This window comes from Lissotriton helveticus, chromosome 4_1 (genome assembly GCF_964261635.1).
Source record: "Lissotriton helveticus chromosome 4_1, aLisHel1.1, whole genome shotgun sequence".
Lineage (NCBI taxonomy): Eukaryota > Metazoa > Chordata > Amphibia > Caudata > Salamandridae > Lissotriton > Lissotriton helveticus.
The window spans coordinates 1626404410-1626476498 of record NC_136063.1 but is presented as its reverse complement, the minus strand read 5'-3'; positions in this window follow the sequence as shown (position 1 = coordinate 1626476498).

The following is a 72089-nucleotide window of genomic DNA, read 5'->3' as shown; positions in this document are numbered from 1 at the left end:
ATTTGCTAGCAGTAGTCAAGACAAGCAGTTGCCTGGTATTTGAATGCTCTACTAATTTTGGAATGGGCTTCGATCAATTTGCAAATTGTATTCATTCGTGATCACTACCTTGATCAGGAATTACCATTAACTTTAATCTTTGCTATCGTTGACATTTAACATTTATAGTTGTTGCACCTAGCACTGAGCTTTGCAACACATTTTATTCTCTGGAAGTTTGAATATGTAGAAAAGTATTCAAATCAAATATAACTTTATTCTATTGTTAAAAAGCAATCATAAATGTGTACATAAAAAACATTTAGATTAAAAAGAGTTATTAAATTAATGGCGTACAAAAATAAAATATAAGTTACAGACTTCATAATATCATGAATCTAAAGTGCATCATATAAAGATACTTCTTTTTCTACTACGCAACACGTTTTTCAAATACAAGATAATTGTTGCAACACGTACATGGTTATCTAGGTATTAGGGGTTGAGCATTGCCACACGACATTGTCGATAACCCATTTCTTTTAGCAAGGGCAATAGTACAGTATGTCAAATTAAATCATAAAATTTACAAAAAAGAACGACATGTAAAGTGCTCTGAGATGATACATTGTCACAAGGACAAGGAGGTAGTTCATACATCCAATTATTTACCGTTGGGAAACTAACAAGTCTGTGGAAAATTGCAAATCTAAAACGGGACAATAAAAATCTATCATAATTATCTGACACATAGATCAAATAGGGTTGAATTTTAAAAGTTGATAAAATCATCTGATGACGCAGGACAGTCGGTTTTAAGACCTCAAAATTAACTCTTAAAGAATCCAGCAGAGCCAAACACTCCTTTTTAAGTTCTTTGCGTGAAATGGCTGAGATAGAGGTAGGATTTATAAAATAATCTAGCTTTTCAATATCTTTTAGAAATTTACACACATATCTCAGCCAAGGGATCCTCATAGCTCCTTCTAATTTTAAAATGTCTACCATAATATCTCTATTTAGCTTTGTTTCATCCTCTGTCCATAATCTATGCCATAGTAGCACAGGTTCCATCTTAATTAGATCAGATATAGGAGTAAGACCCAGTTCTGCATAGCAACTATAATTCGGAGTACTCTTGGGGACTGCAAGGATAAACTTTAAAAAAGAGTTTTCCACCACCTGGATTGGGGCAGGATCAGCAAGGCCCCATAGTCCACTACCATAGGTCTCCCCAGACACACATTTGGATTTGTAAATTTGTATTAATTCCACTGGGGGTCTAGTACCTAATTTCTTCGAGAAACTCTTTAGGGTAGCGGTCGAGCGTACCAGGGCTATTTGTTTCGCCATACCTGCCTGCGACCAAGAGTCCCTCTGAGTGAACAAAATACCCAAGTATGAAAATTGTTTGGTGGATTCAAGTTTCTGACCTGCAATAAATATGGCCCTCTTAGGTTTATGGTACCTGCCGCAATGCATAACAAAAGTTTTAGATGTATTAACTCTCAAACCCAGCTCCTTCATATGGAGAAAGAAACTGTCCACCAGACGCCGAAGTCCCACTTGGGTACGGGACATCAGGACAGCATCATCAGCATATAAAAGTGCCGGAATCACATGGCCAGCAACATATGGGGGGTCTAAACTATTATTGCACAAATTTTTTCCAATCCATTAATATGCAAGTTAAAAAGGAAGGGGGCCAGAACACAGCCCTGTCTGACACCGCTCCTGATTGGATATTTTATCTGTGCGTTCCCCCTTCAGGCCATAGCGTACGCGGGCTGATGCGTCACTATAAAAACGTTTAAGATAATAAATAATATTTTCCTCAACCGCAAGTTGTCCCATTAAAATCCACAGTTTGGAATGGATTACACAATCAAATGCTGCCGAGAGGTCCACAAAGGCCAAAAACAAGTTCCCTTGCTTGGCCCTCGTGTACTTCCCGATCAACATTAGAAGGTTTAATCCTTGTTCCACTGTACCCAACCCTGAGCGGAAACCGTACTGTAGGTCAGATAAAATAGAATTTTCTTTAACCCAGACCAACAGCCGATCCAAAATAATCTGACCCATTATTTTTATAAAAGAATCTAAAAGGGAAATGGGCCTGTAACAGCTCAGGTCATGTCTATTCCCCTTTTTGTAAATTGCGACTATTACAGACTCAACCCATGTAGACAAAAAGTCGGAGGTGCAGCTGGCATTGAGCACCTGGACTAAAAGGGGGCCCCACAGTCCAGGTGTGGCCTTAAAGATATCTATAGGTATACCATCTGGGCCGGGAGCCTTTCCCCCCTTGCTAGCGCATAGTGCCTTGTCTACCTCATCCAAAGGGAACAACACATTTCTTGAGTCAGAGTGTGCAGAGATAGTGGGTTGGGTACTTGCCCCTCCCTCTCCCTCATATACTTTGGAAAAATGCCTGATCCAATCACATTCGGGGTTTGCCATTTCCAGCCTGGGACCTGCATCCTCCCTAAGGAAGGGGGTTCTAATAATCTTCCAAAAGCCCGCACTATCATTACTGATGGAAGCTAGGTGCAGGGCTTCCCAGGTTTCTATTTTCAATGTGTTTTTTCTATTTCTTAAAGCTATTTTATATTCTTTTCTGAGTCTGCAACCTTCCCTAGCACATCTGGGTTTCTTGTGTAACTCCTTCTTTAGAAGTGCATAAGCTCTAGTGCAAGTAGAGTCAAACCAACCTCTTTTGTATTTGCAATTTTTATTCTGTCTCGTTAGTGAGGTCCTAATTTCAGTAGAAATGACCAGGAATGATGCAAGAATCATATCAGGAGTGAAATTTTCCTCTAAGCAAGTTGCTAGCTCAAGTCTACATTTACCAACCACTCGTTTCAATGTTTCGGGCTGGTCCACCATAGCCCATTTCAATGTGGGCCGTTGAAACTACCAATAGATAGATTTTTATCCACAGTGTCACTTTCTAAACTATTTTTTGAGGTAGGCACAGTTGGAAACAAAATGGCCACACAGAGCGGGAAGTGGTCACTTAAGGCAACATCTAAAACTTTAAAGGAGTAAATTCTATTGTCATTCATATTTGAGACAATAGCTTAGTCTATAGTAGAAGCACAGCCTCTTCCATTGAATATTGGGTGGGGGGAGGATGGTACGGTACAGACTTCATTGTCACATCCCAAATCAAAAATTTAGCAAGTATATGGTTGAATTGATCTTCCTAAAAAGAATGATTAAAATGGGAACGGCTCAAGGGATCTTCCCATAACATTCCACACCTATTGTCCTCTGACATACTACACAGAGTGCAATTAAAATCCCCTAAGAAAAGTATCATTAAATTGTGTCCAAAGATTTTATCCTGTAGGGACATGGCTTTAATCAATTTGCTTAGAACACTAGATACCTCGCCGCTGGAGATATTATTATAAAAGTTTATAAGGGCAATCGGGATATCACAAGCCATAACCAATATTAAGAGTTGAAAATAAGTATCTGTAACAGGCTCTGTTACTCTTATTAGATTCAGCATATTTGACAGATATATGCTCAAACCACCCTTAGCTCTTCCATGCGAGGAGTCAACAGCAGGGGAATGGAATGTCCTAAAACCGTTTAAGTGGACCGGATCCCGGCTCCATGTTTCTTGTAAACAGAGCACATCTTGGGTCTGAATAAAATCCGCCCAAACTGGCTTAAGGATTTTGGAACTGATGCCAGCGACGTTCCACGAGGAGAGTTTGCATAGCATCATGCCAAGCGGTGGGATAACTGAAGCAGCAGTGATGGAACCAGCCAGAGGAGAAATGATATTATGCTCTCTTCCAGTCTCCAATCCTACATCTACATCTTCTGAGCTCCCAATATAATCTACAGTCCCTATCATATTACGGAATTCATTAAAAGGTTTACCCTCATCGGCCTTTGCACTTTCCCCGTTATTAAAGATGTGAATGGGGTCAGTTTCATTATCTAGAAGATTTGATTTAATAAAGTCTGGCTGCAGTCAATCATTATTGTCCAACCCACTGAGAATATCATAGGGGTTGGAAGTTGGAATACCATATCTTCCATACCACAATCCGTCCTGATTAAATACTGGATAAAGGGGAACAGAAGAGACAGGACACCTGATTGGCCGAGATGGACGATAGAAAAATCCGAGGGGGAGAATGTTAATGAAATTAGGGTCAATTGACCCAGAACATCCCCTCTCAATTATTTTATGGACCAATATTGGAGACCGAAATGTAAGAATTACACAGTCCCCTTTCAGTGATTTCTTTGATGTACCCAACCAACTCACTCTTCTAGCCATCTTAAATTCTGAGAAGAGGAAGTTGTTAGACCCAAGTTTTGTTGATAAAAAATTAAGAGCTTTGTTCCTTAAGGTCGACCAATGTTCCTAGACATTGGAAGATAAAGATGGAACATTGGCTAACACCACTGTATATGGCGTCGCTTCAGGGGGCAGGTTCAAAACTGGGAGACTTAAAGTTGTAACAACCTCTCTGGCGTCCTCAACTTTTCTATCCTTGTTTGAAATTGGATGTTCAACTACTTGGGCTGTAGTGGGCAAAACAGGTGCATTAGTCGCAAAGTCCCCCCTATTTTTATTTTTATTTGACTCCAATCGCCCATTAACCTCGGAATTTTTCGTTTGGGCTTGATTAACTGAAGTCCGTGGAATATTATTAAATGTTCCAGTTTGGTCAATAAGACCGAGATGGGGTACCATTGGGACTGCAGTGTCATGGGTAGGCTGCTGGGTCCCAGTGAGTTTTTCCTCCAATTGTGTCAACCTCATTTCAATAGAACTGACTTTTAGGCTAATAGGTTCGAGGAGCGTTGTTAAAAGCGTTTCTAATCTTTCCCAGAAACTCACCTCAGCTACTGGGTCTACTTTACTAGATGAGGGAAATACCAGTTCTGGTTGATTATTAGCTTTTTTCCCCGAGGTTCCCTCATGTTTGGCTGAAGCCTTTTTTGCTTTTTTACCACCAGCATTCCCTCTAACATTCTTTGTAGTTAAACCTTCCTTATTCAAATGTTTTAATTTATGCCTAGCCTTCTGTCCTCTAGTACTAACACATGGACGATCACTATTAGCGCTTAACAATGAGACCGAGACAGAGATTTGACTTGGTAATGTGTCACACTCCCCTGTTCCCATGGGATCCTCAACCATTAATGGAGGGTCTGTAGGTATGTCGGTAGAAAAAATTGTAGGGGTCACCGATAGTCTTACTTGTGGGAGCAGGGATTCGAGTGACACATCAACCATATTGGGAACAATATCCTTGACTAATGGAACAGTATTAGCCCCTGGCAATGCAACAAAAGATGGGGCCAATATTGAATCCTGAGAGTTGATTGTAAACATTGACGTATTTGTAACGGGCAGGGGAGGAAGAGTACCAGCAGGAAGCGAAAAACGCCTTTCTGTGTTTTTGATATCGGAGGCCACAACCCCTATAGTTTTCTGTAGCATACGGTCGATTGCAGTCAAACTAGGTAACGGTGGATTTGAAACTACTCTATGTTTTTTAATAGGAGTAGGTTGGATAGGAGTATTTTTCCCCATTATTTGGCACCACAAAGCACAAGTAGTTACAATAAACTAACTACAGTGCACTAAAGCACCATACACCAAAAGAGATGAGCTCTTAATAGAGGAGCTATGGATAAAACAAAATTAGTGATTGCTACAAAGCTAAAATATATAGAGACTGTTTTATGCCTATAAAACATTAACAAATAAAAAATAAAGATTAAAAAGGTGGAGAAGTCCACAGACCAAAGGGAGTGGCTCCGTCCCGTCCTTTCACGACCTCAAACGGTCCTGCCCTTGTCCCGGGCTTCTCCCGGGACACTCCCGCGCGCTCCCGCGACGCGGGGAGATGATGCCGATTATATGCGCCTCCAGGCGCGTATCGTTCGTTGGAGGCTTCCGGCCGCTAAGGCTCACGGGAGATGTGGTCCTCACGCTCGCGGTCCTCCCCCAACTGTGGCCACGCTCCAGGCAAGAGAGCAGCGGCGGCAGGGGAAGACCAGCGACGATGTCCCCAGAGCACAGGGCGCGGCAAAATGAGCAGGAGTGGGCACCAGGAAACAAAGCCCTCAACAAAATGCCAGTAAGCTGCCACAGTATTCCGTTTTGGTCAAATAAGTCCCCCGCTCCACCGGGAGATGACGCCGATTATATGCGCCTCCTGGAGTGTAGCGTTCGTTGGCGGCTTCCGGCCACTAAGGTTCACGGGAGATGTGGTCCTCGCGCTCGCGGTCCTCCCCCAACTGTGGCCGCGCTCCAGACGAGAGAGCAGCGGCGGGTAGGGAAGACCAGCGACGATGTCCCCAGCGCACAGGGCACGGCAAAATGAGCAGGAGTGGGCACCAGGAAACGAAGCCCTCAACAAAATGCCAGTAAGCTGCCACAGTATTCCGTTTTGGTCAAATAAGAGAAGAGTATTCAAGTCTGTGCCTATCTGGTAAGACTGATGTTGGGAGACCTGCATGGCTCTTGCTCAAGCACAGAGACACCAGACACTGGATCGGCAATGTGGGAGTGAGCCCCGAGTGGCGTACTCCCCTTTATTTAACCCTTTGGCCATGCCTGCCCATCTTGATGTGTACACGGTCTAATGCCCCTGACGCAGGAGCAGGTGTTTCCCTACAGAGACCAATGAGTATTAAGCAAGGGGGCTGTGATTGGCTTGCAACCCGTTTAGTAGGGAAGTTCCTGACATTTTGAAAAGTTCAGCTCCACTTAGTTTGTGCTTGAAATGTCCTTACTCTGGCATAGATAGGTAAAAAGAGACAGAAGTTGAGAGGAGATCTCAGCTGTGAAAATCGTTCATAATCTTTACATTTTTGTACTTACTTTTAAGCCCCGTTCGACTCGAAACAGATTTTGCTCGCCCTAAGTTTGAGATGTCTCTATAAATGTTTAGGCCAGCATGTCTGTGCATAGGTTGCAGCTGCATCTTGCTAATTAGGTCCTAGGGGACCACAAGGGAGTGTCTGAGATGCGCTTGCAATCCGTCTAACAAGCAGAGTGCCTGGTATGGGGAGCTGTTCTGGTCCTTTAGGGTAAGGTCAGAACGATTTGCAAATGGTATTCCCCTTCTCTGGCACGGTTTAAATTAGCAAAGTCTGCTTTGTGTTAACAGAATATATTAAACAATCAAATGTAAGTAAAATTAAGAGTGCTGATTATATGAAATGAAATAAACCAATTAAACTTTAGGAACTCTTTGTGATAGAAAATAAAGACTTCAATAAACGTTATTCATTATGATATGAATAAAATAAAATTCTCAGATAAGTATATAATTGTGAACCCCAAAGGTAAAATCGCATCACAGATGCAGTGACAACTGTGCAGTCTTACAAAAAAAAACGGAAAACAAAGTCGGCTTGATTGGCATTTTTGTTGCGTTATATAATTAAGAAAATAGACAGCAGCAACAAAAAGAAGACTAACCACACGATTTACGTAGTTTTCTAGGAGGGTGCAGATTTACCATGCAATATAAAGTTGGGGAGTAAATAAAAGGCCCAATTCCCTACGAGTACATTTTATTACTTCGAGCCCACGTCTTCATTCTCACAGTCCTTGTACAGTAAGGTGAGTCCTTATCCAGAGGACATGCGATCACAGTTACACACTTCTTCCTTAAAAAGAAGAAGGTAACGTTTTCATGAATCGTAAACTTTTCATGATTCTTAAACTTTTTTTTTATTTCTAAATCAGGCATCTCCCTTTCAGGTTCCAATAAGATCCCTCACAGCTCAAATACTATCCTGTAAGGGAATTAGGAAGACTTTTTTTATTTATTATTATTTTGTTCAGTTTTCCATGTTTTTCAAATCAGACTACGTACACATCTGAGATCAGGTCAATTCTTGATCATCACTTAAATCATTACAGTTAACATACTGAGTGCCAAGTCTTACAGAGTCCTTAAGAATGGATATGTTCCTCCTGAAGTGTCGAAACATCACAGAAGTGGCTACTATCAAATAATACTTAAGTGGAAAGGAATGAGAAAGACTAATATTTGGAGTAATGAAAATTACAAATAGAGCTATTCCTTTACTAACTCATCCATCTTCCTTGTCACAGTCCTTACACATTTAGAATGCACCAAGCAGTGAAAGGATCTGACGAAAGAGATGCTGAATGAAGGCAGAACTACAACCCTCCTGGAATATCTAGAGAAGATCCGATGGTAAAAACTGAAGGAACAAATACAGGACTTTCAATGGGCTATCTTAAAATCCAGCCACCCAGATATCTGAAACTCCACCTCATACGGTGGCCTAGACCTCCCAGGGTACTAAAGGTCTAATTACGAGTCTGGCGTATAAGATACTCCGTCACAAACGTGACTATTATCCTGTCCGCTGTATTACAAGTTCCGTAGGATAGAAATTAATTGTAATTTGGCAGGTGGGATATCCATCACATTTGTAATCGAGTAACCATGTCCACCAACCTCGTAATCAGGCCCTAAGTCTACAGCACCCAAAGACATGCAGAAGAAACCAGAAGGTACCTCTTGTGTGCCATATGTTGTTCAAAGCTTGAGGTATCCAGCTAGAAATGTAAAACACGGTGATGATCACATTCAGAGACAACCTAACAAAGAGCAGCATTTAACAAGGTAGATTGTTTAACTTAATTAATTCACATCAACAAGCACTCAATGCTTGTGAAGATAAAGTCATGCAACAGAAGGACCACATGAATGAGAAGCCATGGTCAACATGGCCCCATATCACTGAAAGTATAGTGATTTGGGGCCATGTTGGTCCCACAAATACAAATGTAATTTGAAGCTCTGGTCGATAGCACCAGTAAACCTGATGGTGAACTTAACACATCTGTTAGAAACTGGCTTTCTGGTTGCCAGAGGTCTGCACCCTGTCCAAGCAGAAACCACAATACTAGTCAGGGTAAGTCAGCTGTACACAATAAATTAACCTGTGCTCACCTTCTGGTAGCTTGGCACAGAGCAGGCAGGCTTAACCTAAGAGTCAATGTGTAAAGTATTTGTGCAAAACTTCAAACAGTAACACAGTGAAACCACCACAAGTCGAGGTGATACAATTAATTCTCTTTGTGAAGTGTTGGTGATGCGCTGGTTCCCGAAGACGATGCACCAAGTTGAGAGGCCCTGGTTCCATAGGGGATGCGTCACGGTCTCTACATGCAGTCAAGGGGATGCATTGATCTTTCCACACTGCATTGGCGGCAATGCATTGGTTCCTATGCATCGGTTCTTTAGGGTAATGCACTGGTTCTAAGTGCATGCACCAATTCCACTCTGAAAGCAGCACCATTGCATCTGTTCTGCTGCACGTAGACAGGAGATGCATTGGTTAAAATGGAGCAAGCACCTAGATCAGAACCAGGAGTAGGTGGGGAGACTTTGATATCCCTGAGTCTCAGAAACAGGAGGCAAGTCAACTAGCTCATGGAGATCACTCTGGGTTCAAGTAGAGTCCATTTCTTCCTCAGCAGGGTCAGAGGGCAGCGCAGCAGAAAAGTAGCTTTTCCAGAGCAGCAGTCCAACTGAGTTGCAGTCCTGGTAGCAGTACAGCAGTCACATTTCTTTACAGGTCCAGAAATGTCTGATTTGGCGGGGTCAGAGACCCGGGACTTATACACAGTTGTGCTTTTGAATTGGGGGGTGACTTCAAAGAAGGGTCTTTAAAGTGCATAAAGGTCCTTTCTTCCTAGGCCTGGATCCAGACTCACTCCAGTGGGGTTTATCAACATTTAGTGTGTGGACAGGACACTGCCTATTCAGGTGTAGTTGTCAGCTCCTCCTGCCCAGGATGAGCCATCAGGATTCAGATGGGCACTCAGACAGACCTAAACTTCTTTTGTGTGTGGCTGTATAGAGAGTTCACAAAGTCAAGCTGTTACCCACCCAATACTTGCATTGGAGACAGTCTGCAAGCACACAGAGCTTTCAGAGCAGAGAAATGCTAACACCCTAAAAGAGGCATTTCTAAAACAGTATTTTTAAATCCAACTTTTCTCAATTAGGAATTACAGTTTAAACGTGTAATAAGGAACTGTTAACCTAAGAGAGGTGTAGGCCTCACAGTAGTGAAAAACAAACTTAGATGTTGTTTACAACTAGGACATGGAATACTTAAAAGTATACATCCTACTTTTTACTTGCACAGCACCCTACCCTATGTGTTACTTGGGGTTTACCTCAAGGGTGACTTATGAGTGAAAAAAGGGGAGTTCAAGGCTTGGCAAAGGGTTTTAAATGTCAAGTTGACATGGCAGTATATCGGCACACACATGCTCTGCAGTGGCAAGCCTGAGACATATTTAAAGGGATGCTTGTATGGGTGGCATAATCAGAACAGCTGCAGGGTCAATAGTAGCATTTAATTTACAGGCCCTGGGCACAGGTAGCACTCTCTTCTAGGAGCTTACAGTTGAAACAAATATCCCAATTGCGGATAAACAAATGTAACCATAGTTAGGGTAGAAGCACATGCACTTTAGCACTGGGCAGCTGTAATGAAGTGCTCGGAGTCCTAAGGCTAACAAAAAGAATCATCAAAAAGAGGAGGTAAGCAGGCAAAAAGTTTGGGTAAGACCACTCTAAGGCTGACAGGTTTAACCAAATATTATCCACCTATCCAGTGTAGGGATTATGTCTGGGAGGAAGCAGAATTAATATTATAACACATAATCTCTAAAAATAGACGCATTCTACTTTACTAACACAGAACTACAGCAGCCTGACACCAATATCTTTCAAACCACAGATGCAGCACACAGCAAGTTCACATGGTCTTGTTGATAAAGTATACCTTCTTCTTCTCAATTCACTATTTTGTGATACAAAAATAGATAGGCACATGACTATCATAACTTTCTTATACATCTACAGCAAATGTAAAGACTCCAGTGAAGAGATGAGAAAATATCACCAGAAATCCCAGCCAGTCTAGAGCAAGAGAGTGTCAGGGGCAGACTGCTCATGAACCGTTTTGGAACAATGCACGAGGCAGCAAACCTATCCATTCAATTCTATCCAACCTCATTCACATAAGTAACATAAGCCGAAAACGTACAGAATCAAGGGAATAGAAATGCAGACATCACATATGTTTTTGACAAGCAAGCAGAATCCAGGGCAACATGTTGGCCAAAGAACCCATAAAGCGCAGCTTTCTACCATCGCATTAGTTTTAATGCTGTAAGCACTAAATCTAATGAGCCCATAGCCTAATACTGAGGGCTTATTGGGCTGGTACAAAAATGTCAAAAATCATTAGGTGAAACGTAAACACCAATAAATGGGAACAAAAAGCTGCCAAACAATACCTTGATGGCACTTATCAATCACTGTATGAACCACGGAGAGAATCAAGGAAGTAGCTGGCCTACTGTGCAAAGACCAAGCTTCAGGCAAGAAAAGCCAGAGCTTCGAAGGTCATAGTGTGAGGAACCAGACAAGCAGAAGTTAAACAGTGACAGAAAGGAAATGTAGCCTTTTCTCTGTGTACCTCCTATCCAAGCCTGAGTCATGGATCAGCATCCATCAGTAAACTTGTAAACTTGGGAATTTATAGAGCCCAGTTGTTGCCCGAAGGCGTCCAAGCGCTGGGATAACCGTGACCTACAGAGAACAAGGAAGGGGAAAAACAACGGTTTTAGCAAGCGGATGTGAATAGATGAGTCTTCAGTTGCTTGCGAAACATAGTAAGGTTCTGAGTGGCTCTGAGATGAAATGGCAGAGTGTTCCAGGCCTTGGCTGCGTTGTACATGAACGTCCTTCCGCCGGTTCTAGATCTTTTTATTCTTGGGACTACTGCTAAAAGAGTCTGGCTGGAACGAAGACTACGATTTGGGATGTAATGGGTGACCAGATCACGGGCAATGATAGGTCCCATGTCCCAGAAGGCTTGATGGGCTATACATAGCGCCTTGAACAGAACTCTCTGCCGGACCGGTAGCCAATGAAGGCTAGTCAGTCCGGTCCTCACTGAGTGTCTACGAGGGATTTTTAGTAGAAGGCGAGCTGCGCAGTTCTGTACAGTCTGCAGCCTACGAAGGGTATATTCTGGTGCGCCCAGATAAAGTGCGTTATTAAAATCAAGGCGTGAGTGAATAAGGCCTTGAATGGCAGCCTGTTTGGCTTCCATGGGAAGGAGGGGAAAGATTTTATTTAGCACTCTCAAAATGCCAAAACAGGTGGCTGACAGTTTTGTGGCTTGGACATTGAAAGATAGTGAACTGTCCAGCCACACACCGAGGCTTTTTATGGTGTTTTTGGGGGTTGGGGGGGGGGGGTCCTAGGCATGAGGGCCATAGGGAAGGGGGAAATGCCGGCTCTGATGGTCCTAGGAGCATCAGCTCAGTTTTTTCTCCGTTCAGTTTCAGGGATGATGACGACATCCAGTTCCTCACTTCCTTCAGGCATTCTCTGAGCCCGCCTGGCGCAGTTCGAGATGCCTCCTGCGCCAGTGAGACCACTAGCTGCGTGTCGTCCGCATATGAGATGATTTTGACTCCAAATGGGCGGACGACACTAGCCAGCGGTCTCATATATAGGTTGAATAGAGCAGGGCTCAGAGAGGAGCCCTGAGGTACTCCACAATTTAGAGGTCTGCTGGAGGAAACTGAATCACCATCAAAAACCCTGAAAGATCTGTTCCCCAGAAAGGATTCAAACCATGCCCAAACTTTATCCTTAATCCCCACACAGGACAGGCGGCTCAGTAAGGTGTCATGACTGACCGTGTCGATGGCCGCGCTTAGATCAAGGAGGATCACTGCCACTGATCCTCCCTGATCCAAGATTTTTCTCGTTTTCTCTATGACCATGAGGAGGGCGGTCTCTGTACCGTGCTTAGGTCTGAAACCCATCTGAGTGGGATCCAGTATGTGATGGTCCTCTAGATAGTTCACTAACTGTTGGTTCACATATTTCTCCAGAACCTTGCTCAACCAAGGGAGCAGAGAAATAGGGCGATAGTTAGCCAGATCAGACGGGTCCAGATTGGGTTTCTTGATCAGTGACCTAACCATGGCCTGCTTCCAAATGGTTGGAACGGTGCCAGAGGAGATGGAAGAATTTAGTACCTCTCTGATGACGGGCAGGATGGTATGGGATGCTGCCATTAGGATGTCAGGAGGGGCAGGGTCGGCCGGAGAACCTGATTTGACACTGAGGGCTAGTGATTCTAAAGTGGAAAGGTCTAGTGGGGGAAAGTGAGTTAGGCTGTAAGGAGTGGGGGAATGTGGCAGGCTAGGAAGGTTATTAGGTTGACTAGACGGGCCAATGTTTAGGGAAGAAAAAGTTGAATACATTTTGTTGATTTTCTGATAGAAGAATTCGGCAGCGTCATTACATTGGGTGACAGATTTCTCGACATGCACCGCAAGGGATGGGTTCGTTAACTTTTTAATGATCTGGAAGATCTCTTTGGGTTTAGATCTAGCTTTCAGGATTTTGTCGGCGAAATACGTCGACTGAGCTGCTTTTATTTGAGTTTTGTACTCGTTAATGGTTTCACGGTACCGGGTTTTGTTGTCAGTCGATGTGTCTAAACGCCAGCGTCTTTCCGCCCTTCTACAGAGACGCTTTTTTTCCCTAAGAGACTGGGTGTACCAAGGGGCGGTTTTTTGGGGCCGCTTCAGTACCGTCTTGCTCATTGGGAGAGTAGAGTCAAGAGTGTGAGAGATCCAGTTGGTATAGGCCTGGTTTGCTAGGGCAGGATCCTCCTGAATCTCTGGTTGTGAGCTAGCAAGTTTGATGCACCACTTATCAACCTCAAGGCACGGCCAGGCTCGCCTGAGTGTGGTGGTGGGGGCAAGTGGAGAGAGTTTAAGTGTGGTTCATTTGAAAGGGATTAAAAAGTGGTCAGTCCAGGGTAAGGTAATGCCTGGGTCCACTGTGATCTCAGAACAGTTTGAAAAAATTGGATCCAGTAAGTGGGATTTTTCGTGGGTGGGGGAGGAGACAAGTTGGGTGAGTTGTAGAGCTGCTAGATCCTCTAATAGGATAGCGGCTGTGTGGTCCGAGGGGGAGTCAAAATGTAAATTCAAGTCGCCCAACACGGTAAAGTTAGAAGAGGCGCTGACTCTGTTGGCCACATTAGATGGCAGAGTTTGAGAGAACTGCTTCGGGGGGCCGGGCGGGCGATAGATAAGGGTGCCTGAAAAGCAGATGTTAGGAGAGAGGTTGATGTTAAAACCCATGCTCTCACAATCCGAGATGGTCTCAGGAGAGAGTCAACAGTGATATTGCTCCTTATGGATGATAGCAAGGCCTCCTCCTCTCCCTTTTGGCTGGTCTTGCCGTGTTATTTGATAGCTGGTGGGGAGGGCCTCTACTATCGCCGGGTTGGACTCACTGGTAAGCCAGGTTTCCGTAAGGAACAATATATCCGGGGTATGCTCCTCTATCAATAAGGCCATTTCGGCGCTATGCTTTGGCAGCGAGCGACAGTTTAGTAGGAGCATATAGAATTCCTGTGTGGATGTTGTGCACAGGTTAGGTTTGAGGCTAGGTTTGAGAGGCGCAGAACAAGCAGGACAGGTTGATGGAAGGTCCATGGCTTGGAAAGAGTGCCGAGGGCAAGAGTTAGCAGGGGGCCTTAACTTGTAGAGGGTTACTAGCGTGTAGCATCTGTGTGATGACGGCTGGGATGCAGGGGGAGTGGCCCAGGGCCCGGACTCGGCGCGGACGAGCGCAGACGAGCTTGCCTTATGCGCGCCTTCGGCGCGCATTCGTCGCGCCCACTGCGCTCGTCCGCTGCGCTTCCTGTTCATACACATGTTTGTAGTGTGAGAATCCTAGGGGGCGTGGCCTCGGAGTGGGCGTGTCCTGCTCCGGGCGGGGAGAATGGTGTTTCCAAAAAGTGGAATTGTAGCCTTCCCAGCGCTCGTTTCGCAACAGGGACAGGTGCCTGCACACAGCAGTCGTGTGCAAGGTAACAAGGGTGAGTGCAGATAAAATTACAATTTTTCCGTTTTAAAAGCAGTGAGAGATACTAATACAGGACTCCCAGCTGTGCCTCAGGAGGAAAGCGATTACTGGCGCACTATCGCATCAGCGCGCTTTTAATACGATCTGCTAGGGGGCGTGGCCTCGGAGTGGGCGTGTCCTGCTCCGGGCGGGGAGAATGGTGTTTCCAAAAAGTGGAATTGTAGCCTTCCCAGCGCTCGTTTCGCAACAGGGACAGGCGCCTGCACACAGCAGTCGTGTGCAAGGTAACAAGGGTGAGTGCAGATAACATTAAAAATTTTCCGTTTTAAAAGCAGTGAGAGATACTAATACAGGACTCCCGGCTGTGCCTCAGGAGGAAAGCGATTACCGGCGCACTATCGCATCAGCGCGCTTTTAATACGATCTGCTAGGGGGCGTGGCCTCGGAGTGGGCGTGTCCTGCTCCGGGCGGGGAGAATGGTGTTTCCAAAAAGTGGAATTGTAGCCTTCCCAGCGCTCGTTTCGCAACAGGGACAGGTGCCTGCACACAGCAGTCGTGTGCAAGGTAACAAGGGTGAGTGCAGATAAAATTACAATTTTTCCGTTTTAAAAGCAGTGAGAGATACTAATACAGGACTCCCGGCTGTGCCTCAGGAGGAAAGCGATTACCGGCGCACTATCGCATCAGCGCGCTTTTAATACGATCTGCTAGGGGGCGTGGCCTCGGAGTGGGCGTGTCCTGCTCCGGGCGGGGAGAATGGTGTTTCCAAAAAGTGGAATTGTAGCCTTCCCAGCGCTCGTTTCGCAACAGGGACAGGTGCCTGCACACAGCAGTCGTGTGCAAGGTAACAAGGGTGAGTGCAGATAAAATTACAATTTTTCCGTTTTAAAAGCAGTGAGAGATACTAATACAGGACTCCCGGCTGTTCCTCAGGAGGAAAGCGATTACCGGCGCACTATCGCATCAGCGCGTTTTTAATACGATCTGCTAGGGGGCGTGGCCTCGGAGTGGGCATGTCCTGCTCCGGGCGGGGAGAATGGTGTTTCCAAAAAGTGGAATTGTAGCCTTCCCAGCGCTCGTTTCGCAACAGGGACAGGTGCCTGCACACAGCAGTCGTGTGCAAGGTAACAAGGGTGAGTGCAGATAAAATTAAAATGTTTCCGTTTTAAAAGCAGTGAGAGATACTAATACAGGACTCCCGGCTGTGCCTCAGGAGGAAAGCGATTACCGGCGCACTATCGCATCAGCGCGCTTTTATTACGATCTGCTAGGGGGCGTGGCCTCGGAGTGGGCATGTCCTAATCCGGGCGGGGAGAATGGTGTTTCCAAAAAGTGGAATTGTAGCCTTCCCAGCGCTCGTTTCGCAACAGGGACAGGTGCCTGCACACAGCAGTCGTGTGCAAGGTAACAAGGGTGAGTGCAGATAAAATTACAATTTTTCCGTTTTAAAAGCAGTGAGAGATACTAATACAGGACTCCCAGCTGTGCCTCAGGAGGAAAGCGATTACTGGCGCACTATCGCATCAGCGCGCTTTTAATACGATCTGCTAGGGGGCGTGGCCTCGGAGTGGGCGTGTCCTGCACCGGGCGGGGAGAATGGTGTTTCCAAAAAGTGGAATTGTAGCCTTCCCAGCGCTCGTTTCGCAACAGGGACAGGTGCCTGCACACAGCAGTCGTGTGCAAGGTAACAAGGGTGAGTGCAGATAAAATTACAATTTTTCCGTTTTAAAAGCAGTGAGAGATACTAATACAGGACTCCCGGCTGTGCCTCAGGAGGAAAGCGATTACCGGCGCACTATCGCATCAGCGCGCTTTTAATACGATCTGCTAGGGGGAGTGGCCTCGGAGTGGGCGTGTCCTGCTCCGGGCGGGGAGAATGGTGTTTCCAAAAAGTGGAATTGTAGCCTTCCCAGCGCTCGTTTCGCAACAGGGACAGGTGCCTGCACACAGCAGTCGTGTGCAAGGTAACAAGGGTGAGTGCAGATAAAATTACAATATTTCCGTTTTAAAAGCAGTAAGAGATACTAATACAGGACTCCCGGCTGTGCCTCAGGAGGAAAGCGATTACCAGTGAACTACACACCCATGCACTAGAAATATGCTTGCAAAATCAGGGCAGTTTATTTAACTAGTGAAGAACGCCTAAAAACAGCACCTTATGTGAAATTGACTTAGTATATACACTCTGCAGGAAGGGTAGGCATTGCAAAAGGTGAAATGATGTGACATTTATTATGCATAGACAAACAAAAATAAAATGCACATTCCAAAAAGGACCAAAACAGCACTTGTCTAGTGCACAAGTCCTCCACAAACCTACTACTCCATGTTGAGCCAGCTGCTGAAGCAACTGAAACAGTTGCAAGCCAAAAACAAAGTAATTGCACTGATGAAATAAAGTACTCAAAATGTTTCAGAGTATATAAGGATCAAATGATCTGTTCAACTCTCCAGCTTGCTGATGAAACTCAAGACACACAGTGGTCATATTGAGGCAGGAGACTGTGGAAAGGTGTTTCAATGTGAGGGCATGTCCAAACCTATGCAGCAGAATAAACAGTCAAGCACTTCAATGGGGGAACAGAAATGCATGCTCAGAAAAAGATAGTGACTCTCCTTGTCCAATATTTACTGATGTCCATAATTTATTGAAATATCATTTTTTATGTATTGTACGAAGATTTTTTAAGAACAACAAGACCATTACCAGACACACAGTGCCACAAGTAAGGGACTTTGGCCTTTTGTAATAAATGCGTTACTGATTGCATGAGGTGAAGCCCTATTCAAGCAGGAGACACAATCCTTGTCAGGGTAAAGCCACATGCAAGCCCAAATTAACTTGTTCTCAACCCTCTGGTAGCTTGGTACAGAGCAGTCACACTTAACATAGAGGCACTTTTTAACGTATTTATGCAGCACTTCAAAAACAATAATCAAGTCAAAACACAACAGAAGAAAAATCCCCTGTCAGTTCAGGGGAAAAAGTATACTTTAATAAATAAATGAAGACCAAAATTACAAAAATCCAATCAGTGGGGGCGTGGCTTGACGAGCTCAATGGCCACTTAAGTGAGGACCTCCGCTGAGCCATCAACCCACACCATCTGTCTTGCACCATGCACCCTTAAAGTTCCTGGAGGGCACGCAGCACAAGGAGCCCTTTTGGTGACCTGATGGGGATGGGTTTTAAAGCCCGAGAGTGCTGCAAAGACCCCAGACCGGTATTTGACTGAGGCAGCTGGGCCTGCATAGTAGCTCAGCCAGAGTGGCCTCATCGGATACGGGGGTTTCTGAAGAGCCTGTGGGAGTGAGCGGCAGCTCAGAGTTGAGGGTGCCTGCCATCCCCCGTGACAACACCGAGGCAGGTGGAGCTGGGAACATCCGGAAATACTGAGACACCCCCGAAGGCCAGAAGAATTCCTATTTTAGAGCCCCACAACAATTACGCAAGGGCTTGACCGCGACAAGGAACCCACTGCCATATTGGGAGTAGGATCCAGCGCAAGCGGACTTCCTAGCACGCAGAAAACCTGGCAAAACAGAAAGAAAGAAAGAGCATGAATTGGGGCTGGGTCAAAAGAAATAATTAGAGAGTGTGGAGAGGGCCCCCGAGGACAATGCACCACTCGCTGCCAGAGCCAAGGGGAGACCAAGCCGCAACCAAGGGAAGGCCCTGGGGTGAACCCACAAGCAGAGAAGACCCGAGTGACTGCAGAAAGGCATTCCCATCCCACCCAGAGCTCCTTAAGAGTACTGAGACATTGATGAACACAGGAGGTGGCCGGGTGGTACAGACACCTGAAAACCACAGTCGGGGCCCAAACTTAAACAGACCCAGCAGCAACAGTGACGCAGTGAAAGCAAATGCACTGGAGGGGTGGTCTTGGTGGTTGGGACAAACTCTGGGCCCCCATAGGAGACTGGAGCGACCCCAGGACAAACAACACCCAGGCTGCACGAGTGCAAGCAGTCACTGGAAGGGGGGCTGAAGATCAGGAACAGGAAGTCCACCCGGTAGAAGCCAGTATATCCAAGGCGAAGACTCTGAGGAAGCTGGAATTCAGTGGCATCCACCTATAACCCGGCCCAAGAGTTGTGGGTCTCCTTACATTGCAAATGGGTCACAGGCGGAGGCAGAGGAGGAAGGCCTGAGAGACCTGCATTGTGACCTCCACTTGGTAGGTGACGAGCCCACGGGTCAAGAACGCACCACATCGTCAGACTATCAGCCTGGGAGACTGGGCAGAACAGGGAGGATGGACATAAGGACTGCTCCAACAGTAAGTTCAGCAAAGAACACAGAGCTGGAGGAATGATGAGGCCCAAGGGGAACCTATCACCACAAAAAAAATGGTTGAATAATTATGCGGTCCCCAGATCCCACCATGAGGAGGATACCCATCCCACCAGCCCAGCAGCCTCCGGGGAGCCTTACCTGGGGGCAATAATGACAGCTATATAAACTCTTCAATTCTCTCTGGAACCTAAAATAGACTCAGTAACTATTGAGGTCGGCCTACTCCGAGTATATTTCCAGATGTCTGATAAGTGAGCCTAGGGTCAAGTTTTAGAGATGGCAGTGCATGAGCAACAGGTGCTTAAAATTGTATCCCACAATGTAAATCGCCTGGGTTCCAAAATAAAGCGCACACTGGTTCTCCAATTTATCAAATGACACAGACCAGATGTGGTCTTCCTGCAGGAGACGCACCTACAGGGGCATAACTACAAAGTGCTAAATAGATGTAGATACACATTGGTGGCACATGCCAGGTACAAGTCAGGGTCCAGAGGAGTGGGAATCCTTCTTAGTATTGCCACGGCCTATGTCCCTGGGAAAACGTTGAGAGACCCACTGGGCAGATTTGTACTTCAGACGGGGAGGTGGGATGAATGAAATTTGAATCTGGGCTCTATATATACCCCACAGGGCTTCAGTGTGACACTAGATCAGCCCTGGGAGCGCAACTCCTAGAGATACCGCTTTGCTCTCTTATTACAGGAGGTGACATGAATGATGTCATCTCCCTGTCCAAAGATAGGTGGCCCATAAAAGCAGACACCAGCACCGCAACCCCCCTGGGAGGTTTTGTGGAGGCACTGGAGTGGGCTGATCCATGGAGAGCCCACAATAGGGGGAGCGTCAATACACACACATATCGGCATGGCGTGGGAACCTGTCCCGAATAGACTACTTGTTCACACTTGGCCAAGATTTGGGGGTCTTCCGGGACACACACCATTTGGCCTGGGGCATCTCAGATCATTTGCCGGTGGTCAGCTGGTTTAAGGGGCTGACAGTGGGAGGCGTCCTGCCACCCAGACTGGCAGCCTGGCATTTGAGACTGATAAGAAATTTGTGGAGCAGCTGCAGGAAGGCACCGAGAGATACGTCCAGTAGAGCAAAGGGACGATGAACTCCTGCTCTGTTTTCTGGGAAGCCTACAAGCCAGTGATAAGGGGGCAGTATCAAGCCCTAGTAGGGGTTAAAAAGAAAGTAGACAGGTAAAAGCATCATGACCTCGAGCACAGGATGGTGGCCCTAGAGGCTGAGGTAGTAAGTTGGTATGTAAGGAAAGGGTCCCAGACAAAGCACTAATATTATTAACAATTTTCAATGATTCTTTACAAAAAAGACAAATAAATGAATGCAAAAGGATTTATTTCAAGTTTGCATTATAACCGCTCATTGGTTTGCATCTCATCAACAACACATTACAAAATTCTTATATATGTGCCCACATACACAACAGGGAAAGGGGTGAAGTGAGGGAAAGTGCCAAGGTTGAAGAGGGAATGGGGAATTGGTCAGATTCGTTCGTGATATGTATTTATCAAAATTCAAAAAAACAAATGCTCATGTGAATCCTTGATCCAAGGTCCACGATACTCTGCTCATATAGAGTCCATAATGAAATTGGTGTAGACCACCTAACTCGCCGTCAGCTGCTTTAGTCTAGCTTGGGGGTAGGAGTTGGTGAAGATACTGGCGTCTACGTTTCGACCCACAGAACGCGTAGGATATTAGTCCTTACAACGGGGTCTTCTTCAGGACGGGACGGTTGTGGGTGGGCAACCTCCTAAAGAAACAGTTGAAAGATCATTTAGTACACAGCTACCTTGTTGTACCATCCAAGGCAGGAGGATAATTAAAAAAATTCTTAAAAATGGGGTAGGAAGAGGGCAAGGTCATGTTGTCTTATATCCACTGGACATATCGAGTGTGGAACACTGCGATTGGAGTGGACCTCCATAGTCATTTAAAGTATAGTGATAGCTCACCTAACATACACCAGAAGATGAACCACATTAGAATCTTGATCCTGATGGTCACCAGAATTCGAGGTTATATTCCTAAGTGAAGATCATAAAAGAAATCATAAACATTGGTGGGTCATGCACAGACAGCCCAAAGCTATCGCAATCAACCCTCTGGTTGATTGCCACTGTGGTTGTGCCAGATGGATTTAGCCAACCTACCCAATCGTAAACTAATGATGGTGACCAAGGAATAGTCCTGCCAGGAGCGTATCTCAAAGCGCAGTATAATGTAGCCGCAGGGGCTTCAGCGTGTTCTTCAACCACCTATTGTAAGGTATGATTCAGAGAGATTTAAAGCAAATCATACTGTATCCAAATACACCGTGTATTACACACTGGGCATGTATTGCCCGGGCTAAACATACCTCGAGTATCCACTTTAGATTGTACGGTGGCTTGTCTTTAATGGACAAACGGGCTCTATTGCTCACGAAGGATATATGGTCGTATTAGGCAGTTTATTAAAATGCCTGCTATTCCAAAGAGAAACCACACTGGCATTATTGTCATGGTCAATTAAAATGAACATCTTATAGACATATTGCTGCAAGGGCCCAATAAATAAGCATACCGCACCTTAAAATTCAAAACACACGTGAAGGTTTCCTTTTCGGTTATACGTTCTTAACAGAGCCCTGCTATAGAACGAAGACATGGTTAAGTATAGGCTAGCTATGCATACGGATCGTTACTGCGCGGCGAAACCTGAAAGTCTCACCTGAAAACACAAGTTGGAGTAATTACTTGACGTTTAACGTATGGGTTGACATATCACTGGGTCCCCATGCGATATAAATCTAAAAAATTAAAGGGGTCGCAAGACCAGAGAGAAGGTTAAGCTAATGATGCGAAAACATAGTCTACCAGCCCTAACGTGTTCAAAAAGGCATAAATATTGCAGCTCACCTTCAATTGATCGTCACCAAGAATGAGATTATGGCGGTGACCATCTGTAAAAGGTGAAGATAAAGCCCGTGTTATACTCACGCATCCAAACACTCGGTATTGGAATCATTGACACCCTGTTTAAACACCTCTCACCTGACACCGCCGGCGTGGTGCTATAAACGTTTCAACTCCCGAAAACTGCCGCGCTGTCAACAGCCTTCGCTCCGTGTACCGGGAAACTTCCTGGTTGGAACGGGGTGGGCGGGGCCTTCTCCCGGGTTTTTTTAAAGGAAATGAAGAAAAGATTGCTCGTACTTCAAGGGGCAAGTGAAAGAGCAATAGCTTGATGTTTAAGCCCAAATGCAGACAAATTATTAAATTGGGCAGAAATGTTTGCGGGAACATTAAAAACAGATTTGTCTAATGTTTGCCCAAAATAACATACACGATTGAGCCTTGGCCCATATTACTGTTGATATTGATACCGTTGTATCTATGCAGTAAAAAAGTGCACATAGATTTGGTTGTTCGCGCAAAAACCAGCTGAAGGTCTAAAGTACAAATTAAACAATGGTCATAGTGCTTGGACATATTCCAGAAGCAATTCAGTGTATGATTTTGCCAGCAGTAGATGCAACGCATGATACCCAATACATATAGGCAACAGCCCAAAGTAGTACAATGTATGAATTAATTGCTGTTGAAAAACGAAAGTGCAAATCAAGTGTTGGTCATATTGATTGGACACAATCAATTAGCAATACAGTGCATCATTTTACCAGCAATCGCTTCAGCGCATAGTGCTCAATATACATGGATAACATCCCCACATAGTATGATACATGAATAATTACACATGATTTATGCCCAGGAGTAGCCTTTGGTTATTATTTAGATATTAATAATGTCCTTAAGATATTTGTACATATTTCCAAGGGCTAAACGTTTGAAAAAATAGTCCCAAATGTTGAGAATTCATATACACAGAAACACAAATATGCATCACGTGGAAACATCATAGTTTCGGTGTCACAACAGTTTTGATAAAGAGGCAACCACAGGGTAATGCGCACAATGCTCGCAGGTTAGTGAAAGGCACTACGTTACATGGTTGCGGAAAAACGTACTTCAAACAGGAACCAAAAAAGAACTTTATAATTCATAGGTTCGCCAGTTGTACGAAGCTGCTTTCAGATTCATTTAATCCCTCAGATACAGAATTGAAAATATGAATCCACTTCAGTTCTCTGACATTCAGTACAGTAGATATATCACCACCCCTGGGGCCTAGTGTCACATGCTCGAGGACCGCCCATTTCAAAGTTTCGGGGAGATGGTTTTCTCTCTGGCAGTGTTCAACTAATGGTGCTCCCTGTGTTTGGCATCTTATGCGGCTGCAATGTGTAAGGAATCTCACTTTAACCCGTTGTTGGGTTTGGCCAACATATATTGTGTGACGGTGGTTCTTAAATGTGAAGTCCTTAGATTGAATGGTTGAGGGACAAGCTTTACAGCTACCACATCGAAAATGTCCAACTATAGGGGATTGTTTCCAACAGGAGGCCAGGGTAGGAGCTTTGGGACACTCCAAAAAGGATGAAACTACATAGTCCTTGAGGCATCTAGCTTTTTTAAAGGCATGCATGGGTACCTCGGGGATTTCCAATTCCTTGCTGACTATGCCCCAATGTTTATTAATTGTCTTTTTTATTTCTTGACTTTTTGTAGAGAATGTGGTGACACATATCATGCGTTTTCCTTTTTGGTCCATACGTGAAGATGGTTCAAGAAGTGTCTCACGATGGCTGAACCATGCCCTTTTCCGTGGCATAGTCAGCAAGGAATTGGAAATCCCCGAGGTACCCATGCATGCCTTTAAAAAAGCTAGATGCCTCAAGGACTATGTAGTTTCATCCTTTTTGGATCCCCTATAGTTGGACATTTTCGATGTGGTAGCTGTAAAGCTTGTCCCTCAACCATTCAATCTAAGGACTTCACATTTAAGAACCACCGTCACACAATATATGTTGGCCAAACCCAACAACGGGTTTAAGTGAGATTCCTTACACATTGCAGCCGCATAAGATGCCAAACACAGGGAGCACCATTAGTTGAACACTGCCAGAGAGAAAACCATCTCCCCGAAACTTTGAAATGGGCGGTCCTCGAGCATGTGACACTAGGCCCCAGGGGTGGTGATATATCTACTGTACTGAATGTCAGAGAACTGAAGTGGATTCATATTTTCAATTCTGTATCTGAGGGATTAAATGAATCTGAAAGCAGCTTCGTACAACTGGCGAACCTATGAATTATAAAGTTCTTTTTTGGTTCCTGTTTGAAGTACGTTTTTCCGCAACCATGTAACGTAGTGCCTTTCACTAACCTGCGAGCATTGTGCGCATTACCCTGTGGTTGCCTCTTTATCAAAACTGTTGTGACACCGAAACTATGATGTTTCCACGTGATGCATATTTGTGTTTCTGTGTATATGAATTCTCAACATTTGGGACTATTTTTTCAAACGTTTAGCCCTTGGAAATATGTACAAATATCTTAAGGACATTATTAATATCTAAATAATAACCAAAGGCTACTCCTGGGCATAAATCATGTGTAATTATTCATGTATCATACTATGTGGGGATGTTATCCATGTATATTGAGCACTATGCGCTGAAGCGATTGCTGGTAAAATGATGCACTGTATTGCTAATTGATTGTGTCCAATCAATATGACCAACACTTGATTTGCACTTTCGTTTTTCAACAGCAATTAATTCATACATTGTACTACTTTGGGCTGTTGCCTATATGTATTGGGTATCATGCGTTGCATCTACTGCTGGCAAAATCATACACTGAATTGCTTCTGGAATATGTCCAAGCACTATGACCATTGTTTAATTTGTACTTTAGACCTTCAGCTGGTTTTTGCGCGAACAACCAAATCTATGTGCACTTTTTTACTGCATAGATACAACGGTATCAATATCAACAGTAATATGGGCCAAGGCTCAATCGTGTATGTTATATTGGGCAAACATTAGACAAATCTGTTTTTAATGTTCCCGCAAACATTTCTGCCCAATTTAATAATTTGTCTGCATTTGGGCTTAAACATCAAGCTATTGCTCTTTCACTTGCCGCTTGAAGTACGAGCAATCTTTTCTTCATTTCCTTTAAAAAAACCTGGGAGAAGGCCCCGCCCACCCCGTTCCAACCAGGAAGTTTCCCGGTACACGGAGCGAAGGCTGTTGACAGCGCGGCAGTTTTCGGGAGTTGAAACGTTTATAGCACCACGCCGGCGGTGTCAGGTGAGAGGTGTTTAAACAGGGTGTCAATGATTCCAATACCGAGTGTTTGGATGCGTGAGTATAACACGGGCTTTATCTTCACCTTTTACAGATGGTCACTGCCATAATCTCATTCTTGGTGACGATCAATTGAAGGTGAGCTGCAATATTTATGCCTTTTTGAACACGTTAGGGCTGGTAGACTATGTTTTCGCATCATTAGCTTAACCTTCTCTCTGGTCTTGCGATCCCTTTAATTTTTTAGATTTATATCGCATGGGGACCCAGTGATATGTCAACCCATACGTTAAACGTCAAGTAATTACTCCAACTTGTGTTTTCAGGTGAGACTTTCAGGTTTCGCCGCGCAGTAACGATCCGTATGCATAGCTAGCCTATACTTAACCATGTCTTCGTTCTATAGCAGGGCTCTGTTAAGAACGTATAACCGAAAAGGAAACCTTCACGTGTGTTTTGAATTTTAAGGTGCGGTATGCTTATTTATTGGGCCCTTGCAGCAATATGTCTATAAGATGTTCATTTTAATTGACCATGACAATAATGCCAGTGTGGTTTCTCTTTGGAATAGCAGGCATTTTAATAAACTGCCTAATACGACCATATATCCTTCGTGAGCAATAGAGCCCGTTTGTCCATTAAAGACAAGCCACTGTACAATCTAAAGTGGATACTCGAGGTATGTTTAGCCCGGGCAATACATGCCCAGTGTGTAATACACGGTGTATTTGGATACAGTATGATTTGCTTTAAATCTCTCTGAATCATACCTTACAATAGGTGGTTGAAGAACACGCTGAAGCCCCTGCGGCTACATTATACTGCGCTTTGAGATACGCTCCTGGCAGGACTATTCCTTGGTCACCATCATTAGTTTACGATTGGGTAGGTAGGCTAAATCCATCTGGCACAACCACAGTGGCAATCAACCAGAGGGTTGATTGCGATAGCTTTGGGCTGTCTGTGCATGACCCACCAATGTTTATGATTTCTTTTATGATCTTCACTTAGGAATATAACCTCGAATTCTGGTGACCATCAGGATCAAGATTCTAATGTGGTTCATCTTCTGGTGTATGTTAGGTGAGCTATCACTATACTTTAAATGACTATGGAGGTCCACTCCAATCGCAGTGTTCCACACTCGATATGTCCAGTGGATATAAGACAACATGACCTTGCCCTCTTCCTACCCCATTTTTAAGAATTTTTTTAATTATCCTCCTGCCTTGGATGGTACAACAAGGTAGCTGTGTACTAAATGATCTTTCAACTGTTTCTTTAGGAGGTTGCCCACCCACAACCGTCCCGTCCTGAAGAAGACCCCGTTGTAAGGACTAATATCCTACGCGTTCTGTGGGTCGAAACGTAGACGCCAGTATCTTCACCAACTCCTACCCCCAAGCTAGACTAAAGCAGCTGACGGCGAGTTAGGTGGTCTACACCAATTTCATTATGGACTCTATATGAGCAGAGTATCGTGGACCTTGGATCAAGGATTCACATGAGCATTTGTTTTTTTGAATTTTGATAAATACATATCACGAACGAATCTGACCAATTCCCCATTCCCTCTTCAACCTTGGCACTTTCCCTCACTTCACCCCTTTCCCTGTTGTGTATGTGGGCACATATATAAGAATTTTGTAATGTGTTGTTGATGAGATGCAAACCAATGAGCGGTTATAATGCAAACTTGAAATAAATCCTTTTGCATTCATTTATTTGTCTTTTTTGTAAAGAATCATTGAAAATTGTTAATAATATTAGTGCTTTGTCTGGGACCCTTTCCTTACATACCACTTTATCACCCAGGTCCCTTGACTTTACTGGGTTTAACCCTTTGTGTATACCGAGGTAGTAAGTTGGGGCAAAAACAATAGGAATTTGACAAACCAATTACGCATGTTATAGCGGGAGTTGCGAGATTTAGCGGAGGGCGCAGAAAGGGCCCAAGCTTTAGCAATCCAGGGGAGGCTCTAGGATGTAGGAGATAATGCTATGAAGCTTATTGCCTGGCTTGCTAAAAGGGAAAGCAAGAGAGGCTGGGTGATGGAAATCCTAGACCATAAAGGGGTGGTGCATACGGGGGATGAGGAAATAGCCGAGGTATTTGCAGACTTCTACGAGGAAGTATACACCTCCAAGTCTGGTAGATCTAGCGCAGACTGCACAGAACACCTAGCAACAATGAACCTAAACAGCATGATGAAGGAAGATAGGGAGATGCTAGACAGTGATGTGACGGCAGAGGAAATAGTGGGGGCTCTTCACAGGCTCCAGTCAGGGGAAGGTCCCCAATCCAAATGGTTTGTCCCATGAACTGTTCAAGAAAACAGATCAAAAGTTATCACCTCATCTCTTGAATATGTTCTTAGAGGCCAGGGAGGTAGGGAGGCTTTCTGGTGACCAAAGAGTCGCTACCATAGTTGTAATCCCCAAAAAAGGAAAACCACAGGCGAAGAGTGCATCATACCACCCCATATCCCTGCTCAACGTGGAGCCCAAAATTTTGGGCAAAGTCCTTGTGAACAGACTAGCAGGTGTGATAACATCGGTGGTACACCCTAACCAATCTGGCTTCATGCCGAAGCGTAGTATCCGTTTAAATTTGAGATGGCTGTATGGGGTGCTTCACTGGGTAAAGTGTACGGGGTAGAGGATGTCATGGTTCTCTCCCTCGATGACCGAATGGCCTTGGACAGTGTGGAATGGAACTATATATTTGCAATGCTACCTCAGCTGGGCTTTGGCCCGACTTCCGTACCTGGGTTTGTCTACTCTACGAAGCACTGCAAGCCAGGGTGCGGGTAAACGGTTACACCACTCGCATGATTGAACTGCAGGGGGCAAGCGGCTATCTGCTATCTCCCATGATCTTCACCCTAGCTTTGGAACCCTGGTGGCCTGGGTCCACAGGGACCTACTGATCTGGGGAACTACAGTAGAAGATAACTGGGAGGAATATATATCTCTCTACGCAGACGTTATTCTACTCTATGTGAAAAAACCCTGCATCTCGATACCGAGAATTCTGCATATTTCTTATCTATTTGTGAGCTATGCTGGTTATCAAATTAAGTGGGACAAGTCCCTGATTTTCCCATGTTCGCAGGCCGCCTATACCTGCCAACATGATGCTCAGCCCCAGTGCTAATGGACAGGTGTACGTACCCTGGGATCCATATCACAAGAGACGAGAAACTCTTTCTTGCTCGTAAGGTTCTCCCTCAGATCGATCGCTTTCAGGCAGACATGAACCACCGGGGCGCACTTCCACTTTCACTGATGGGGAGGGCGGTCCTCTTTAAAATGATGACCCTCCCTTGAATGCTATAAATTCTTCGGAATACACCGTTTAGTTTAGAATTCCTGACTCCTACTTCCACAGAATTAACAGCATTTTGAGGTTCCTTTTGTGGGACGGTGGGGTGGCCTGAATCTTGTTGGCAAAACTGCAGCGGGGTGTCTATGATGGGGGCCTGGCAGTCCCTGACCTCCGAGCTTATTACTGGGCCTCCCAGCTGATAGTGGTGAATGACTGAGTGTTTGGGGTTTGGACAGACTGAGCGTATAGGGTGAACGGCATAACCATGGGAAGCAGGGACTCTCCGGCGCTCCTATATGGTACGGTCGGGAGGGGCCGGCTCCCTCCCCACACACTGGCGGTGGTATGGGCATGGAAAGCAACCAACAGGTGCATAGGATGGGGAGGAAACCTACAGCGAAGACCCAGCTGTAGGATAACGATAACTTGGGAGAGGCTAAAAAATTGAGAGCATATACGAAATGGCACACAATAGGAATTTGGAGATTAGGAGATGTATGGAGAGTGGTCACATTAGTCACATTTGAGGCATGGAAGGCTGAATATGAGCTGGCACAGGGGGAGATATTTTGGTAAAGGCAATTGCAGCATGCCATGAAATGTCTTCTTCCGGAAGGGGAAGTCATCCCAGATGACTCCCCCATGGAGGGCCAACTGATAGTGGACCTGATGCCCTCCAAGGTAGTTTCCCTGGTATATAGGACAGCCTTGTCTCACATTAGGAGGCATGGATGGTAGATGTTTTGCCCTTAGATGACGAGAGTGGAGAAAGGCATTGCAGAGCCCCATGGAGATATCTATAAGGGCTCGATTTTGACTGGTGCAGCTACGTATATTGCACCGGTCCTACCTGTCTAGGTTGAGAGTATTCAAGATTGGTCGGATTGACTCAGTCGAGTGCCCCAGGGGGTGTGGTGAGTTGGGTGCATTCTACCACACACTCTGGACCTGCCCATGTATCCGGACATTTTGGGCCAAAATAACCAAAATAATGAGAGAGGTAATGGGTTTACCAGTGCTGTCTGAGGCCAAGTGGCTATTGCTGGAAGTGTCGGTGGAGGAGAAGTGGCCTAGTCACATAAACACCTGGCTCAGAATGGCTGCAGATTTAGACTGTGGCCAATTAACCGAATACACAGTATATCACTCCTGGGTTTGCCCGCACACATTTGAAATGGTATAGGGCCATGGAAGCAATATTGGCGTGTGTTCTGCTTTAACTGATTTGTGTCCTAATTCAACTGCTCAATAAAAAGAAGTTTACAAAAATAAAAATCCAATCAGTAGGACTGTGTTGGAGAGTTCAGTAAACATGGTTGCCGAAAATGCACAAAGTGCCAACTGTGGGAACCTGGTTGCGTTAGACCGGGCAAATACACAAGTTTATGCTGACAGTGATGGAGTGCAGGCCAGCTACAGGGACCCAGGCAGGCCAGCTGAATATGAGTACCATAAATCCTGGCCGTAAAGAGTTGCGGAGTACCGCATCAAGAATGTGTCGCGCAGTCAAGGCGATGCAAAGTCCTGGTTATGGGTGCGTCAGGCAGCATTAGTTCTGTGGAGCTGCCAGGGTGCAATCAAGGACCTGCAACGTAATCAAGGGGGCATATGACGGGGAGTCCTGTATTGAGGATGCATTGAGCACCTATAAATACACTGCACCCTGCCTCTAAAGAAGCTGCGGGCTGTGATGCAGAGTCCTGGCTCATCAGTAATGCTGCTATTGACAAAGGAATTGAGATGCGAGGGCCTGCATGGGGGGGTGCATCGCACAGCGGCAGTTGTGAAGTGGCTGTGATGCAAAGTCCTTGCTTCGGGAAAGTCCACACAGCAGATGCAATTCACCAGTTCTGCTTGGGGCGCGCTGCGCAGCAGAGTAAATGCGTCGGCTATGCTGGATCCACAGATGGGCTGGCAGAGCACATTCAGACCCACTTCAAAAGGTCCATGACTGGTGTGACACCATGTGTAAGGGTAGAACTCAAAGACGTCAGAGTCCAGGTGCTGGGTTCAAGGTTTTTGGATAATTTTTTTCCCTGAGGCTCTTGTCAGAAGGCTTGCCAACTAGCCCTTTGACTTACTTTGGGGTCCTTGGTTCAACTGATGCAGGTCCAGTCTTTCTCACCCAGGCAAGAGCGCAGAAGGCAGCAGGTCAGCGCAGCAGTCCAGCAGAGTGGCCGCCCTTTCTGCAGCATAGCAATCCTTCTTCTTGGCAGAGTTCACAGGTCCAGATACTGAAGATTTATACCTGGTCCCCACTTTGAAATGGAAGAAGTTTCTAGAGGTTTTAGGCATCCTGTTCCTCCATGTCCTGGCCCCAGGTTACCTGTGGTTACGATATACCAGTATCAAACCCTTTGTGGGAGTGCTCAGTAAGAGCCTGTCTGATGTGCAAGTGTGGTAGGTGATATCTCCTCCTGCTAGTTAACTCAGAGTGGCCCATCCTACCAACAGCTAACTTCCCTTTCTCTCACTGTCTGGGAGCAATACACAAAGACCAACTGCCAGGTAAATCTTGTCTTGTGACCCAGGATCAAGCTGCAGGCTCCAAATAGTTAGGACAAGAAATTGGTAGCTTTCTAAAAGTGACATTTTAGGAATTGTGATAAATAATCCAACTTTACCATTTAAGAAGGTTTTTAATTACAGTAGGATTACAATTCTATAATTCTTTATACAACAAACTTGACTTATCTACCTGCTCCCAATTGGAAATGATAGCTTATTAAATTTAGTAAGGTAACTCCAAGTTATCCTATGGGAGAGGTAAGCCTTGCGGTAGTGAGCGATGACTTTAAGAGCTTTTGATCACCAGGACATGTAAAACTTAAAGGTATAATTCCTGCCTGCTGGGCTGTTCAGGGCCTAACCTAGGGGTGACTTATGTGTTTTAAAAAGGTAGATTTACGCCTGACAAAAGATGTATTTTGCCAGTTTGAAATGGCAGTACACACAGGCTGCAATGGCAGGTCTGAGTCATGTTTAAATGACTGATTTAGTAGGTGACTCAATCAGTGCTGCAGACACAAGTCAGAAAAACAGGGGTATTGAAGGCAAAAAGATAGGGGGCGTCCATGCCAAGTTATGCCAGGTATAACACCTTCCATGTGAGAATTAAAGACTTTAACTAAAAGACCACAAGTGCTTCATTAGACCTTGAGTGAAGGCTCACCAAAAGCAGGAACTTGAGGAACCCAGTGCCACATACCATTCAGAAAATAGCGAAAATATTAATGTTTCACACTAAATCTGATGAAAATATGAGCCAACACCATAGTCTAAAGTCAGTGGTATAAAAAAATATCTGATCTCTGAATGGAAGAAAGTCAACATCGGCCTGCCTGCTGTTCTGTAAATCTGTGGCCTGCAAATGACTATACTTGCTAGCATTGACCAATCCAGTTATGTAGCCAAAGTACTGGGAAAGAGCGTGATGAGCAATTTGAAGAAAAAACAAGTCATTGGGATGAGACAGAAGGCCCCTGTACATTAGAAAACATAGAGTAGCAGAGTACCACATCACCTCCCTAATGCTGTTACTCGTTCATTATACCAAATGAAAAAAGTTGCCTAAGTCTGTTTGTGAGGTGACCAGTAAAGAAACTACCTTACACTGACTATACCTTCATTTGACTCTTTGTATATTAAGCGGACATGGCGTTGTGAACTGGAGTCACAGAGCACAACAAGACCACTCTGGCACAACTGTCAAAGTAAAGTTAAGGGCTAAAAAACACCAAGCTCCACTCTCAAACCATTGGAAGTTACAGTTTCAGCCAAAAGCAGAACAATCTTGCTGCATCATCCTAAATTTTCACGAATCTATGTGATTGCTTCATATCTGCCACCATTGCTATTCTTTCCTCTAGTTAAATTTCAAACTATTAGTGACATTATCCAAAGTATGCATAAACCTGTACAAAGTCACAAGATCAAGTCTTTGGTTGTACTGGAGCTACAGAGGGTGGGATCAATGGAAGCCAAGACGGAATCCTTCAGGGCCAGTCGCACTGCACATGGAGCCAAGCCAGATGTACATGCTGCACCGGTTGATACAAAGCGTCCAAGTTGAATTTGTATGATTCCAAGAAGAGCCTACTAAGCAGGACACCACCTACAACACTTCAACTATCAGGCACCACAACTCTGTTTCTTGTGCTCCAATTCAAGTATGTAATGTTAAAAAGTAATGAGTGAACAACCCTATAAGAAGACAAAGACTACAGCAAGTACTCTCCATTAAAGAGCAAGGGGTGGTTACAGCAAGGGTTGTAAATCTGGGGAAGTGTCAAAATTCATGGTAAGGCAACACAGCGATTTGTGCTGCCTGGCCTTACTCCATATCTATGAAAACATTTAAAGCCTCCCATAGTGGCTTTGCATGGCCTCATAGATTTGATTTCTGCTCCGCCAGAGTGTCACAAAAAGTGATGCTCCAGCTCCACAGGGTGCTCATAAATCTGCCCTGATTATTTGTACCACATGCACTCTCAAGCCCTTTACTCTCAAAAGAAGAGGATTTGGCAGATTCAGATCTTTGACACTAAAAGTTTTTTTGGTAAAAGGCACTTAAAAAATACACAGACAATGAGACAAAACATTTCCTCACATCTCTAGAGAAACATACCTTTTGAACCCAACGCCAAATATGTCGAAAAAGCAGTGTAAAAATCCCTATGTTTAGCAGCTTTGTCAGGCACGCTTTATACGTCTGCAATAAAGCTAAATCTCGGTAGCCTAGTTACTGAACATGTACAAGAAATTCTGGTTTTCCTGATCAGTTCAGAACTTTCTCCAAGAGATCTTTGAGAAAGAGCACCAAAACAAAAAGACTCAATTTCAAAGAGCTAGTTGCAAGTGATGGAGCACGATTTTTGTAAACAATATCTGCTCGATGTAATTCACCTAAATGCATGCTTTAATAACAAGAGTGGTAGCATTAATGTATAATACAAAGAGTTTACAACATGAAATGTGCACAAGCCATGACAGTTTGATTTTCATAGTTGAAGTAATGAGAATAATTCGAACTGGATGTTATTCTGTTTTCCTAATAGCAGAAAATAAATGACAAAAGAAAAGTTCTATTCATCCTGAAAGTAGTGTAGGCTTTTAGAAATTAGTCTCTGTTTCTCTATAATAATGTAGGCCTTAGAATTGTTAGGGGATGTGCTTTCCGTGCTCCTGTCCGTCAATTGTTTCAAATGTTTCCTTAGAGTACAGATATTTTGCTTACGTTTTTAGAGTTCCTTCCTGTCTAGGCTAGGGATGTAGATGTCGAATGTAACTATTATAATATTTTAAATACATTTGTAACCAAGCCCTTTTCCTCTCTAGGAAGTTATACAATATTTAGACAAAGAGTGTTTAGAAAACAGTAGTAAAGTCACTTTCATACCATTGTGAATAACCAATAGAGAGGCTTGCTGAAGAGAGAGAATGCAACATTTTAACAGAAAAAAAGGAAGTAGACTACTATAAAGATTATTGTGGGAAAGTGTTCCTCGGCTCGCCCACAAGATTGGTGACCTGTCCCTGCGTTTGTGGTATGTTGAATGCCGAGCTGATCCCTGATTCTCTGGCTGGCGAATCCTGTTATCCCTAAGAGACTTTCCTAGAGACTTTACACATCATCGGCTGGTGATGCTGCTCTCGCTATACCCTAAAGGCCATGGGGTTAGCTGTACAGACTAATTACATGCTGTGCATTAGTAATTCGTTTCGTAAGTGAACTGTTTCGCTGATGTTTCTATCTCTACCTCTCGCTCCTCTACACCTGGGGGCCGATTCCGATTTGGGAAAAACCCCTCCGAATAGCTGTTCGGAGCGTTTTTCCCATACGAATCGTACCCTGCAATGTCCCCCGTACATACGACGAAGTACAATTCGTACCAGGAGCCATACTCCGTACGAGTCGTACAGAGACCGTATGAGTCTAATCTCAGTACGATTCTCCCTCGGAATCCGCTGTATGCGACATCTGTACGGTTTGCGGCTGGTTTTTACGACCCAGAAAGTACGATACGTGTCGGGTACGCACCGTACGACCCTTTTTCTATGGGAGCTGAAAACAGCCGTAAAACCAGAGTTCGCGCCGAAACAGGTATGGAACGAACCCCCGGGTAGGGTGCGTACACCCCATGATCGCAGGGGTACGGTGTGTACCCCTGCGATCATGGGGTGTACGCACCGTACCCCAAGTACGATGGGTGTACGCACCGTACCCCATGTACGATGGGTGTATGCACCGTACCCCATGTACGATGGGTACACCCATCGTACGGTGCATACCCCTGCGATCATAAGGTGTACGCACCATACCCCAAGTACGATGGGTGTACGCACCATACCCCATGTACGATGGGTGTACGCACCGTACCCCATGTACGATGGGTACACCCATCGTACGCTGCGTACCCCTGCGATCATAAGGTGTACGCACCATACCCCAAGTACGATGGGTGTACGCACCATACCCCATGTACGATGGGTGTACGCACCGTACCCCATGTACGATGGGCGTACGCACCGTACCGCATGTACGATGGGTGTACCATCGTACATGGGGTACGGTGCGTACACCCCATGATTGCAGGGGTACCCACCGTACCCCTGCGATCATGGGGGGTACGGACTGTACGGTGTGTATGTGTTTGTGTGCTTTTCCGTACGACTCGCCCTTACCTGACGTGGACCGTACAAATCGCGTCCTCATACCCTGGTCCGGATCGTACTCATCGGGTCATACGGCATGTGTACGAGTCGTACGGCATGTGTACGAGTCATACGGTTTACGGTTTTAGCCTTGCAATACGTACGGATCGCAACGATTCGGACGGATTCACGGAATACGGATCGTACTATGCGACTCGGACAGACGGGTACGATTCGTACGGAGAGGGCTCCGGATACAAATCGTACGGACGTTTTTTTCCCCGAATCGGAATCGACCCCCTGGTGTTCTGATGTTTTCATAAATGAACTGTGGTGATTATTGAGAATCTAATCTGTATATTTGTATGAACCAAGTAATGTAATGTCATTCAAACTTGTATTTTGTGGTTGACCATTCATATTATGAAATAACAAGAGAAACTATTAGAAGAGAATGATAGTGTTTGTCTTTATTTCTGAGTTATTTGTAATTGTTTATAATGGCCAAAGTTTAGCGTATTTCTACATTGTAGGTCCGCATGGGGAAATATCATTCAGTCTTTTATTATGTAGTCCCTTTTAGGTCTACCAAAGAATCATCGGAGGACCTTTGATATTGCTAACTGAGTGATAATGACATATGGGCCCGTCATTAGAGTTACGCTTCCGATTATTAGGATCACTGACATAATATCGAATACACAAATATAGAATTACCAAAATATCGAAAAAAATATAGAATGCAAAAATATCGAATTCATATCTACAAACAGGTAAGTACAAAAATATCAAATCAAAAATATAGTTTTAAAAAATATAGTTAGTCAAAATATTGAATTTTTTTAAATGTCTTAAAAGTAATTTAAAATTAATGAAATAATAAATATAATTAACTAAAACCTACTTAAAAATACTTAAATAACCTTACAATTATTAAATAATTATTTTAAGTTATTAAAAAAACTGCAATTTTATTTTTTAATACATATATATATATATATATATATATATATATATATATATATATATATATATATTAACATAATATTAATACAAAATATACAATATTTTTACCATTGGATAAAGGGAGGGTAACATTTACTATTATCACACAAGTGAGTGCAACAGTAGGGAAAACGTTGGATAGCGTAGGGCTAAAAATAACTATTCACTCTCCAGTGAGTGCAACAGTAGGGAAAGGGTTGGATAGTGTAGGGGTAAAAAATTACTATTCTCACTCCAGTGAGTGCAACAGTAGGGAAAGCATTGGATAGCGTGAGGTTAAAAATTACTATTCCCACTCCAGTGAGTGCAATAGTAGGGAAAGCATTGGATAGCGGGAGGGTAAAAATTACTATTCTTACTCCAGCAAGTGCAACAGTAGGGAAAGCGTTGGATAGCAGGAGGGTAAAAATTACTATTTCCACTCCAGAGAGTGCAACAGTCGGGAAAGCGTAGGGAAAGCGTTGGGGGTAAAAATTACTATTCCCACTCTAGTGAGTTGAACAGTAGGGAAAGTCATGATTTAATATATTAATAAAAATAAATTAAATATCAATACCAATAAAACATTAATTACAATTAATTGCCATTTTAATATTATGTAATAATTAATCAATTATAAATACAAATAAATATTAGTTATTAAAATAATTAACTATTTATAATTAATTAACAACGAATTAATTTTCAATAACAAAAACGAATTAATAATAAAAATGAATACCATTTAATAATTAATTAACAGTAAATTATTTATCAATACACAAAAATAATTTTTAAGATGTAATAAATGACAATTACATTACTTCCCACCCTATTCCCCTATAAACCCACAACCTGCTACAGAAAATAAATTAATAAAATTAACATAATTATCAATTAATACAAAATTATTACCAATTAAAAATTAATTAACAATTAATTCAAAATGAATACCAATAAATAAATAAAAATATTTAATTTATTACAATTAAACTACTTCCCACCCTACTCCCCTATAAATCCACAACCCGCTACAGAAAATAAATTAATAAAATTAATATAATTATCAATTAATCAATTAATAAAAATTAATTACCATTTAAAAATTAATTAACAATTAATTCAAAATGAATACCAATAAATAAATAAAAATATTTAATTAATTACAATTAGATTACTTCCCACCCTATTCCCCTATAAACCCACAACCCGCTACAGAACTAAAATGCAAAATTACATTAAAAATAATTAGTAATTTCTAAAAATTAATATTTAGTTTAATATAATTAAATTACTTCCCACCCTATTCCCCTGTAAACCCACAACCAGCTACAGAATTCATTTACGCAAAAATTAAATAACATAAAATTCATTACTTAAAATAAATTACAAAAATAATATACACTTTTCACACATATACTAACATACAAAAGATTTCGATATATTTTAATACCTATATTATATACTTCGATGTTTTGACTTTCTATATTTTGAAAATCGATATTAAATTACTTACCTTCAATTCGATATTTTTCACCACTATATTCTGTCCATTCGATATTTTGTCCGTTTTATATTTTGACTTCAATATTTTGGTAATTCTATATCTTGAGTTCGATATTTTGTCTAGTTTCCGATAAGTATATAGTGGTTGGTGTGGATAGGTGAGCTGACAAAAATCCCCAAAGCTTCTGCTGCATCACAAGGAACATAGTATTCTATAGGTGCTTTGTTATTTCTTGTCATAAAAAAATCTTATTTTATGGTGAGAATAAAAACTATAAAACAAATCAGCAGTGTTTAGCTCAGTAGAAAATATTTTTCGAAATCAGTAGACCGGCTACATCTGTTTATGTGGACTTCCACTCCAAAGTCAAGTTTCTGCAGGTAAATATCTAAATTTTTATTTAGAATTGCCTTCTTTATAGCAACAGAAAATTTGAAGTCAAATTGAAGGCAAATATCATTGCAAATATGTCCTCGTAGACCGTGTCACTGCACATATAGCCAAATACAGAAATCTTGAAAAGATGTCTAAAGTTTCAGATGCATTTTCCCTGGTTGAATCTCATCACTCTAATGGTGTGGGCACATTTCGACACCAATAAAGCTAATGCCAAACAAATGTAAAGACTAAGGGGCCGATTCCGATTTTGGTTGGAAGGCCTCCGAACAATGGTCGGAGCCCTTCCGACCGAATCGGAACGTGTTGCACGGATTCATTTCCGACGGAGCCATTCTGATGGGCTCGGTCGGAAAAGAATCTGACTCGGATTTCCGGATTGCGGACAACCGGCTCTGAGAATGTGTCTGCTGTCCAGAAATCCCTCAGTACTCCCCCGGCCGCCTCTTTGCGACCGAGGGAGTACGATGGCAGTTTTTCACTGCCTTTTGGTGCCGGTCTCTCTGGCACAACAGGCAGTCAGAAACTGTCTTTGGGTGCCCCCAGTAGGGCCCCCATGGGTGCAAGGCTGCCGAATGGCAGCCTGGGGGCATCTATGGTGCCCCTCTGTGGATCCTTACACCCAGTAGCAGGCACCTTGGGGTGCCAGCCACAGGGTGCAGGGATGAACTGCACCCCTGCTTTTCACATTGCAAGCATGCTTTCTGCTCGGAATGCATGCTTGCACTGTGAAGTATACAAATGCGACGGAACCCTGTTCGGTCGCATCGTACTAGCAGGGCCTCAACCAACGACAGCAGGTCAGTCTGTTTCAGCTCCTGACCGATGTCGGAAGGACTCAGGTAAGTCCGACATCTCAATAGGCCGTTTAGACGTGTAAAAACGTGGACAACATGAAATATTAATCAAACTCAACCAACCAGCTTGCATGATTTAGACCTCTTTTATTCATTATGTACCCATATTATGTCACTTATTAGTTGTCACGTTGTTCATATTCAGATTTAGCAGAGCGAACCATATATATATGATCAACTTTGGTTAGCTAATGTGAATTTAAATGAACCTTGCATTGATACTTGTGTTCCTAATTCTTTTCTGTTTTAGATAACAAAGTCACTGTGAGCTTATTTAAAATGATCTTCTTTGCTAGGTTACATTTTGAAGGTAATGTAGTAATTAGTATGGACCAAAAATTCAACACCTGCAATGAATGAGTGCCTGAGGAATCATTATTCCTTTGTGTGGTATTGTGACGGTCGCAGTGGGAGTAAGAGTTGACATTGTATTATTCTGTGAGCACTATGGAAGAAGAAAACACTGGGCTTTGATTGGTTACTGCCTGGTGGAAAACCTGTACTGTGTCATTTGGACAGACTGCTATGATTTAAGTGTGCGAAGATTGTAGTTAGCTCGATCATTTGCCCCTGTCCACCTTTACAGGCGTACGTTTTCTCTCATCTTGTGAAACCGATGCTGCTTCTTTTTCTGCTCATTGAGAAACTCTTGAAAACAAGTATCTTTCTTCTCATTCTAATTTGAACTTTTATCTGGTTCCTCTTTTGATTCCATACTCGATGAAACCAGCTGCTTCTGAAATTCCTTGACCTGCCCACAACTTTAGCTTACAATTTGGGTATTCCTTCATAGGTACTGTTAGAAGTTGGTTTACTAGTTGACTGGGGTGTAAGTCCTGGTCAAGCAGCAACTACAATCCTAGTCAGGATAAGGCACAAGCAAACCCCGAATTAACTTGTACTCAGCCCCATGGTAGCATGGCACAGAGCAGCCAGGCTAAACTTGGAGGCAATGCATAAAGTATTTGTGCAACACTTCAAACAGTGAAAACACAACACAAAAAGATCCCACACCAGATTAGAAAAATAATTCTTAATTTAATAAATCAAACAAGACCAAAATGACAAACATCCAATCAGTAGAATTGGAGTTATGATTTATTAAAAAATAACCTATAAAATAGCACCTTAAAGTGAAAAGCACTAACCTCAGCTCTCTGGTCGCGCTGGACTGTGTCACAGTCAAAAGTACAAGCCCCTTGCAATGGAGAACATGTCAGACACAGTCCTAAATTACTCCAACTGAAATTTTACCTTATCAAGATTTGTGCCAACACTCCCGTGCTCGTTGGAGAGGGCCACAGAGAGCAATGAGAGTTAGTGTTATGTATTTTAGAATATATTTAAAATGTATGTGATGTATTTTTTGTGTGTTTTAATGTGTTACATTTTTAGCATTTATCAATTTTATTTTTATTAAATTTTGCTTTTTTAGTTCTGTAGCGGGTTGTGAGTTTATAGGAGAATTGAGTGGGAAGTACTTTAATTATGATAAATGGATGATTTTTAGTTATCAATATGTATTTAATTGATATGCTATCATAGTTGTGGGAAGTAATTTATTTTTAATTAGCTATTAATTTGTTGTTAATATTAATTCATTAATTGAAACTAAATTAAGCACTAGACCCGGATTCAAACCAGAATAAGACCGGCTTTCCAACAAACAGGCCGGGAGCAGATTCCGAGCCAGAGGCCGAGTCTGTGTCAGTGTCCGAAATTTATGAAACTGGGATGTCTACTTCGAGTGAACCTCAGAGACTGCTCTACGAACAGATCAATACAGACTCCCCTGAACCATCAGATTCTAATTCCAACTCCAGAAAAACGTACAACTCTCCTAAAGACAATAGTGCTAGGAAAAAACAAGAAAAAAAGAAAAGAAGACAAAGGAGACAAAAGAAACTATTTGATGAAGATACCACCGACCAAGGAAGTAACACAGATTTAACCAATCGGATCGATCATAAACATAGGAATATGTCTTCCCTCACTATGTCTGGCTCAAAGACCGAACACATCTCAAAGGGTAATGGAGGCGGTGTAGCTGAACCGTCCCCGGGAGACATATTCAACTAAATCAGGAAGTTCCAGGAAGATGTAAAAACAGACAACAAGAAACTCCAAGGGGCAATCAACAAAGTGGGCCAAACATGTTTGGAAGTCTCCGATAGAATGGCCTCGGTCGAGCAACGAACAGAGAATCTGGAAAATGATGTCTCGGCTCTTCAGAAACAAGGAAACAAACAGGATGGGATTATTCGAGACTTAATGATGAAAGTAGAGGAACATGAAAATAGGGCTTGGCGTAATAATTTACGCTTACTGGGGATTCCTGAGGGAGTGGAGGGGAACGACTCAAGGAACTATATGATATCCCTGTTCAAAGACTCATTCCCCGAACTAGCTTCTTGGGATTGGGACAAAGAGGTCCAGCGAGCTCATTGTTTTCCCTTTACCCTAAATAAACGAACACAGGGATCTGAGAAATACCCCAGAGCAATGTTGGTTAACTTTGGTAACTTTCTCTTATGGGAAGCAATTTTCAATCTGGCAAGACCGACCCGTAAAAGAGAATACAAAGGATATGCATTTTTTAGTAGACCCGACTTTGCCCACGCGACGGTGGAAAGAAGATGGAGGCTGCGGCAACTCTTTACCCCGTTTGAACAGATAGGCACCACGGTCCTCTTACAAAATCCAGCTAGATTAAAGATTATTTGCAATGGCATCACTAGAAGCTTCTCCAGTGAAATTCAAGCACAAACATATTTGGAGGAGATCACCGAACATAGTAAAGACAAAGATAAACTCATAAAAGGGAAGAAACAAAATAAATAGACTATAATTTTATTTTCAAGTTGAACTAGGTGCTAATGTAGGGATGAGGCTGAGGCTGAGAGGGAGATTTGAGAGGGGTTCCTTTTTTTATTTTATTTATTATTTTTTTGAGAAAGGGAGAGGACGGGGGGGCGAGCATGAAAAGAACTAATAGCTTAGTATAGGGCATATAGGGAACCATATTCCCGAATATGAACTATCAGCCCTCCCGAAGGTAATTGGGGTCAGGACACGGAGATGCCAACTGCCAGTGGATCAACGAGAGGCCTACAACCTGTGCCCACGGGCAACAGGTAGCTTCATTAAATGGAGTGGGGGGGAGGGGGTTAGAGGGGGAGGGCGATAGTTGTTGGGGGGTTCGCGGGGAAAGGGGAAGGGGGCGACGGTACAGGCAAAAGAAAAGGTCAGAATACATGTCTAGGCGCACAACCAAGACAAAAAGTGGACACTCTTTCAGGACCAAAAAAGACATACCCACAGAGATACAAAACTAAATAAAATATTCATTTACAAATGGCTAAACTAAAAATATTAACAATCAATATATGTGGGCTTAATGATGTGAAAAAGAGGCAAAGACTAGCAATAGGTCTGCAATCAATTGGAGCTGAAATAATATGTCTTCAGGAGACACATGTAGAGGGATCTCAAAGACATGTTATATAAATTCCTGTACATTTACATTTACATTTAGATATGTTCTTAACGATCTGGGATATAGAGTTGTCGTTGCCACCACACAATCAAATAAAACTCGTGGGGTAGCTATCCTGACACGGGGTGGGGGATTGTGTTTTTTACGATCAGCCTCAGACCCAGGTGGCAGATGGGCTATAACCGAGTGCCAATATACTAGTGGGAAAAAATTTACCATCTGCTCAATTTATGGGTGTGTCACCGAATATCCCGAACTACTGTTGTTTCTATCTAACGAACTTGCACATTGGCCGGGCCCCATGATTATTTGTGGCGACTTTAATATTAATCTTCCACCAATACGGCTTTCAGGTAACACCTTTAATTATCAAGGCAGGAAACCCAAAACATATAAGGCTTTAGAGGAACTTTGTGGTAGTCATGGGCTTGTAGATTGTTGGGAGATGAAACAACCATACAACCACGGGTATACTTTTTTTCCCACCCCCATCAAAAACTTGCTAGATTAGATTACATCTTTATGTCAAATACTATCCTTTCCAAATGCACTATAGATCGGTTGCCTAGGGTCTTCTCCGACCATAACCTGCTACTTATGAAACTCGATACTGAGACAATTAAATCCGATCGCACTAACTGGACTTTTGAAAGAGGTTTATTAACTAATGATAAATACTGCAAACATATGGATAAATGGATCATCGAGTTTTTAAGTTTTAATATGGGTAGTGCTCCATTGGAGGTGGTCTGGGACACATTAAAAGCAGGGATTAGGGGGAAAACTCTCAGATTTTCAATCCAAAATAACAAAGAGGCAAAACAAAATTTGAAAAATCTACAGGATAATCTGGCTAGAAAGGAAGAAGATTTAGTCAGACAAGTACAAGATGGAAACAATATAGAAGGGGCTATCAGGGATGTAACTATAGCAAAAAATCGAATATCCGAAATATTCACTAGAAAAGCAATCCGGAAGGCTACCGCGAATAAGGAGAAAATCTAAGAATGGAGCGAACAGGTGGGGCACCAATTGGCAATTACTACAAGACAACAAAACTCCAAAACTATGATTACAGCAATCCGAGATCCTGTTTACGGTTTAACTCATGATCCAAAAGAGATTAGGGATGCCTTTAAGAGATATTATTCAGAGCTTTATTCCGAAACTGGCAATAGTCAGGATAAAATTGACAAATATCTAGACCTAGCTACAAGGCCCTGCCTATCCCAAGTAGATCAAGAAATTCTTGCTGAAACTCCAGATTGGGTAGAAATACTACTATCTATACGCAGTCTCCCCTCTGGTAAAGCATCCGGCTTAGATGGAATTCCTGTGGAATTTTATGCCAGATTCAGTAGTGTATTAAAAGACATCCTAACCAAGTTGTTTACTCATGTGTTTCTGAGGGGACATCCTCCGGCATCTTGGGCACGAGCTAAAATCAATGTTTTCCCTAAAAAGAACAAAGATCCAACAGAATTAGGTACATATCGCCCAATCACCATAATTAATAACGACTCCAAAATATATTCAAAATTGTTAGCAAGTAGATTGGCACCCATAATCCATAAAATTATTTCTGTTAGGCAGCATGGGTTTGTCCCAGGGAGATCAACCACTGACCATGTCCAGCAGGTGATCACGCTCTTCGACATGGCAGAGGTAGCAGGAGACCCTATGGGCCTAATATTGCTGGATGCAGAAAAAGCATTTGATAGGGTCTCCTGGCAGTATCTATGGTCGGCCATGTCGAAGAGCGGGATCGGGGACCAATTCATTCAAGCTGTTTGGAAAATTTACGTCACACCCGAAGCAGTGGTTATGGTTAATGGGGACACCTCTGATACCATCAAAGTGACGAGAGGTACAAGGCAGGGATGTCCTTTCTCTCCCCTACTCTTCGCCATATTTATCGATCCATTTATCGCAAAGCTGGAAACGAACCAAACTATACAACCCATTAAGACATCTAATGGTGAAACTAAGACCCTAGCTTTCGCAGATGACATTGCGATTGTTACAGCCGATCCCAATATAACAATCAAGGTAATGGAGGAAGAAGCGAAGAGGTTCAGGAAGATCTCTGGGTATAAATTGAACCAAACAAAAACCCAGATTGTAATCAATAACAAGATTAACTTTGCCGATGGAAGAGTTGTGGACAATGCATCATATCTTGGTGTAAATATCACCTCCGACCTAAATAACTTAGTGACCCTGAACTTGGACCCACTATTGAAACAAACAAAAAAAATCTAACCAGGTTACATAATTTGCACTTAACAATCATTGGAAGGTGTAACCTTATTAAAATGGTATTCTTCCCCAAATTTTTGTACTTCTTCCGTGCAATTTGTCTCAACTTTGATTCCTCGCTTTTCAAGGAAATATATAACGTTTTCTCTCGCTTTATCTGGGGATACGGGAAAACACTCAAGGGTATTTATACCGTTTGGAACCAGGTTCGAAAACTTTTGGGGATTGGTAGGTTTTCCTACTATACAACACTAGAGAATAATACTAATCTTCCTGGAATTTTTATGGATTCATGTATGAGGCGATGGGTCAGATGTGGAATTTCACAGAGCGGCTCGTTATATGATTCTATGGGTTTTTGTTCATTTGAATCCCTAAAAATTAAATATGGGTTGGACTCCCACGACTTTTTCAAATATTTGCAGATTAGGGATTTCATCTTAAAAAAGGGGGGTGGCAGCGGTTGTTTTAAGAAAACTCTAGCAATCGATACTGTGGTTAGATCAGAAAGGGTCAAAATTGGAGATATCTATAAAGACTTAATTGCAGCTTTACCAGATGATGTGGATAAACATGCATGTAATTGGCAAAATAAAATAGCTATTACAGAGGAACTAGCTCGTAAACCATTGGAACTTTCCAGCTCTATATTAATGTCCACCAAGCTACAAGCCCAATTCTACAAAACCTTTTTCAGACTGTATTACACCCCTAAAAAGATATCCAAATGGTGCGAGGGCAAAGGTACACTTTGCCCTAGATGTGCTATGCCCAAGGCTGATTTGATAAATATGCTGGCCACATGTCACACATTAGATACGATTAAACGAGAAATCTCTATTTTTCTATCTGGAATTTTAGAGACTAATATAGAGATTACCACAGCAGAAATAATAATAGGGGTGGATAGGGCTACTAGACCTAGCGCCATACAGGGACTCATATTTATCTCGATGGCTGTACTAAGAATTTGTTTGACATCAGCTTGGTTGGATCAATATCCACCTACATTTCAACAATGGCGGACGCGCTTCTTAGCTGCATACAACCTCGAAATAGCTATTTATAGTCGGAAGGGCTTGAAGAAGAAAAAAAAGGGATTAGAAATTTGGGAGCCGGTCAGACTATGGGCAGGGAGACCAGATTAGCAATGAAACCGCAAATTAGTAATGAATGTAATTACTAAAATGTAGATGTCCTTTGATCTTCTTTTTTCTTCTGTGTTTTTTTTTCTTCTGTGTTTTTTTCTCTCTTCTTATCCTTTGGTTTTGTGTAGCCTTATTTGATATTATCTTATTTGTGACAATACCAAGATGTTGCTTTTGCAAGTATAGGAAGTTTCCTGTATTGGGGGGGGCCCTTAGGGGTGGGGAGGGTTGGTCAATATAACCTCTGTAAAAATTCAATAAAGAATTGTTTAAAAACAAAAACAAACAAAAAAACAATGAAACTAAATTAATAATTAGTTATTAATTAATGGAAAATTAAATATTGAAATTGTGTAATTAATTTTAGGTGCAGGTTGTGGGGTTTATAGGGGTATAAGGAGGGAAGTAATTTATTTTTATTGAATAATTAGTTGTTAATATTAATTGATTGAATATTAAATATTGAAATTGTGTAATTAATTTTAGGTGTGGTTTGTGGGGTTTATAGGTGTAAAGATTGGGAAGTCATTTATTTTTTAATTATTATTAATATTAATTAGTTAATTATTAATTCATTAATTGAAAACTAAATATTTAAATTGTGTAATTAATTGTAGATGCAGGTTGTGAGGTTTATAGGGGTAAATGGTGGTAAGTAATTTATTTTTAATTAATTAATAATTAGTTGTTCATTATAAATTAATTAATTGAAAATTAAATCTTGAAATTGTGTAATTATATTAAGGTGCAGATTGTGAGGTATATAGGGGAGGAAGTAATTTATTATTAATTATTATTTGTTAAATAATAATATTTCATTAATTGAAAATTAAATATGAGAATTGTGTAATTCATTTTAGATGTGGGTTGTGGAGTTTATAGGGCGTAAAGGATGGGAAGTTAATTATTGTTCAGTGTTTTAATTAGTTTTTTAATTAATAATATGTATTCAATTGATAATTAATTCTGTTAATTATGGAAGCACATTTTATTTTTAATTTAGATGTGGGTTGTGAATTGTGTGGTGTTATAGGGTAGGATGTAAATACGATAAATGTATGTAATAATGTTTTTGTTAATAAATATTTTGTAACCAAATCTTTGTTTAAAAAATATTTTTATATTTTATTTAATATAATATTTGTAGGTATTTGTGATATGTATTTAACACTATAATATGTTTTTTATTTGTAATATGGAATATATTTGTATTCAGATTTTTTAGATATTTATATTTTTTTTAATGTATTTTATTATTCTAATATTTTTTGTTGTTAATTTGAATTGACTGTAGTGGGAATAGTAATTTTTACCCTTCCGCTATCCAACACTTTCCCTGATGTTGCACTGACTGAAGTGGTAATAGTAATATTTACCCCTCCGCAATCCAACACTTTCCCTACTGTTGCACTGACTGGAGTGGGGATAGTAATTTTTGCCCCCCCCCATCCAACACTGTCCCTACTGTTGCACTCATTGGAATGGGAATAATAATTTTTACCCCTCCGCTATGCAATACTTTCCCTACTCTCGCACTGACTGGAGTGGGAATAGTAATTTGTATCCCTCAATAATCCAGCACTTTGCCTACTGTAAACTTTTTTATTGGTATATCTATCTATATATTCACTGAAAAAACCATAGGTTATAGACCATATATAGTTAGGAATTAGCATTTAAAAAACCTTATTTTACTCACACAAAACCATTGAAATTCCATATATAGTTAGTTGTACTAACTATATATCGCGCACCCGCAATCCACTGCTGATGATGTCACATATTACATCATTCATGACATGGTCAGTGACATCACTGATGACATCACTGATGACATCTCAAATGACATCACTGATGACTTCACTGATGACAACATCCAGTGACTGTATTTTTCTGTAAAGTTAAAATATGTCTTACATATTGAAGAATGAGTGGATGTATAAGTGCCTTGATGAAGGATTTAGTAGGGGCATGACTGACTGTATGAGTGACTGATTAAATGTGTCTCACTGAGTGCATGGGTTAGTGACTAAACTGTCTTAATTTGTGCATCATTATGTCTGTTGTTCTGTAAACTGCTGCATGTGTTGATCAGTAGCTATATGATTAACTATATGGGTTATTGATTGGTTGCCCAAGCATTTGTATGGGAGACTGAGTTTGTGTGTGGGTGGCTGGGAGGTGTATGACTCTCTGCATAGATGTGTGAGCAGTTGATTCACTAGATGTATGGGTTCAAAAGTGCATGTGGAAACAGCTGTATGGGCAGTTGACTGTGTGCATGAGTGTATTGGTGAGTGAATGGATCTCTCAGTGCTACATGTTAAGTAAGTACATATGTAAAATACAGTACATGTGAGAGTTGACATATATAAATAACTGTGCATAAGAGCCAGTGAATGTGTGAGTGGCTGTATGGATCATTGTGAACTTGTATCCAGGATTGTATAAGTGAGTATATATGTTTTAGTATATGTTTGAATAAGTAAGGTGTGTATAACTGTATAGTTGAGGAAATGGAGGTGTGATTGATTCTTTGCATGACTGACTAAGGGGTCGATTAGGATCGCGGACGGACTTGAGTCCGTCCGCGACCCCTGAGGAGGAGGGAACGTCCGCATGGGCTGCGGCGTTCCCTCCGATCAAATTAGGATGTGACCGCCAGGGTGGCGGTCACATCCTCTATCTCTAACATTGCGGCGGGTGCAGCTTCAAGCTGCATCCGCCGCAATGTAAAAAATCCATGCACAGCATTTGCGTGCACAAAGCGGCAGGCACCGCGCGGTGCCTGCCGCTTTGTGCACGCAAATGCAGGGGGGTACCATAGGTACCCCCCATGTGCACCCCCCACCCCACCTTCACCCAGGGGGCCCGCAACGGGCCCCCGAAGTGAAGGTCCGTATGCTTTTCCACGGCGGTAAAGTCGCCGCGGAAAAGCATATATTTTCAGACATCCTAATATGCCTGGCGGTGTCTGATAGACACCGCCAGACATGTTAGTGCTTTTCCGCCGCGGTCGCCTTCCGACCGCGGCGGAAAAGCGGCGGACAGATTTTCAGACCCACCAGCCATCCTAATTTGGCGGTGGGTCTTTGGAGTCTCCGCCGCGGTTTTTCCGCATCCTCCAGGCCGGCGGACACTTCCGCCGGCCCGGAGGATGCGGAAAAACCGCCATCCTAATCGGCCCCTAAGTGTCTGAGTAACTCCATGGATGAGTGACAGTCTATGAGTGTCTGTTTACACTGAGTGTATCTAAGGTTATATTAGAGTCTGAAGAGGTTCATCGTATTATCACTTGAATGATGTCATCAGTGATGTGATCAGTAATGTCAAATGAGATGTCATCAGTGATGTCATCAGTGATGTCATTTGAGATGTCATCAGTGATGTCATCAGTGATGTCATTTGAGATGTCATCAGTGATGTCATCAGTGATGTCATTTGAGATGTCATCAGTGATGTCATCAGTGATGTCACTGACCATGTCATGAATGATGTAATATGTGACATCATCAGCAGTGGATTGCGGGTGCGCGATATATAGTTAGTACAACTAACTATATATGGAATTTCAATGGTTTTGTGTGAGTAAAATAAGGTTTTTTAAATGCTAATTCCTAACTATATATGGTCTATAACCTATGGTTTTTTCAGTGAATTTTCAAGGTTTTGTAAATGCTAATTCCTAACTATATATGGTCTATAACCTATGGTTTTTTCAGTGAATTTCATTGGTTTTTTAAAAGCTAATATCTGTAGCTGTAAAATGTATTCTTCTTTAAATCCAAAAATATATTTTATATGTTTATTAATAAAAAAAAAAAGTAATACTTTTTTTTGGTTCGCTCCCGGTTCGCGAACCGGGAAGCTTCCCGTTAGCTCATCTTGATGCCGCGACCCAGTCCGCGAACCGGTAAATGTTCCGTTAGCGCAACTGCCGCGTTAGAAATCAACATCGTGACGCGTCGCGGAAGCGCGACGTATCACGTTGTCGCGTAATGCGTCTTATGACGCGCTGCGTTAGCGCACCCGGAAGTGCTCCGGTACGCGAACTGAGACGCGAAGCGCAGCTCCCCGGAAGCGATCCGCGTCGCGTCGCGAAAGCGTGACGTATCGCGTTGCCGCGTAATGCGTCTTATGACGCGCCGCGTTAGCGCACCCGGAAGCGCTCCGGAGCGCGAACCGAGGCGCGAAGCGCAGCGACCCGGAAGCAATCCGGGGCGCGTTCCGCAGCGCGTAACTTAAGCGTAAGAGGTCATGTGACTTGTGTATAAAACTTTTCATTGGTTCATTTCACTTTTGGTTTCATAATGATGTAAGGCTAGGTCAGGTGACCTAAAAATAACACTTTTCATTGGTTTAGAACTATTGTTTTTCCCAAATGATGAAAACCCCTCCTTCTTTCCTCACTCTGACTTTCATCTTTGTGAGAGGAAGACCATTTTTGATAGTTGAGCAATGGCTTCATTAGTTGCTTCAGCTGGTGCACCCCCACCACCACCTCCACCTCCTCATGGGAAGAGAGGACCACCTCCCCAGTTCATCAGCCAGACAGAGGAGGAAGAGGATGAACTAGAGGAAGAGGAGACCGAAGGACCACAGTTCTTACAAGAGGTGCCCCGGGTTTCCCGTCGGAAAGCCAGCTTTATTTGGCAGTTTTTTTCACTCCCTCGAGGGCAAAAAAAAGTAAATGCTAGGTATGTCACCTGCCTGATTTGTAAAGACCGGTTATCTAGAGGCACTGATAAAAAATATAGCTACGGAAACTATACAATGCATCGTCACATGAACAGGTGGCATCCATTGAACTACAGCCAGGCGGAGATACGTGACATGCAAGATAACCCAACAACAACTCCTGTGGCCAGGTCAACATCACTAATATCGTTGACAGGAGCAGAGGCACGGGAAACCGTGCCAAACATTCAGGAGAACTTTGCTCATATGAAATTTAATTGTATGTACTGCGGTGCATTGCTGTCATGTGGTAACATGAGCATTACGTTAATAAACCTAGCTTATGTAAATCACAATTGCCCTAACCGCCCCAGACAGTAATTTTTTTTTGCTCCTGTTGAGCCCTTTTCAATGCCTGTTTTTGTTGTTTCCCCTCCATCAAAAACAAAAAAAAACATAAAACTGTTCAAAAAATACAAAAAAAACAAAAAATGTTCACAAAAAAAAAATATATAAAACAACAAAAACATTAAAAAAAAGTTCTTTTCAGAACTACCTCCCCTTTCAAAAAAAAAATTGCTAGAATGTTTAGCACTCTGGCAAGCTCTATTTCTTTTAGTTCGCTTCCCCGTTTGCTTCCCGGTTCGCGAACCGGGAGCGAACCCAAAATTTTTTTTTTTTTAAAAAAAAGAAGAGTAAGTATAAGGGAAGTAAACAGAGAGTAATGTTAAAAGAAAGACAGCTATAGGGAGTAAACCAGAGATACTGTTTAATAGATCTATTTACCGAAGAAAAGATGGAAGAGGGTATAATTGTGAAAAACAAAATAGATAAGGAAGTGAAAGAAAAAAAAGAGAGTAGAACAATAACAAAGAAGAGTTTCTTGGAGAATGTGAGTGAATGTTCAAAATCAGAGTAAAACATGTGGAATAACAGAGAGAAAAAACAGAAAACAAAAAAGAAAAAATAACAGAAAAAGATTAATTGAAACAGCAAAGAAATGTAAATAACATAGAGCCATATCATCAACATAGGCAATAAAAGTTTTGCAGCTTTTATCGGCAGAAATGTGTCGCTAAAGCCGCTTTTGCGGCGGAAAACTGCCGCTAAAACCACTTTTGCAACACTTTTCTGCCAATAAAAACAGCAATAATTTTATTGGCTGTGTTCATAATATGCCCCTTAGTGTGCTTCAACTACACAGAAGAAGCATAATGAACAAGTAGTGAAAGAGTGATCAGTCAAAGACACTAAGAGTAATAGAGACGGAGTGAGTGAACAAGAGTGAGGAACTATGAGAAGAGAGGGACTGAGAAAAGGAGTGGAAGGAGTAGAGTAAGTAGGTAATAGAGAAAGGAATGAGGGAAGTAGCAAAGGTAGGAAACTGAGGGTTAAAGAAATGAAGCTGTCGAACTACTAGTAGGTGAATGTGATAGAAATGTAACGAAAAGAGTACAAAACATTTACCTTATAATTGTCGTTAACTTACTCACTTTTTGTTTTTATACTTTCAATCTGTGAAAGAGAGAACACACATTTGAAAAATATTAAAACATGTATTTAAAAATTAGAAAAGACAAGGGAAAAGATTGAAGGACAAACAGTTTTTCAACAACTTTGACACTTACAGAAGCTTCTGCTTCTCCAGGCCCCCTACACAGTCCTAAAGATATACATTTTGAACTAACAGTATCTTGATGCAGATGAAGTGAGGCCTATCTTAAAAAATGGTGCATCTTTTGCACTGCTGTTGTCTCACAAAAGTGTCGCAAGACACTAACATTTTAAATGTTTGTTTCAGGATGCCAATAAGATGTGTCCTATCCAGAGGTTTGTTTGAGGTGAGGCCTACTCAGGGTTCCAAATGAAATTTCGAGTTGTTGAAGAGAACAGAGGACATAATACATGTGAAGGCCTACCAATGAAGTAAGTCATGTCCACTTCACTCTTGAACAAAGGCCAGACCTCTTCTGTGTCCGTGGACAGACCTAAACTTCATCTGCACAATGTCATTCGTAAACTTAGGAAACACAGGTGATGTAATTGAAAAATGTGGAGTTTCTTTTCCTCATTTCACAATCACATCACCTGTGTTGCCTTTGGTTAGGTATCTCATAGTGCAGATGGAGTCTAGCATATCAAAGAGTACATAGAAGTTGAGCAGTATATACATCAATTTTGACATTTACAGAAGACTTAGCTTCTTATCTTGTTGGAGATGAAGTCAGGCCTGTCTTGCAACATGGTGCATCGTTTGCATCACTGCTGCATCGGTTTCATGTGGCACGGGTTTTTTACAGCATGACACATCTGCCTAGATGCATCAATTTGTAATTTTGTTGCCTCATAGCAAATCTTTTGCACCGCCGCTGCATCACAAAAGTGACGCACAGTGGCGCAAAAGAGGCATACACCTATCATAAATCTGTCCCTAACATTTGAAATGATTGATTCAGGATGACGATAAGGTGTGGCCTCTCTAGAGGTTTGTTTAAGGTGAGGCCTACTCAGGATTGCATATCAAATTTATGCTTGTTGAAGAATACAGAGGAGATAATACATGTGAAGGCGTACCAATGAAGTAAGTCATGTCCACTTCACTCTTGAACAAAGGCCAGACCTCTTCTGTGTCTGTGGACAGACCTAAACTTCATCTGCACAATGTCATTCGTAAACTTAGGAAACACAGGTGATGTAATTGAAAAATGTGGAGTTTCTTTTCCTCATGTCACAATCACATCACCTGTGTTGCCTAGGCTTAGGTATCTCATAGTGCAGATGTAGTGCAGCATATTAAACAGTACCTAGAAGTGCAGCACTGCATGCAACAACTTTGACACTTACAAAAGCTTCAGCTTCTGCATGCCCCCTACACAGTGCTAATTATATACATTTTAAACTGATGGTATCTTGCTGGAGATGAACTGAAACCTATCTTGCAACATGGTGCATCTTTTACACAAAAGTGACCCACAAGGGAGCAAAAGAGGCGCACGGCCACCATAAATCTGACCCTAACATTTTAAATGATTGTTTCAAGATGCCAATAAGGTGTAACCTATGCACAGATTTGTTTCAGGTAAGTCCTACTCAGGGTTGCAGATGGAATTTAGGTTTGTTGAAGAATACAGAGAAGATAATACATGTGGAGGCCTACCAATGAAGTGAATCATGTCCACTGCACTCTTGAACAAATGTCAGACCTCCTCTGTCTCCAGGAACAGGCCTAAACCTCATCTACACAATGTGATGTGTAATGTTAGGAAACACAGGTAATATAATTGAAAAACGTGCAATTTATTTTGCTCATTCCACAATCATATCACCTGTGTTTCCTTTGCTTAGGTATCTCATTGTGGAAATGTAGTCTATCATATGAAAGACTACGTAGAATATGAGCACTGTATGCAACAACTTTGACACTTACAGAAGCCTCTCCTTCTCCATGCCTCCTACACAGTTCTAAATGTACATCATAAATGCAAACAGTACAGAATTAATTATACATGTTAAATGGTTTATTTTTGCTGTTCTCAGAATGTATCAAATTTCACTAAAAACAGTGACTTGAAGGTATTCATCATATAACAGCGGGGAAAAAAACCACAATCAAAATGATTGTGTTTAAAAAACCCATACAACATAACAAATCAGAATTCAGAACTCCTTAAAGTTAACTTACTTTCCATGACGTCGAAGGATGTCCTATGAACAGCTTACACTCTGTTGTGCTGTTATTACTTTCAGACCGCCACTTTCTGAAAGAAAACCTCCATCGTTTTGAAAAACATGTTACATACAATAAATGACTTCTTGCTCTCTACCACACGTTTCCACAAGGCCAAATCATGTCTGAGCCATTTATAACTCTTAGAATTCTTGTAAGCCAATCCCGTCATGTTGTATTTCCGCAACTTTCACAATTAAAATGTTGAAGATCATTTTCACAATCCTGGACTAGTAATATCTTCCCCTTCTTGCTCAGTCATGTTCTACATTTCCTATGACACTGATACTGCTTACTATGAAGCAGACTTACACTACCTCTATGACTACTACAATTATTTAATTCTCTACATCACTTTTAATCACAAAGCAATGTAAAACAGTAGACAGCATTGCAGACTTACATTCCCTCTACTCCATGTTTTGATTGGCTGCTTCAATTAGCTTATAATAAGAAACAGTTTTTCTGAACTCATTCAAAGTGCACTTATTTCTCCATGACGTCCAGTGTTATGGTAAGAAGTTATGTCTCTGTACTACACTTATCCTCAAGGCCAAATCGTGTAGGAGCCATTAGAACTTCTTGAAATTCCTCAGAGCACATCCCGAGATTCTTTCCCTAAAATTTTGGTTTTAAAAACACCAGGTAAGAGTTTTTAAGGTCATACGGCAATTTGTTTTTGAAAATTAAAACAGAATCATTGCAGAATGACCAGCCATTTCTAGACTTTCAATAAGCTTAGTAATGTCCTGATGTTATTGAAGGACCGTCATGATATATAATTGCTGCAGTTACAAAAGTCCTTCCTGATATTGACAACTGTGAAGCCACAAAATTTTTAATTAAAGTTGTCAATTTTGTTCCATCAGGCCTACATCGTTGGAACATTAAAATAACATACTGGCCATATGTTCGTATAAATAATGTGGACATCATTTCAGATTTACATTGGCTACACTCCATGTTGTGATCAGCTGCTTTTACTAGTTTATTAAAAGAGACTGATTTACTGTCTGGCAAAGTTAAATATATAAATCTTTCTGAGTCTACACTAGTAGTACTTGATACCCTACAGTTCTCGCAGTCATGCTGCCATTGATAAGAAAGCCCAAACAGGTGATCTACATCTACACCTTCAGCATGCAATACATCAAGCATATACATTAAAAACTCCTGACAATCTTGCTGAATATTTTGAGAGAATTGTGTTTGGCCTGAACATCTGTCTAACAGATTTCGAATTTCAGACACACTTTCTATTTTTGTTCTATCAGTGCTACATTTCTCTAACACAGAATTTAACAAACTGCAAAATCTTTGATCAGAATTGACCACAATCTCTTCTTTTACGTTTTCTAGAGAAAACAAAACATTAACCACTACATTAGCATAGCAGTTGACACCAGAACTGTTTTCAAATTGAAAACCAACAACATCTTCAACAGAATCCTTTTAATTTCTGCTTATAATTTCAGGTTCATCGACTTTTCGTCTTTTTGCTACAACCTCCCCAGTATTGGTCACATTTCTTCGTTTCCGGCCTACCACACGTTTCTCAAACAAAGGATATTGAGGCAAATGTGGCGCATACTCTCTTCTTAACCTATTGTATTCCTTAACACAATCTAGATCCGCACAAATGTTTGTGACATCACACTCAATCAAGTACAATCCCGATAAAGTTCTAACTCGTGACAATGCCACATATGCCATACCCTCCTTGAACACAGAACTGCCAATATTCACCAATGCACTGTCTACACTTAAACCTTGCGATTTATGGATTGTCACCGCATATGCCAAGCAAACAGGAAACTGCTTACGGCGAACATATAAGTCTTTTACAAGCAAAAATCTAGCAGAACAACGACCAATTCGCTGTACTTCCTCAATGCCATCAAATTTAATTTTTAAAAATTCAATTCCATCTCTATTTCTGTATTTTACAAAATCAACAACATTACCCATTGATCCATTTACCAGACCTCTTTCAACATGTAAATTCCTTCTTAAAATTATACGGCAGTTCAAGCACACATTCAGAGTCTTTTCAAAACCTGCAGTTTTAGATATAGTCTTCTCTAATGAATCCAATTTTGTTTTCAAATTCTCAGACAAAATAATTGTTGATCCCATATGCTCTACTCTGTCAATAGCTTCCAGTTTCACAATCTCTTGCTTTTCTAAATGCAACATTTTGTTGTTGAATTTGGCACATTCTGCAAGAGTTGGCATCAAACATATTCCAGATTTCTTCTCAGTAATTTTCTGAAAAATATTCTCAGGCACAACATCTTGTTCTGGATATAAATTTGACAGTAATCGTGCATGTAAAGCTTCTTTCCCATGCTCGGTCACTTTTCCAATTCTAACATCTTGTAGAATAGTCTTGTAAACTTCATCCTTCGCATGACGCATATTTTCATGCAGTTCAGCATAATTGAAGTTTAACCATATATTGACGTTGCCAATGCTCCCTAGGCACTTCCTGGTATCTTCATGCGTGAGCATTTTGAACACAGGTTGCCCTTTCACTGGTGTCAGCTGCAGAAGATCTCCGAAAACAATGATGTGTTTGCCACCAAATAACACATCATACTCTGTTTTGAGAACTTCTTGCATTCTCAAATGCACAAAGGCAAGCATGACATTGGAAACCATGCTTACTTCGTCAATGATAAGAAGTTTCATTTTCCTCAAGATTCTTGAAACTTCACAACAAGCATCTCCAGATAGCTTGTGATATTGTAATTTGTTGTCATGCTCCACTGGCAGCATCAGTAAACGATGTAAAGTAATCCCTTTAATGTTATGTGCTGCCAGTCCAGTTGGAGCGGTGACAACACAAGACAGCGATGACTCTGTCCTTTCCTGCAAATAACATGAAATTGCTTTAATAAGGAAACTTTTTCCAGTTCCCGCTTCTCCACTCACGTACAGTCGGACAGGCTTTAACGACGTACATGAGCACTCTTTCTTGTCATGACTTAATCCATGATCAATTTGCATGGTAACTTCGTCATATATTTTCCTCTGCTCAACGTTGAGTTGTCTTTCCAACTCTTCTAAGTTAACCGCATCCTCCTGAGCATGTGCCATGGCTCTTTCCACTTCAATCATAGCAGTGGCAGCTTCATTTTCGATAACAGGTCCTCCTAGTGGATCCTGACTCAATGAAGCAGAACTCTGACTGTCCTGAGAACTGTCTCTGGCAATCTCGGCTGCAATCGTTGCTTCCTGCTCAATTTCCACATTCAACATTTCTACATATTTGGGAAAAGCAGGACATTCTATGGTCTCCTTGGCAGCATTGAAAGAGTCTTCGTAACAGAGGAAATCTCCAAGCAGTTCCTCTTCTGCACGCCAAGGCTTGAAAAGTTGCAAAAGTGCTAAATAGAAAAACTCCTTTTTTTCAGGAGATTCGCCACTCAATTTTCGATGGTTTACCAAGTGGCATTTTCTTTGCTTGACCAGACATCCCTCACTTCCTATTACAGCATACACTCCTTTCTCAGTATCTTCTTTGATGTTCCTCTTGAATATGTAATTTTGAAGAACCTCATACAGACAAACATTCTCGAGGTGACTGCTTCGATTTGGATAATATGTATCCAACATGTTGGTCTTCAAAATGTCGGTACTGTTTGGCTCCTTTTCCGCCAAATACTCAATTTCCCGCACAGGTTTCAGAACTCGATTACGCGTTGCAGCAAGACCAAGACTCGCCCAAACGATACTCCTGGACTTGGCAAAGAGACTTGCTGAAGACAACCGGTCAGAACATTTGTAAGCTCCGATTTCTTGATGCGACAACATCTTCAGACTGAAACTGTACAACTTCTTGCTGAGGCTCTTTTCATGGGAAATGTCCTCCCACATATCCTTCAATTCTGTCTTCTCTTTTTTGGTGATGTAAGATGTCACATACCGAGCCACAGCCATACAGTTATCAGCCACAAACTGTATATCCATGTTAGCATTCCACATGGACAAAATCACCGGGTTGTAGTCGTTGATGTACTTAGACTCTTCGTTACTCTTCAAATTGTATGTGTTTTTAGATGATTTCATCATCACATTATGTCGCAGCGAAGACATCAAACTGTTTACTCTTCCTTTAGAAATCACCGGTCGTGGAAAGCCGAAACAACATTTGGTGTAGAACTTGTCCTTGTTTTCGGAATTTACGACGACAGTACTTTCCACATCGATGGCTTTGGAAACGTAGAACTTTTTCTCTTAGGCTTTTCTTCTCCTTTGCGTTTGGAACAGCACACGTAGAATACTGTTGTATGAAACTCATCACTGAGTCTTCTGGATCCGTTCCAAATTTAGGTGCATCCTTGATCCACAGCAACATATGTATATGAGGAGCACCTCTTGCTTGGTACTCCCTTCTCCAGAAGAAATCCAACACCTCTCCAAGAGGTGGATTCTTCTTATTCATGATGAAAGACATCATAGCTTCAAATCTATGATTGAAGTACCTACATACATTGACTGGATCCAAAGAGCACAGTTCTCCGGGTGTCTTGAATTCGATGTTTTCGATGTTTCCATTTGCCTCTCGTAGAAATTCAAGTAAGTCTTCCCAGCCATACTCGGCACAGCTCAGAGTGAGGAACCATGTGGGAGTTCCTAAGTTCCTCAGCATACATTTTAAATCACCATGACGACGGTACCAGTACTCATTAGTACCACGCTGACACACCATGAGATTAATCAGGTGAGAATCCAAAATACTGTCTTGGACATTGACTTTATCCATAAAGTCACTTGCCGAGATGTTTTGCATGTGTATACCACTTTTCAAGATGTGGTTCACTGCATATGACAGTCCAGACAGATCGCTTTCAAACAGGAGATGAAACAAATAGGGAATGCATTGTCGAAACCTAGCATCTCCTGCATACAATCGCAAAGTCCGGTATTCAGAAGCAGGAATTTGATGAGGTCGCTCATCATATCTTCCTCCCTGACCTGTTGGAAAAAGCTGTGGGAAACACCGAGCTTCCAAACTTTCCTCCCAAACACTAATGGGACTCCCCATGACTTCCTTGGAATGCAAAGGATGAACACTATAATGTTCATATATTTCTTCACTAGTAGAGGGTTCTACTTTCTCAATTTGACCAGCACACAAATCGCTATCCTCTCCCTCACTTACTTCCTCTTCTGCAACATATACATTCTTATAGTATTTATTATTTTTTTTCAAATACAATGTTGCCTTTTTAACTTTCCTAACATCCACTAAATCTTGCCATATTTTCTTATTCTTTGTCGGAACCCCATTAACTAAGATAACCAGAGGTTCCTCTTCCACTTTTTCTACTCCAATTGCGTTAATGTTTTTCTTCAAATCTAGAGGCAAATAAACAACTCTTCCCTTTAATCCTCTCTGTAAATCTGATGGAGGCAATTTCCCTGTCTTTGGCTCCATTCTTACAATAGCCTGAAAGGGATGGATACTTTGAATCAAAATAGATTCATAAGTATTTAAATCCTTCAATTCAGAAGGAATCTCAACCAATTCCAGATTAATATGAACTGCTCTAGCAGGCATCTGGTTTTGATTTAATTTGTTACAACAATAAGTACACACACGTTGATCCAATCCCAAATCAAAACAATTTTCTACCATCAAGTATGTTGTGAAATCCTTCCATTTACTATTATTTTCCCTTTCACTTTTTGCATATAAATCCACTAACTTAGTCTGATTCTTATAATAAGTGCGTCGACAACACACACAAGTGAAATTTGGCCTCTCACTTGATTTCACCTGAAACGTCGCAATTTCCCTCTGGAAATTATCTGTACTGGAAACCTGTACACTATCTTCCACATTACCCGCTTCTTCTTGGTCAATTTCAACATTCTCCTCTTTACTTCCAAAGTAACAAAACTCAATTTCTTCACATATATTCTTCACATCTATTTTAGAACCATGCAAAAGAGCAGCGCATAATTGTTTAAGCATAATTGCTGGACTCTTAGCATAATACAACATTCTAACTAATTTCCTCACTTTATTATGATGCACTGCTAGCATCCTGAAATGATGAAAAACACTCTGGCATACTCTCCTGGAAAGACAAGCCAGTGAATGACCATGCAAACCTGACACTTCTCTCACTATGCAAGGATCTAATTCTTGCAACAACTTCATTTTCTGCTTCAAACTTTTCTTATTAAATGACCGTACAAAATCACAAAGCAAATTGATGGAATCCTGTCGCACACTGCAAATACTACTACACTTCCAGGTGTACACAGGACCCTTAGGACGTCTTCCTAAAACCTCATTACCTAACACCTCTTCTGCCTCTGTTGTCACAAGTTTTTCTTTTTCAACTGGACAACCATCTTTCACTTCATAAGCTCGACCACAGGTGTCAACTGCATGCACCAAATCATTATCCTGGAAATAACTCTCCTCATTAAAAAATGCCTCACAGCTTGAACTATGCATCCATTCTCCTGAAAAAACTTCACAAAAATTACTACGATTAACTATTCTCTTCCATCTACTATTTCTTTTGAAATCATAAATTGCCTTGTTTAGCTTCCTAATTCTATTGATTATCAAAATAAATAACTTACGTTTAATTTCAAATGCCTGATCAATAACTTTCTCAACTATTTTTTTTCTGTTATAAAAAACCACTTGTTGACCTTTCTTAATATTTTTTAACAAATTGCCAATTATCCTGTTGCGGAACATTCGTTTACGAATGTCCCTAAACTGTTGTTTCCTTCTACTATCATGCACAGAGTTATCTCTTGCTCTAGCAGTAACATTTTTCATTGGCCTTTCCTTTCCGTTTGAATTGCTTCTCTTTTTCTGGACTGAAACATTTTCTGTAGTAATATTTTTTTTACTACAGATATTTCTTATGAATGTTTTTGTACTCTTACCCGGTGCTTTCTTGGTGACTTGACAAATCTTTTTGTTAGAGGACTGCTGCTTTTTTTCATTGACCTGCTGTCTTTGACGTTTTGCAGCCTTTCTCAGTCTTTCTTTGGTTGGCATGGTGAAATCTTGAAATGATCTGCAGTTGAATCTGTGGTAAAATATATTAAAAAATGTTATTAACCACTATTACCCAACAGTAAATCAATAACAGTAATCAAAAACTTAAAACACTACTTGACATTTTTACATAGAAGATTTTTTAGTGCTTGGCAAATTTAGAATACAGAAATAGCAGAAAAGAAATGGAATTTATATTCATTTTACCTGTGCTGTTTTATATGTGAATCTGATCTAATTTTATGAGCATATTTTAATATTTTATTGAAGACACTACACATAACCTGTTTTTGAAGGTGTCTTTATTTTTAAATTAAACGGTTTACATTTTTACTTTTTAATTATTATAAATTTTTAAAATAAATGTTTATAGTTCCATAGGCTCAAGCAAGTCAGCTTCCCATCCTATGTCATACAATTCTGACAAATCTGCATCCTCATCACGTTCTTCTTCATCCTCAGGATTTAAATCATCCAAGGGATCAACATCCACTGATGTTTCAATTACGAGTTCAATGATAAGGTCGAAATCAACTGATTGCTGATTGTCGCTCATGTTGATGTTGTCTTTATCTTTAAAGAAAGATAACAACAATGAGATGTTGCAGAGTAAGAGACAAATCTCAGAGATTATAATAGTAAAATTGTTTAACAAGAGTAACATTTTGCAGCTATTATTTAGCCATGTCCAGCGATGCTGAGGAGGTGAAGCCTATGTCCAATTTTTCAGTGAACAGGACTCATCTCTTCTTAACCTTGGATAAGCCTCACCGACTCTGTGTCCCCTGCACATACTTAAATGTAAAGGGGCAGATTTATGTTAACTGGCACATCCCCAGGGATGCACCAGTTAACGTGCACCGCTGCTCTGCCACCCATGGTGTGCCACATTTACAATCAGATAGGACAAAGCTGCGTCAAAACCCTGCGCCTGCTTGAAGCAGGCATAGGTCTTGACGCAGCATTGTGGAGATGGGGCACCCCTGAGCCTTGCTGGAGCTGCATCGCACTTGCGATACAACTCCAGAAATGCGCCACCTTTACGGCACAGATGCGTCACGCATCTGTGCCGTTTTTGCCCCATGGTGCGCCGCATTGTAAATGCTGCACACCATGGGTGGCGGAACAGCGGCGCAGGATGACTGGCACATCCCTGGTGATACGCCAGTCATCATAAATCTATCCCTAAGCTTCTTATCTTGTTAGAGATGAACTGCCATATGTATCATCAAACTATTTTGCATTTCCTAAATAGCGAATTTTAAGGAATAAATAGCGATTTTTTAACAATTCCTAATTTGCGATGAGCAAATTGCTAATTGCAAATTACCCATTCATTTCCATGGGCCAGGAGGCCCATAGGAATGAAGGTGCAATTTGCGATTAGCAATCAGCTCATCGCAAATTAGGAATTTTTCCAAGGGTGCAGGGGTGTCTCAAGAACACCCTGCTGCACCCCTGAAAAAGAAATTTGGGGGCATATGGCGCACGTACATGCCCTAAGAGCATGTATGGGCGTCATATGGCACCTTTTGTTTTTTGGAAAAAAAGCTTTTTGAAAAGAATTCGCAAATTACCACCAACTAGAAGTTGGTGGTAATTTGCAAATTCTTAATGGCATTTTTTGCATATTTTTTGTTTGATACATTGCATTTAAGGAATCGCAAAATTTGCAAATCCTTAAGTGCAATCGCAAAATAAGGAATAGCAAATTTTGCTATTCCTTATTTTGCATCAAACTTGTTTGATACATACCATTTGTCTAATTAGCATTCGCAAAGGCCGAAATTCGCAGAATTTTGGCTTTGCGAATGCTAATTAGCTTGATACATATGGCCCCAAGTGAGGCCTGTCTTGCAACATGGTGCATCTTTTGCATCACTGCTGCATCGGTTTCATGTGGCACGTTTTTTTTTACAGAATGACACATCTGCCTAAATGCATCAATTTGTAATTTTGTCGCCTCATAGCAAATCTTTTGCACCGCCGCTGCATCACAAAAGTGACGCACAGTGGCGCAAAAGAGGCATACACCTATCATAAATCTGTCCCTAGCATTTTAAATGATTAATTCAGGATGACGATAAGGTGTGGACTATCCAGAGGTTTGTTTAAGGTGAGGCCTACTCAGGATTGCAGATCAAAGTTACGCTTGATGAAGAATACAGAGGAGATAATACATGTAAAGGCCTACCAATGAAGTAAGTGATGTCCACTTCATTGCGCCAGTCATCATAAATGTATCCCTAAGCTTCTTATCTTGTTAGAGAAGAACCGCCATATGTATCATCAAACTATTTTGCATTTCCTAAATAGCGAATTTTAAGGAATAAATAGCGATTCTTTACCATTCCTAATTTGCAATGAGCAAATTGCTAATTGCAAATTACCCATTCATTTCCATGAGCCAGGAGGCCCATAGGAATGAAGGTGCAATTTGCGATTAGCAATTAGCTCATCGCAAATTAGGAATTTTTCCAAGGGTGCAGGGGTGTCTCAAGAACACCCTGCTGCACCCCTTGAAAAAGAAATTTGGGGGCATATGGCGCACATACATGCCCTAAGGGCATGTATGGGCGTCATATGGCACCTTTTGTTTTTTGGAAAAAAAGCTTTTTGTAAAGAATTTGCAAATTACCACCAACTAGAAGTTGGTGGTAATTTGCAAATCCTTTATAACATTTTTTGCATATTTTTTGTTTGATACATTGCATTTAAGGAATCGCAAAATTTGCAAATCCTTAAGTGCAATCGCTAAATAAGGAATAGCAAATTTTGCTATTCCTTATTTTGCATCAAACTTGTTTGATACATACCATTTGTCTAATTAGCATTCGCAAAGGCCGAAATTCGCAGAATTTCGGCCTTTGCGAATGCTAATTAGCTTGATACATATGGCCCCAAGTGAGGCCTGTCTTGCAACATGGTGCATCTTTTGCATCACTGCTGCATCGGTTTCATGTGGCACGGTTTTATTACAGCATGACACATCTGCCTAAATGCATCAATTTGTAATTTTGTCGCCTCATAGCAAATCTTTTGCACCGCCGCTGCATCACAAAAGTGACGCACAGTGGCGCAAAAGAGGCATACACCTATCATAAATCTGTCCCTAGCATTTTAAATGATTAATTCAGGATGACGATAAGGTGTGGCCTATCCAGAGGTTTGTTTAAGGTGAGGCCTACTCAGGATTGCAGATCAAAGTTACGCTTGATGAAGAATACAGAGGAGATAATACATGTAAAGGCCTACCAATGAAGTAAGTGATGTCCACTTCATTGCGCCAGTCATCATAAATGTATCCCTAAGCTTCTTATCTTGTTAGAGATGAACCGCCATATGTATCATCAAACTATTTTGCATTTCCTAAATAGCGAATTTTAAGGAATAAATAGCGATTCTTTACCATTCCTAATTTGCAATGAGCAAATTGCTAATTGCAAATTACCCATTCATTTCCATGAGCCAGGAGGCCCATCGGAATGAAGGTGCAATTTGCGATTAGCAATTAGCTCATCGCAAATTAGGAATTTTTCCAAGGGTGCAGGGGTGTCTCAAGAACACCCTGCTGCACCCCTGAAAAAGAAATTTGGGGGCATATGGCATGTATGGGCGTGTATGGGCGTCATATGGCACCTTTTGTTTTTTGGAAAAAAAGCTTTTTGAAAAGAATTCGCAAATTACCACCAACTAGAAGTTGGTGGTAATTTGCAAATCCTTAATGGCATTTTTTGTTTGATACATTGCATTTAAGAAATCGCAAAATTTGCAAATCCTTCAGTGCAATCGCAAAATAAGGAATAGCAAATTTTGCTATTCCTTATTTTGCATCAAACTTGTTTGATACATACCATTTGTCTAATTAGCATTCGCAAAGGCCGAAATTCGCAGAATTTTCGCCTTTGCGAATGCTAATTAGCTTGATACATATGGCCCCAAGTGAGGCCTGTCTTGCAACATGGTGCATCTTTTGCATCACTGCTGCATCGGTTTCATGTGGCACGGTTTTTTTACAGCATGACACATCTGCCTAAATGCATCAATTTGTAATTTTGTCGCCTCATAGCAAATCTTTTGCACCGCCGCTGCATCACAAAAGTGACGCACAGTGGCGCAAAAGAGGCATACACCTATCATAAATCAGTCCCTAGCATTTTAAATGATTAATTCAGGATGACGATAAGGTGTGGCCTATCCAGAGGTTTGTTTAAGGTGAGGCCTACTCAGGATTGCAGATCAAAGTTACGCTTGATGAAGAATACAGAGGAGATAATACATGTAAAGGCCTACCAATGAAGTAAGTGATGTCCACTTCATTGCGCCAGTCATCATAAATGTATCCCTAAGCTTCTTATCTTGTTAGAGATGAACCGCCATATGTATCATCAAACTATTTTGCATTTCCTAAATAGCGAATTTTAAGGAATAAATAGCGATTCTTTACCATTCCTAATTTGCAATGAGCAAATTGCTAATTGCAAATTACCCATTCATTTCCATGAGCCAGGAGGCCCATAGGAATGAAGGTGCAATTTGCGATTAGCAATTAGCTCATCGCAAATTAGGAATTTTTCCAAGGGTGCAGGGGTGTCTCAAGAACACCCTGCTGCATCCCTGAAAAATAAATTTGGGGGCATATGGCGCACATACATGCCCTAAGGGCATGTATGGGCGTCATATGGCACCTTTTGTTTTTTGGAAAAAAAGCTGTTTGAAAAGGATTCGCAAATTACCACCAACTAGAAGTTGGTGGTAATTTGCAAATCCTTAATGGCATTTTTTGTTTGATACATTGCATTTAAGAAATCGCAAAATTTGCAAATCCTTCAGTGCAATCGCAAAATAAGGAATAGCAAATTTTGCTATTCCTTATTTTGCATCAAACTTGTTTGATACATACCATTTGTCTAATTAGCATTCGCAAAGGCCGAAATTCTCAGAATTTTCGCCTTTGCGAATGCTAATTAGCTTGATACATATGGCCCCAAGTGAGGCCTGTCTTGCAACATGGTGCATCTTTTGCATCACTGCTGAATCGGTTTCATGTGGCACGTTTTTTTTACAGCATGACACATCTGCCTAAATGCATCAATTTGTAATTTTGTCGCCTCATAGCAAATCTTTTGCACCGCCGCTGCATCACAAAAGTGACGCACAGTGGCGCAAAAGAGGCATACACCTATCATAAATCTGTCCCTAGCATTTTAAATGATTAATTCAGGATGACGATAAGGTGTGGCCTATCCAGAGGTTTGTTTAAGGTGAGGCCTACTCAGGGTTGCAGATCAAAGTTACGCTTGTTGAAGAATACAGAGGAGATAATACATGTAAAGGCCTACCAATGAAGTAAGTGATGTCCACCTCATTGCGCCAGTCATCATAAATCTATCCCTAAGCTTCTTATCTTGTTAGAGATGAACCGCCATATGTATCATCAAACTATTTTGCATTTCCTAAATAGCAAATTTTAAGGAATAAATAGCGATTCTTTACCATTCCTAATTTGCGATGAGCAAATTGCTAATTGCAAATTACCCATTCATTTCCATGGGCCAGGAGGCCCATAGCAATGAAGGTGCAATTTGCGATTAGCAATTAGCTCATCGCAAATTAAGAATTTTTCCAAGGGTGCAGGGGTGTCTCAAGAACACCCTGCTGCACCCCTTGAAAAAGAAATTTGGGGGCATATGGCGCATATAAATTTTAAAAACATTCCTTTACCTCAAAAACGATTTTCAAGTCATAATTTGAAAACACTGCCCATGGGGAAATGACTTAAAATGTCCTTAAGACACATGAAAGTGTTTTTTTAAAGCCTTTGCAACTTTTTTGGGTCACTTTTAACATGGCTATGTAACTCAAACAGTCAAAATCTAAATTTACCATGCACAGGTGGGAGCATATTTACAAGGAATTTGCTCCACGGGGAAAGGTCTTTTAATTTAATATGGGAAAAATAACATCAGAGACACTCAATTGCCTTATAAAGAAGCATACACCATTATGTCCTTGTCATAAATTTTAAAACCATTCCTTTTCCTCAAAAACGATTTTCAAGTCATAATTTGAAAACACTCCACATGGGGAAATGACTTAAAATGTCCTTAAGACACATGAAAGCGTTTTTTGATTGCCTTTGCAGCATGTTTGGGTCACTTTTAACATGGCTATGTAACGCAAACATTCAAAATCTAAATTTGCCATGCACAGGTGGGAGCATATTTACAAGCAATTTGCTCCACAGGGAAAGGTCTTACATTAAAATAGGAAAAATAACATCAGAGACACTCAATTGCCTTATAAAGAAGCATACACCATTATGTCCTTGTCATAAATTTTAAAACCATTCCTTTTCCTCAAAAACGATTTTCAAGTCATAATTTGAAAACACTCCACAGCTCCTATGCACAAAAAAACCCTGTCAGTACTAATACTTCACATTTTCTCCAATTACAATTTCTCAAAGAAACAAAATCTATTTGTAAAACACTTGAGACAAAGCAACATTTGAAAAACATAACTTTCTTCATAATTTTCTCCTTAAAGCACACTATTCTCTATCTAAATTAAAGAAATGTTTTCTCACCTTAGCAAATACTTTATGAGTTTCAAACCAGTCTCAGAAACACACCAATTTGTCTTCAGCAGAGCAAAAGGTATGCACTCCAGAGTCTGCAGCTATCAAAAGCACAGAAATGCTGTAATTCTTCACACATATCTCTCATGTCACCCAATCAAAACTCTTCCCTCACTTTTTTCAAATCAAAACCCTTCCCCCCTCTGCCCTCTCTGCTTTTTTTGCATAGCAACCACCTCTTGGAAGACCTCTGGTGTTTGCAAGTTCACACAACAATGTTTCAATTGAACTCTGAACTCTCAGTGCACCTGCATATCCAGTGCATTCTTTCATTTAATGATTTTTTCTTGACCACTCAAAATACATCTTTCAAAGAACTCATCCATGCACCCTAACTTTCTGTTTTCAGCAATCAAAATCCACCAATCACTGTTACTGCTTCATTAACACAGAAACTCCACAGTTTTTTTTCATTTTAAACTCTTATTTTTTCAACTGCCATTTCATTGCCACACTTCATCTGACTGCAGGAGAACCTTCTCTCACCATGTTTTCTGTCTGGATTGTTGGACATAGTTACATCTATTGGGCTCAGAGGTATGCTGAGAACAGAAATTTACCTAACCTCAATTTACAAGATGTGGCAATTAAGTGGTTTGGCCACAGAGGATTAAAATGTCACCAATTGATACCATTGGTGAAAACCTTTATGCATTTGCCAAAACCTGACCTGTTAATTGTGCACTGTGGAGGTAATGATTTGGGCACTTTGACTGGGGTAGGTCTGGAAATGCTTTTAAAGGACACCTTTGAGCAATTAATGGCACTTTTTCCTCAGACTGCCTTGGTATATTCAAATATATGCCAAAGACAGAAATGGAGGTGGTCAAACCAATTTTGTCCACAAATTGAGAAGTCGAGGAAGCATGTAAACAAATCTGTTTCAGCTTACATGAGAGACCATGGAATGGGCTCCGTGTACAACAATAACTTGCGTTACTACATGCAAGATATCTACAGAGGAGATGGAGTTCATTTCTCAGATGAGGGCAACAGAATTTTCATTCTGAATTTAAGACTGTGCATTGGTACCTACTTATAAGTACCTAAATGTACCATAAACCCAAAAGCTCTTCTCAGAGCTACCCTACATCTGATCACTCACAATTATTATTTTACTCTAACTTTTTTCACAAATTTTCAACAAAGTACGCTCCCCGGGGCGCTACCCGGTACGCGAACCGGAAGCTAACCTCGCGAAATTTTTAAAAAAAATGTTTTTTTCGCACATATAAGCCTCCTCAGCCACCCTCAGAAAACCTAGGGGGTCAAGATAAGTCTACCGTGCCCCCTTCTACCCATTCTGAACATTATTTGCCCTCCATCTTGTATCTTAAGTCGACCGAAACACAAAATGGTGGACTCCCGTAACGCTTAAGGTTCGCGTACCGGGGCGCTCGCCAGTTCGCGTACCGGGGCGCTCCCCGGGAAGCGTACCATCAAAAAAGGTGGGAAAGTAATTTACAGAAAAACGACTGGAGACACTCTCACCAAATATAGATTAGCTCATACTACATACCAATCCCTATCATTTTCACAAATTTGATTGAAATTCCATTTAGCCATTTAGCCTGTGAACCTCTCTAAATACCGTGAGGTAAATTACTTCTCAAAACACATCTGAAGTGTTGGAATTGACAACCAATGAAAATGTTACTTTCATTTTCTACTTTTATTACCTGACATTTGATTGGTTATATACCTGAATATATATAAAGGAAGAGAAGGAAACACAGCCATTTTGACTACTACTTCTTGTTGTACATTTCAATTGGATTTTCACTAATCACTTCAACTTCTTTGTAAAGGTAAGTTGTTATTTTTAAAACTGAAGTATATTGTGCACCAAAAGTTAATATGGTAAACTTTTTCTGATAGTTATATACTATCCCTCTGTAGTAGTTATAGATTTAGATAGACTTCTCTGTTATAGTTATGGATGGAGTTAGGTTTCTCTTGTATAATTATGAAATTACTTACGTTAAATCACATACACTTTTTTATATTCCTACTTCCACTCTGATACTATACACTGCCCAAAGATAAATTCACTGATAAAAACTGCCTATCTAAAATTAATCCCCACAGTGCCCTATCTCTACTAATATATTTTTTTTTTATCCAAATTTCAGGCAACATGGAAGGCGAACAGAAAGTTTCATTTCAAATTGTCCTGCAAGAGAGCAGCCAAGAATTAATTGATCCAAATGATATAGAATTTATGGATGAAACTTGGGACCAAGAACTACTGCAATGTGTGCAAGCAGTAGATGACCTCCTTCAAAATGAGGACATTTTACACCCTCAGAGATTACAAACTATGTTCAATGAAAATGACGACATTTCAGACAGTGAAATGTTAGAAATGTTATTAAATTTTGAAACACAATCACAATAATAAATAATTGCTTAAAAAATAAAGAAATTAAAAAATAATCAACAAAACCAACAATCAATTAACATACAGTATTTGAAAAGTCTATCATTCTTTTTTCCTTATAGTACGCTCCCCAGTACGCTTCCCGTTTTTTTTTTTTGTTGCCCTGCGGGGCCCTTTTAAAGCCTCAACATCAAACCTAGGGGGTCAGGGAGGATATACTATGCCCCCTTATGGTCATTTCCCCCTTTGTTTTGGCCTCCTCTTGTCTCTCAATCCTACCGAGAGACAAGATGGCGGCCGCTCCGGACTGTTTAGAATGTTGACAGACACCGGAGAGCCAATCAGCTTCGCTTCGCGAAGTTCCGTTACGCGTAAAGTACGCGAACCGGAGCGCTGCCCAGAGCGCGCTTACAGATATATATCTTTTTTTTAACGTTAATTTCTCAAAATCCACTGGAGCACATATATTGAGACCTAGCAAAGGCACATCGGGCTAACAGTCCCTACAATTTTGCCAAGTTTCGTGCAAATCCTTTTAGCCGTTCGGGCTAAAAGTGAGGCCAACCGCCCTATGGAAATTAACATTGGAAAAACACGTTTTGGGACACCCCTTTTTTCTCGGCCCCCCCTTGACGAACCCCCCCCCCAAATTTTCAGGGGCTGCTCAGAAACAAAATGTTCCATTTTCCTGAAAATTTCAGACAATTCCGTCCACAAACGCCAAAGTTATTAGACATAGAATTTTCAAAAATCCCATAGGGAAAAAATCCTAACTATATATACCTACTGGCGACCGCCAGTAGGTAATCTATCTATATATCTATCTATATATATATATATATATATATATATATATATATATATATATATATATATATATATGTTACATTTCTATATATTTTTTAACTTATAAAATAGTTAAATTAGTAGTTCATTGTTGTACAATAAATATATATAATAATTATAATAAATGTGTGTTTACGTTTTTTTAGGTTGTTAATTTGTTATTTTTGTTAAATGTATATTAAATCTATTTTTTTATTAAGTCTATTCTTTAACATTTATTATTTTATACATGTATATATAGAAAACAATATTTTTTACATCTATATTGTCAATGATATTTTTATTTCAATATGTTTGTACTTACATTTATAAATATAGGCTATCTATATTTTTGACATGTATATTTATGACTCGATATTGTGCTATGGAGATATTTTGGGAGTTATCAGAGAACCAAGCAAGCAGCGCAGTCCCAGTACAAACTGGCCAATTTATGGTCATAAAGAGCCCAAAAGCTTCATTTCAGTGGCCCAGGAGCTTTAGGTGATGAAAGCAGCTTCAGAACTCCCTCTCATGCTCGGAGCTTGGAGGGGGCACCTCAAGCAAGGGTAAGAATCACACAAGGCAGATGCCAGCAGCACCAGCAGAATTGTAGGAAGTCTTTTGTGTCCCTGAGACTTCAGAAAACAGGAGGCAAGCCCTTGGAGATCACTTGGAGGGAAGGCAGAGTCCTTCCAGCAGGGTCAGGGAGC